At 32.3% G+C, this 51,330-nt stretch overlaps 6 protein-coding genes across 9 annotated transcripts; 4 read left to right on the forward strand and 2 right to left on the reverse strand.

Moving 5' to 3' along the window:
• The first annotated feature begins 4,174 nt into the window (after positions 1-4,174).
• LOC25499253 (ethylene-response factor C3) lies at positions 4,175-5,463 on the forward strand. The gene has a single exon (XM_013594435.3). The coding sequence runs from the start codon at positions 4,468-4,470 to the stop codon at positions 5,188-5,190; it is 723 nt and encodes a 240-aa protein (XP_013449889.1). The 5' UTR covers positions 4,175-4,467; the 3' UTR covers positions 5,191-5,463.
• A 5,269-nt stretch (positions 5,464-10,732) lies between these two features.
• Positions 10,733-14,811, reverse strand: LOC25499254 (uncharacterized). Its single transcript, XM_013594436.3, has 5 exons — positions 14,470-14,811; positions 11,897-12,019; positions 11,532-11,602; positions 11,335-11,421; positions 10,733-11,244 (listed from the first exon to the last, which is right to left on the reverse strand). The coding sequence occupies exons 2-5, from the start codon at positions 12,012-12,014 to the stop codon at positions 10,981-10,983; spliced, it is 540 nt and encodes a 179-aa protein (XP_013449890.1). The 5' UTR covers positions 12,015-12,019; positions 14,470-14,811; the 3' UTR covers positions 10,733-10,980.
• A 9,226-nt stretch (positions 14,812-24,037) lies between these two features.
• On the forward strand, positions 24,038-28,126 carry LOC25499256 (inorganic phosphate transporter 1-4). 3 transcript variants are annotated; one of them, XM_039828305.1, is made up of 2 exons: positions 24,038-24,205; positions 26,142-28,126. In XM_039828305.1, the coding sequence occupies exon 2, from the start codon at positions 26,170-26,172 to the stop codon at positions 27,781-27,783; it is 1,614 nt and encodes a 537-aa protein (XP_039684239.1). In that variant the 5' UTR covers positions 24,038-24,205; positions 26,142-26,169; the 3' UTR covers positions 27,784-28,126. The 3 variants fall into 3 exon arrangements, with proteins under 3 accessions (XP_039684239.1, XP_024625852.1, XP_013449892.1); XM_024770084.2 differs by having other exon boundaries at positions 24,152-24,293; XM_013594438.3 differs by lacking the exon at positions 24,038-24,205 and adding an exon at positions 24,322-24,462 and having other exon boundaries at positions 26,142-28,125.
• A 5,981-nt stretch (positions 28,127-34,107) lies between these two features.
• On the forward strand, positions 34,108-37,270 carry LOC25499257 (inorganic phosphate transporter 1-4). 2 transcript variants are annotated; one of them, XM_013594439.3, is made up of 2 exons: positions 34,108-34,262; positions 35,307-37,270. In XM_013594439.3, the coding sequence occupies exon 2, from the start codon at positions 35,361-35,363 to the stop codon at positions 36,969-36,971; it is 1,611 nt and encodes a 536-aa protein (XP_013449893.1). In that variant the 5' UTR covers positions 34,108-34,262; positions 35,307-35,360; the 3' UTR covers positions 36,972-37,270. The 2 variants fall into 2 exon arrangements, with proteins under 2 accessions (XP_013449893.1, XP_039683495.1); XM_039827561.1 differs by lacking the exon at positions 34,108-34,262 and adding an exon at positions 34,870-35,166.
• A 623-nt stretch (positions 37,271-37,893) lies between these two features.
• LOC25499258 (actin-depolymerizing factor) lies at positions 37,894-44,939 on the reverse strand. The gene is made up of 3 exons (XM_013594440.3): positions 44,774-44,939; positions 44,315-44,580; positions 37,894-38,324 (listed from the first exon to the last, which is right to left on the reverse strand). The coding sequence occupies exons 1-3, from the start codon at positions 44,795-44,797 to the stop codon at positions 38,174-38,176; spliced, it is 441 nt and encodes a 146-aa protein (XP_013449894.1). The 5' UTR covers positions 44,798-44,939; the 3' UTR covers positions 37,894-38,173.
• A 1,762-nt stretch (positions 44,940-46,701) lies between these two features.
• On the forward strand, positions 46,702-51,098 carry LOC25499259 (protein root UVB sensitive 2, chloroplastic). The gene is made up of 9 exons (XM_013594441.3): positions 46,702-46,952; positions 47,037-47,125; positions 47,322-47,406; positions 48,390-48,449; positions 48,543-48,636; positions 48,756-48,853; positions 49,061-49,240; positions 50,327-50,449; positions 50,554-51,098. Exons 1-9 carry the CDS (start codon positions 46,860-46,862, stop codon positions 50,977-50,979), a joined length of 1,248 nt encoding a protein of 415 aa, XP_013449895.1. The 5' UTR covers positions 46,702-46,859; the 3' UTR covers positions 50,980-51,098.
• Positions 51,099-51,330: the final 232 nt, after the last annotated feature.

The following is a 51,330-nucleotide window of genomic DNA, read 5'->3' on the forward strand; positions in this document are numbered from 1 at the left end:
TAGTTTTCAAAGATAAAGCTTTTGAACCTGCGAAATTTTTTCTAAATGTCTGGTTAGAATGCTTTGGAAGTTGTTTAATGTAGATGGGTCAATTAGGCATGAAGGTATACTTGATGCACTTGAAACTTGGGATCTTCAAATATGGCAAAGCTTTCATTTGGGGATTCATGATGATAATTCACTTGCTCACAAGCAAAGCATGAAATTTCAGAGCGATTCATGGATGATAATGAAGCTATTGAAGAAGAAGTATTGAAGAAAATGAAGTTATGATTTCCTCGGCACTTAAGTGCCGATGGATTAAATTGGACTTCGACAGTTAACTGCAGCCAATTCCAAAATAATTTGACGGTTAACTACCAAGGGATATTTGGATAATTTACATGTGTTTTTCAGCCCTATCAAATGTGTCAACATCAATTTTCAAATGGCAGTTAATGTCACCACCTATTAATACGCCTTTTGTATCTAAATACATGTTACAATTCAATCATATATACTATTCTTGTAACCTACTTTTTTTTTGTGGTATCCGGGATTCGAACCTCGGACCTTACATATATTATGCACTGTCTTTACCAATTGAACTAAGCTCACGGGAACATTCATGTAACTTACTTTGATCATATATATTTTTCTTAATATATACAGACAAATATTATACTCCCTCCGTCCCTAATTATAAGACCCTTTTGAGAATTTTTTTTGTCCCTTTTTATAAGACCCCTTTGTTATTTCCAACTACATTAATTATTTCTTTACATACATGCCCCTATTTATTATACATATTTTTCTTCAATCAGCAATAAATAACATATGAAAAACATAAACGAACTCTCTCTCTTAAGGATAAAATTGTAAAAACAATAGTGATTACAAACAACTTTAATACAAATATTCACTTTCTTAATTCCCTTGATTTTAGCAAAAGGGTCTTATAATAAGGGACGGAGGAAGTATAAGTTATTGTTCTATTTTCTATAAATTTTGATTATAGTAAAATAAAGGCTTAATAACACTTTTGGTCCTCGTGTTTTGGCATACTCACGAAACTGGTCCTGCTCTTTTAAAACAGAACAAAACGGTCATTCAATTATCATTTTTGTTGCATTTTTGGTCCTACCCCCCATTTTATTCTCCAAAAACGCAGAGAAATGACAGTTTTAGACCTACCCACTATGCTCAACCATGAAATAGACAACGAATAAAGCATGTGGGTACAAAGAATCCACTTTATTCAACACACTAACCGAAAAAACCATAATTTCTAAGATGTTTTAAATTAGGGTTTTTTTGGTCAGTGTGCTGAATAGAATAGATTCTTTGTGCCCACATGCTTAATTCCTTGTTGATTTCATGGTTGAGCATAGGGGCAGGTCTAAAACCGCCTAAAACTATCATTTCTCTGCGTTTCTGGAGTTTGAAAATAGGAGGTAGGACGAAAAATGCAACAAAAATGATAATGGAAGGACCGTTTTGTTCTGTTTTAAAAGGGCAGGACCAATTTCGTGAGTAGGCCAAAACACGAGGACCAAAAGTGTAATTAAGCCTAAAATAAAATATTAATGATCAAAGTTATTCATAGACGTGCAATGTAAGTGATGAAAAAAATTCCACTGTCTCAAAAAAGAAATAACCACTGTGCACTAGTCTCCCCTGCTGGGAGTTATGAAAATGACAGACTAGTGTATTTGGCACAAATGATCGACAGCAATACAAAGTTTTAATTTTATAATTTTAATTTTATAATATTTTTGGACAAATACAAAGTCTTTTTGTTTAGGAAGGATAAATACAAGGTCTTAATTTGTACTACAATAGTTGCTCTTGAAGGAGAAAAAAAAAGAGGAACTTTTAGATTTTTTATATATATAAAAAAATAGGCTCTCCTTTACGTAAGTGTTATAAATAATTCTTTATTTCATAAAATAATCGTAAAATTATAAATTTTTGAAGTAGGAGTACCAGTACACCTCAATTTATAAGGTGTACCGTAGAAGTCTCCATATAAATGTAGCTCTTTTTTCTCTTGCTGTTGGTGAAATGTTTTGATTTTGCTTTACATTAGCGCTTTTAGGAGATTGTATTCGATTTTTCTGGAGTCTTTTGACACATCTTGTGGGTGGTATTTTTCTCTTCAAATTTACGGTATTTGGGGAATCACACACGATATTCAATTTACTCACATTGTTTATTTTTACTCATATAGTTTGAATTGCGGTATTAAAATTGGATATTATTTTCGGTTTCAACTTTGCATATATCAACTCTAAAATACAAAAATGAAACGTGAGCAATATGATCAACAACTGATTGATTGCATAATCAGCTAATCCGGAGGTCTCAAATTCGTTAATACACTGCATATCATTCCTATGAATCAAGCTAAGTTGAGAGTGACATCTATATATCTTCTACAATAATTCATGCAAATTGTTTTGAGTGTCCAAGATGGATCAATCAAGCAGCCTTCTGCGTAATTGACATCTCTATATACACATTATTTCATAAAATAAACTTTCGTCCACTTAAGATTGCTGAAGAAATAGAAACCTTAAGCCAAATTCACCTTTTTAAATTTCACCACTATGTAGCGGTCGCATACTCCAATTTGACATCGATGCAAGACTATCCATCACCATGCATGATTGGCTCAAGATATATTAGTATAATATAAGGCGGACTTTAAGATTAAGAGGTCTTTCTAATAATAATTTAATGAAATTACTATATTTTGTTAGAAAAAAAAAATATTTCAGATGTTTTAGAATGCAAAATTACCCTTCTAAATCAATTTTTTTTTTCTCTTTTTTATAGAAATTTGATTTTTCTTTTGTGTTTTGTCTGTGATTTAGTCATCTAAGAACAACAATAATTAGTTGTCCGTCATCTTGGTGCGATGTTTTGATTACCCGTCTGGAGGCATAAATATTCTTCCTTACCAAGTCAAGGGAGAATCGTACCTAAGACTTTGAGGAGGGGCACACTTCAAGATACCAAGTCAACACCACCATGTCAACTCAAGTGATTATTAACTTCAACTTTATCCTCTAAAGGAAATCCAATTTAACTCATTTGAGTTGGTCTAGTGGTGTCGGTTTGGGATATTTCAATGTGCTTCTCTTAAGATGTTAAGTTTGATTTCGTCATATGCCAATTTTTGTGTGCTAAGTTCATACGAGTTATAATTTAGCTTTAAACGACCCTTGTAAGTGGACGTTGGGGGATTAAGGATCTGTTTATTATAGATATTTTTTTTTTAAAATCTATAAACTAGCTTTTGTTCTTGCCAAATAAAGTCTAATAAAATTAGTTTTTTTTATTAATTATTAAAACTAAAATAAAACATTAAAAAAATTCTAAACTTCTAGAAAAAAATATATATAATTAATTTTTTTGAGAGGTAAATATAATTAATTTAAAGCACATTAAAAATGTCTTGTAAATGCAAATTATATTGAGAAATGATATTTGAACAATCATTTTTTACAACTTTTGTGACAACTTTCTCTTTTATACCCAAATTATCTTTTTACTTTCTCTCTCTATTGTTTTGGTTTTTGTGCCACTACCTTATTTACTTTGTAAAATTTTGATTGTCACATGTATGAATATTCAAATAACACAACTCAATTATATTTAAAAAAGGTGCATTGACGTCCCGATGAGTTTAGCTCATATTGTTTTATATATAAGGAGTGAAATTCAAACATTTGACTTCTCACTTATTCATCTTAAAAGATAATTTTTTCATCATTAAATTACTTGACAAAATAAAAATAAAATACAGTGACATTTGATTTCATAAGTCACATGTTTAAGAACTTAATGAGCTATATACATATATAGTATGTGAATTCTGTAATTAAAAATCTTTGAAAAGAATGACAAGAAATATATCAAAAGGTTTTGAATAAAAACTCTGACAATAGCCAAAATTTGAAAATTTGTAAAAGAGTATAATTTTCCAGCACAGCAGTCGCCTACTTGGTTCAAATTCAATGGTTCAATCTTACATGTCCCATTAGGAGTTGCCCACGTTGCTCAAAAGTTTGACTCACGTGCCTTAATTAAACTATGCATTTACTCATTTTAATTTTACCAAAGAAATTAGAAGGATATTCAACTAGAGATTTAAATTTAGGCGTTAGGTCCATTCTTTGATAAGAAGATCATAAAAATATTCAAAGACATCCTCTATGACCTTCCTTTGAACCACAGCCAAATTTGTACTATATTATTTTTTAATTCAAATGAATATTCATCCATTTCTCAATCTTTTTGGTCGTTTTGTTTCCCCTTCAATTCAATGGGTATATAAATGAGCCAAGCCCCCAAATATCTACATTCTAACTTTAGACTCACCACAACCACAATTAGTTGTTTCACTATAAAAGGAAAAAAACCATATATAGAATTAGAAAGTGCCAAGTGATAAAAAGAATTTATTGAGTATTGTGTCCAAAAATGGATTTTGATTCTCTTCTCTTCCAAAACCAAAATCAAAACCTTATGTACTTCCCTAATAATTTCTCTTGGGAACTAGAAGAAGATTTTGTTAACTTCTTTAGTGATGTCAACAACTACTCAAACTCTTCTGGATCATTATCATCAACGGAATCAAACTCTTCTGGATCCGTACTAAGCAATGAACCACTAGAAGTTTCATCAAATACCACTTATAAACAAGTGATCAAAGAGACACAAACATCATCACCACCTCCACCGCCGCCGATTAAGGAAAGTAAGAAAAGAGCATTTAGAGGAGTAAGAACTAGGCCATGGGGAAAATTTGCCGCGGAGATAAGAGATTCAACAAGAAAAGGTGTTAGAGTGTGGATTGGAACATTCGACACGGCCGAAGCAGCTGCTTTAGCTTATGATCAAGCAGCTTTTTCAACAAGAGGTTCATTGGCAGTGTTGAATTTTCCTGAAGAAGTAGTGAGAGAATCACTTAAAGAAATGGCTAGTAATTCTAAGCCTTTGGATGAAGGCACTTCACCTGTATTGGCACTCAAAAGAAAACATAGCATGAGAAAAAAGTCCAATAAGGTAAGTACAAAGAGAATCAAAAGTGAATATCATAGTGATCAAATTCAGATTGAGACCAATATTAATTCTCAAAATTTGTTTGTTTTTGAGGATTTGGGTGCTGAATATCTGGACCAACTATTGAGCTTAACTTATTAGCTTTTTTATTTTATATTTTGCCTAGTTTTCTAGCTTTTGGAATTTTTCATCAATTTTGAATTCTTAATTCATGATTACAGGATAAATGTTCTATAAGAATATTCCTCATCTTCCTTCATCGTCATCATCATTACCTCATTCTTGAATTTTTTTATTTTGCACTGTTGTTCTGTAAAGGAAAGAAAAACTTTACAAAGTATGAAATTATATATATGTTTTAGGAAAAATATGATGTATTGCACACGATAATGAAATTTATTTCTTGTTCAAGGATAATGGATTTTATATAGTTTGTCAGTTAATTAAAAAGATAACTAACCGTGTAAAAGTTATCGAAAAATACAATAGTAGACTGTAATCATTTGTCTTATTTGTATGGAACTCTTAAAAAACAAAAATATTAATTTTGTATACCTTTTTTTACAAGCAAAAAAAAAAAGTTATACAAAAGTGTATACCTAATACACTTTGTTTACTATATTTTTTTAAATAACATTGTTTATTACTATATAATATAAAATAAAGAGATCGATATAAGAAATATACTACCACCTAAACATTAGAATATATGTTTAATGTTATGTGCACATCACATGCCGCCAATCCCCACATAATTTATCTTCACCGATATTGTACAATTTTTTGTTTTTTTTTTGTTGCCAAAATGCATAAATGCACGTCGATGGAACTTGACTTGACTTGACTTTGCTTCATTCAATTAGGTAGGGATGAGCAAATTTTAATTTAAGCAAATAAATCAGAATTATGCTGAAATAATCTAAATTAATGAGTTGTTGATGAAAAAAAATCTAAAACACCCCTTCTATTCTATTTTCTCTCTTTTTGAATATTTAATATAAAGTTTCCACCGACAGCAGTTTTTTCATATACATTGCATCAATCAGTAATCAAATCACTAACCACATACTTAAGAAATATAAGTTCTTTACCATTTGGATCAATTCACTGTTGGTCTCTACATTCTATTATAAGTATTATATCTATGAAAAACCATCCTAAAATGACTATTATTTATCAGTTTTTATATAATACTATTAAGTATATTTTTTAACTTCTCAAAAACGAGCATAATTTTTCAATTATACCATTTAATTTAATTAACATATAGCATCATGCGTTAAGAAGTTCCTACGTATTTTTAATTAGTACTACTGGTAACTTTTTTTGACAGAACTTGTTAAAAAATAAACTTTTTTTGACAGAAAACTTAGTACTATATGATTTTCTTCCGTACAAAACCTCAAATATCGATGCTATTTAAACTCCAGGTATTAAACCATTTCAATAATTTCCTGAAGAAAAAAAAAATTCAATAATAATAGTTTAATTTCAATATACTAATGAATGATTGTGAAGGTTGTAGGCCATATTATTAATATTAGGTGCGAGGATACCCTGTCCCGCACAGATGTAATTAAAATGAATTTGTTTTTTATGAACTAGTTGATCAATAAATCCAACACAGACGCCTTAAAAGTGGAATTGTAGACCCCTAGAACAATTATTATTTGTACTACTAATACTATTAATATCCAATTCCTTACAGTGCCTGAAGTAGAGTGCCCCCACTAAACAAATTCCATTTTTTTTTTATTTTTAAAATTCGATATCCGATCCAAGAATTGACTAATTCGAGAGGACCAATATCACCGTCCATTTGCAGGGATTCCGTTTAAAGTCAGAGCAAGCTCGCGGTACACTTGGTCCACCGAAATTGGCACTAAAAGGAATCAAACGTGAGACTTCTGGAAAAACAAACTCAAAGATCTCAAGTCAACCACTAGGTCAACCCCAAATGAGTTAAACAAATACGATTATATAGCATTTTTCAATAATTATTTATATTTTAATTAAGTATAAATGGAAAAGTCTCCATATTTAATTTATCTATTAACTAGAGTTTAAATACCGACACATATTTTAATTTATGGTTTTAATTTCATAAAAATTTAGAATTGTAATACCTTTAAATACTTTTTTTTTGACAGAATAATACTTGCAATACTTGTTTAAGTGCATTTTCGCCCCCCTTATTTTGACTCAAACGGAATTTTACCCCCCTATTTTAAAACTCAGAATTTTACCCCTTATGTTTTACGTTTTTCAGAATTTTACCCCCTAATCAAATTTAAACTAATTTATGCTGATGTGGTGGTGCTATGTGGATTTTAAAATATTATCTTATTATCCATCTAATTAAATATTTAAATTAAATATTTTTTTATTACAAAATTTTGAATAACTTTTTTAAAAAAAATCGGAAAAAAACTAAAAAAATACCATAAAATGCAGAAAAAATTATGAGAAAAACAGGAATTATAAAACAAAAAATTACTGGTTTTTCAGAATAATTTTTAGTTTTTTTTTTTTTATCACTGGTTTCATTCACAACCATATTGTGCTTTTCCACATATAATAACCCAAGAAAAAGGGAAATAAATGAATATGAGAGCAATATTTCAGCCTCAAAACCATGACAGTTAATTTTGCAAAAGAAAAGGCAAACAGTGTGTTAAAATACTTAGAATTATCACTTAAGTTGTCATGCACAGCTGCAAAAAGAATTCATAGACAAGAAACACTTGAAGTCGGTCCCAAAATGAATTGGCTCAATATCTATTCTTCTAATCCAATGGAAGAAAAAAATGTAATTTTTGTTATGACTCAAATCAGCGAAAGAAAGCTTAATTTTTAATTTTTTTCTGAACAAAGAATTATTAGTTTTTTCAGGAATTATAAAACAAAAAATTATAATTCCTGTTTTATAAGAATTTTTCTGCATTTTATGGTATTATTTTAGTTTTTTCCGATTTTTTTAAAAAAGGTTATTCAAAATTTTGTAATAAAAAAATATTTAATTTAAATATTTAATTAGGTGGATAATAAGATAATATTTTAAAATCCACGTAGCACCGCCACATCAGCATAAATTAGTTTAAATTTGATTAGGGGTAAAATCCTGGAAATTTAAAACAGGGGGGTGAAATTTCGAGTTTTAAAATTGGGGGGGGGGGGGGCAAAATTGCACTTAAGCCTTTTTTTTTTTTTACATAATATACTTGTTAATTTTTTTTTTTGTTTACAAAAATACTTGTTAATTTGAAAACGCGTAAATAAATGTACAAATTTAAAGCACAATTATCGTAAATTAATATTGAAAGTTGAAACATATATCAAATCATGGAAATTATACCCTATACCCCAACAATTATACTCACACCCTACAAACCAACAAAAATGACAATTTTAGCTTTTTAAAAAATTACACCCATTCACCCCATCAGAATATAGTTCCAAATTTTTTAGAATTTGCATCACGTAAAAAACTTTTCCGAATTTTGGCAACCAATATCTATTGATTCCAATCCTTCCCAATTGCACACAAAAACAAATCACAACCTCCAAAAGCTTAAAACTAAAAAAAAAAAAAAAAAAAATCAAAATTGAAGTTAGGAAAAGATATAATGAGTATGAATTACATTAAACGGAATTCAAAAGAAGGGATTGAGATGAATCTCAAATATTACTAAAATTGCACTGTGATAAAATCATGTAGTGGTGAAAGTATGATTGTAAGGGTGCATGGTAAAATTTCCTCAAATCATGTAGTGAAAACTTTTAGAACTTATTCAAAAACTCATTAAGGCTCGTTTGGATCGACTTATTTTGAGCTTATGTGGGTTTATCTACTCCCATAATTTTTTTTAAAGGTGTTTGGGTAAATAAATAAAAATAGTTTATCATAGTTTCATAAGCTGTTTATGCCATATTTTAATAAGCATAAATTTTCAGCTTACCCTCCGGCTTAAGAAGGAGCTTATGAATTTATGTAACCTCCTTCGATTATCTCTGGATCCACTTTTTCAAAACATATATTTTTATTTTATTTTTTTGTTTTTAGAAAAAAAAACATATATTTTAATTATAATGTTAGTTATCTTTGGTTGTGCATGAGTAACAAAATTGCTATATACTTATCTTACTAAAGTAACACACGTAACTAAGATTTTTTTTAAGGATGATTTTTTTTTTTTTTGTTACGTAACAAAATAAAACTGAATAAAAAAAACAAACTTAACTTGTCTTTTTTTGGTAACAAACTGTACATTAATATCTATATATATATGGTAAGTTTACAATCATAATTTCTCAAGTTTATATTTATATTATTATACTTTTTTTTAAAAGAAAGCTTATCATATATTATTATACTTGTGTATAATGATGTTTAGACTATTTATTTACACCTCGAATGTTAATTTTGTCTTATATGAATATTGATATTTTTTTAAGGACAAATATTGATTATACTATATATATATATAATTATAATGAATATATTATAATATTGTTTTTTACATCTTGATTAATTTTATAAAAAAAAATCTTGATAATTGTGGTTCGATTCTTTGATTTTTTTCTTAAATTAAAAATATTTAAAATTTCGATAATTGCTTATGCAATGTCACATCCAAACACTTCAATTTATGTAAGTACTTTTTAGTGTACATATCCAAACATAAATAGCTTATCAAGTATAAGAGCTTATGATGTAAGCTCTAATGTTATAAGCCCTAATGCTATAAGCATCTATATAAGTTGTTTATCCAAACGGGGCCTAAGAGTGGGTGAATAAAACTTTGAAGTACTAATTTGTCAAAGATATCGGAGACCGGAATTTAGAGCCTCTTCATAGAGTCCTCGGTAGAAGGACACTATTCACATAGGTTTGAAGAGGTCGAAGATTGGATCAAGCTCAAATAGTGAAGATGTGTACAAGAATAGAGGAGATATTGTTGGTTGTCGCATTCTTTTTTTTTTTTTATTCAGATGGTAGAAGGATTAAGGAATATATATACTAGATTTATTAGAGTTTGTGGTGTCTTACATGCTCAGAAGTGGGTACTATACATGGGCTTGAACATGACTTAGAGAATTTTATTTCTTCTCATCTTATAGTGAAAGTGACTCAGGGAACATCTTGATGAAAATGATTTGATTATTTTAAGTTCAATGGAATACCTTATTTTGGCTCACCGTATCTTAAAATACTAAAATTGAGGTGGCATGTAGGAATCAACAATCCTTAACACGAAAGAAATAGAAGTGTTTATTGACTTGCAAACTTTAACATTCTTATGGGTTAATTATATTTGCATGTTTTGTAGACTCGTCATACATAATGAGCTTCAAATGTTCTTCTTTTATGATATTTATGGAGCTTATTTGCTTAAATGTGTTTTTTAAACTTCATAGTTTTTTTCTCTCTGTTTGTCCTCTTTTGTAACAAAAAAATTGCCACCAAATTTATTTATTTACTTAAGGATAAAATTATAGATTATTTTTAAAACAAAATGGTCTTCGAATCATATTTTTGACTGAATTTTGAAATCCAGGCGGATATGAAAAGGGAGGAGGAGCTGGAAAAATGAATAAAGAGTGTAATAGTACAAATATTTTTTTGGTTATAAAGAGTGTTGAAACGAGGTTCTTATCACTCCTCTAAAATATATATTAAGTGTTGATAAAATATGGAAGCTATTTTCATTTGTGTTAATAAAAAGGTAATAGAAATTAACAAATCCCATCTATTTCGTGCCTTCAAAGTTCAGGCACCAAACGTCAAAAAAAGAAGATCATACTAGTATACAAACAAAAATAGAACAAGATAAATGGATTGAAAAATTGACAAGCTACCTATAAAGAAGTTGAAGGATAATGCCAGATATATAAAGATCATACGGATTGACAAATGACTCGTGTCATTTTCTAAAACATTTGATCCTTCTTACCACCACCCTTTTTATCATGTTTCCAGATGCTTCCTTTTCTTTTTCCTGTATTGGACATATTTTTTCCAGTGTCATGACCTCTTGTGGGTGTTGACTTCAACAAATGCTTCACGTCGAGTATGCCATTTCTAAATCGACCTTCACTTAACTTCAAACCTCTGTCCTCTGGTTTGTGTTTTCCAGCTGGTTTTTTACTGCTGCTACCACCATCCTTTCCCCCAAAACGTCCTAGAATCATACGCTGAAAGGCACAAGTGGTACATATATAAGGAATAATAAGAAAGTAAGAGTTGTACAAACAAATAAAGAGGAGGATGATAGAATTAATTACCTCTTGGAGCATTTTTTCCTCCCTCTGTTTTTGTTTCTTCATCATTGGTCGTGCCACACTTAAAGGTAATCTTTGATTCTTGAGGGGCTGAATAAGAGCAGATAAACACGGTGAATTTTGTGCACTGATCATTGTGATAATACCATTTGCAAATGGAACAAAATATAGAAAATACAGCATCAATAAATAGACCTCACCTTCCCACCAAGGGAAACAACCTTCCTATCTTCAACCTTTTTGCGCTCTTTCCATGTCATATGCGAGTTGCCTAAGATATATTGCAATGAGTAGCCATTATAAAAAAGAAGGTAACAAATCAGGTGAATATGCTTACCATAAATTATTTAACTCCAACACCCCAAATTTAAAATAATGAATGAACAAATATTTTGTACTTAGCATTCAAATTCGTTCTTATCATTTAAAATCATAATGCAGAAACGCATTGATCATATATTTGAAGTGCATCAAAAACAGAAAACAGATTCAACGAGAAGATAGACAACATTCAATGGAAAATAATTTTAGAAAGAAAAAAAAAAAAAAAAGAGAGAGAAAATACTGAAGTTTTGGACGTCTTCCATAATCTTCCTGATGTCCATTTCATTTTCCTGCTTATTGTTTTGTTCTCTTGGAGGTCCACGTCCGTGAGCTTGTTTCTTCTTGTACATCTTTCCCATAGTTACTGAAAATTGAAAGAGAGAAGATGTAAGGGGAAAACCCGCAAACAAAAACAAAACTTGAAATTGCAAACACATCAGAAGAGCAAATGGTTCAAATGAATGATTTAAAAGCTTGGACCTCTTCATACATGTACTACGACAAAATGATAATCATCCTCCTGACTAAATAAAAATAAGCATATAATGATACTGATATTGATATTGATAGATCCATGTGATAGATAATACAGCACCATTCAACTACTAGATTAAAGGAAAACAATCAACTAAGGAGATTATCCCTAAAAGTGAAATAAGGTGCCAAGTATTTCGACATCAATCGGTATAATTGCACATATCATGTTTGACTATATGTGAATAGCTTCTTTCTATTTCCCCCTTCTCATTTTTACAATAGCGTAGGGATTAATGCAATTCATTATAATCAATAAATTGACTTAACGTATGCAGACACGACATCTAAAAGTTATGTTAGTGATTTTATGCTTTATTATTGGGATTTGGAAAATTCTAAAAACTGACTGGATTTGAATATAGTAGAAGCAAAAGGCAAAGGAAACAAGATAGAAGTTCAAAAGATGGACAAGAACTTGTTACTTTAGACCCTAAAATGAGTCATAAGGTCCAAAAGGGCATATGATTCGCCATTTGCCACATTACTAATAGAGACCCGTTACTCAACACCAACCACATTCAACCACCATCAACTCCAATTCAAACCATTACTGTACCATCCACCACTAAACTAATTGTGTTCTATTTTTCTAACATCAACCACATTCAATATCAATCTTACAACACCCCAAGATTTTATCCATAATTTCTCTGGGAATATTGTAAATTGATACCGGCCAATTAATAAATATATCCAGCAATTTCAGCCTTTAGTTTCAAGCTTAAACCACTGTTGGAATTTGAATAAACTTAACTAATAAGGTAGCTCAAGTTTACTTGGGATTGTACATTGTTCGTCTCCTAAATCTAAATAATATACATAATTTCCTAACTTGAAGTAGTTCAAGAAACTCCTAACAATACATAACATAACAAAAGCTTACGCTCAACAGCGTGAATCAGACTTAAACTACAAAGAAGATCATGATCAAAACATAATATGACAGAAATCCATAGCAGAGTTATTCATCGGCACCTTTTACCTATGTGTATGTGTTGATCTGAAAACAATAACAATGGGGTGAGATCTACTTATTTCCGTGGATTTCTACTAACTTTATATCTCTTATCACCTAATCATTAGATACAGTCTAATCGTAATTCAAGCCAACACTAACATTAATGCAACAATCATAAGAGGTTCCACACAACTTTGCGTAATAATATTTTAAGCATACAAATGGCAAGTTATATATTTTGTTTTTCTTCTCTTGATTTTCTTCTTAACATGGATAAGCCGGACGTGAGGATATCCAAATTATCCACCTGTCCGTAAGGCGTTAGATGTAATAAACCAATTACCTTTCCGACTCTTCTGCTCACATTTAAATTATTACTTTCTCTAAGTTAGTCAAAAGACCTCTGTTATCAAAGCGGAAACGCGGCGCGGTGCGGCCACCACAAAAATTGACGCGGCGCGGTATGCGGGCGCCACGTGGGAGCTATTTCATGACGCGGACACTAATAAATTTAATACTATAATGTTGAAAGAAAAAAAATACTAAAACAACTTAAATATTACTCAAAATTCATAATGTATTCATGATTTGAAATAAAACATGCCATAACTAAAAAAAAACTGTCAATATAACCAGTGGCGGAGCCAGACAAAAAAGTTTGGAGTGGCCGCCATCCCGCCATCAAAATAAAATAAAATATATGATTTAAATTGACTATATATAATGAAGAATGATTTAAATTGACATGCTGTTTATGCATAATATGAAACAACACAATCCCACTACAAATCTACAATGAATTATTCAAACATTCTCCTTTACAAAGCATTTAGTCAATTGAAACATTAGTTTGGACAGAAGATAAATAGTTTCGACAACACATGTAAATGTTGAAAAGAATTAAAATAAAATAAAAACTCTTAGAATTAAAACATTGATAACGAAAAGAAGAATTAGGATGAAAAGATCAAGTAAAAGCACGATTAAAATGTCATTGAAATTTGTAAATGAGAATAGAGGAAGGGTAGCGAATCATATTGGAAATACCTGTCAGAGTTATCGATTGCGAGTTCGACGTCTAATTGAATATAGTTTGATTATTATAACTTATATAATTGAATATAGTTTTTAAAGAATAAAAAAGAAAACCAAAAACGAAAAAATAAAATAAAATGAATGAAGGTTTCACAAAGAAGTTTGAAAAGATTTCACAAACAAAAGAGAAGTTGAAAAAAAACAAAAAAGATTGAAAATAAATCAGAAAACAAAAACGAAAAAAATAAAATAAAATAAGTTGAATGGAGAAAGAAAGAACAAACCTGATGAAGATCAGAGCAGGAGCAACTGTGTTGTTGTTGTTGACTTGGATGATGGAGCTGTGTTGTTGTTCTCTTCTCTGTGTACGATGGATGAATGGAATTGGAGAAGAGAGAAGAGCGGCCGTTTCTCTTTCTGTACGATGGAATTGGAGTAGAAAAACAGGGTTTGAAAAATGACGAAAATGTCCCTCCAAACGGTTCTTAAGTGAGGGGCAGTTTCATATTTTCTCTACGACCCAGGAAAGCGGGCGATTTGACCCGCAATTGATCCGCTCCGCGTCGCAGAAACTCGTCCGCGATACCCGCTATCCACAAACGCGTGGATCGGTAGCGTTGTGATGCGCCCCCTTGATTTTGGCCGCTCCGAGCCGCGATCGTGCCGGGAGTGGCCGCGTTTGACAACAGAGCAAAAGACAAATGTGACTTGTGTCATTTGACTCTTAACAATTTATATTCTTGGTTCAATTAGTGAACCTAATATGTCTACGCGTTTATTTTCACGCATAGTTCAGATTTCATATCAACAAGTACCTGTCAGAATAATCAGTTGACAGATACGACAATATACAATATATAGGAAATAATTTATTCATTGTTCGTCTATTAACCTGTCAATCCATCCAGAATACGGAAAATAGTACACGAGGTATGGATAAGTATTTTATCCATTCTTCGTCTATTTAAAACCAATTAATTCATCCAAAACATAAATTAATATAGTATATGAAGTTTGGATAAAATAACTCATCCATTCTTCATCTGATACTACTAGTCAAAATTTCATCCAAATAACATAACTAAACTTTAACTTAATCAATAGTTCAATCGAACATAGTAGTATAACTTTCTATTAGATTACCTCAATTTCTATCACTCTATTATAAGATAATAAAAATTAGGTATTAACCTTCTTTAGAGCTAAACAATCCTAAGTTGCGCTAATCCTTTTCACAACATAACTCATTAACTTAACTTCCTACTATCATACCATGCTCATGAAGTAATTCAATCAATTTGTGAAGTCAATTCCTTCATATAGACTTATTGGCCGCAGCATGCGCACGCGCACACACACAAAGTTCAATTTATCTTTTCAACAAAGTCACGAGTTTACTAATAGTGACTGGTGTGTGTGTGTGTGTGTGGCGGCGGCTGAGAGATGGAAGTTGGGAGGGGAAGCGACCGGTCAGGAAGGAAAGGAAGAGCGACTGAGGTTAAGCTGTTAAGAATAGTGAGCAAAACTCCCAAATTAGGCAAAGCTTGGTGAAGATGATGAGAGTGGCGATTATTTTCACGGATTGTGGAAGGAGATCATCTTCTCATTGCAAGGCTTGATTTTCTTTTGTATTTTAATTATCTCAATGTCTCTCAGCCTGTTGGATTAATCAAACGGTTAAGATTGGCGCAGGAGAGAGAGAGAGAATACACTGAAGAGCATCCAAATCACTAAATATATCAAATTTTGATTTTGATTTTGATTTTTTTTGTTTTAATGGTCATTTTATGTTTATGTGAATGTGAAGATTATAATTTTTATATGTTCGAATTGTATCTATATTATATTATGTATGTTTATTATGTTCAACTTTTAAAAAATGTCAAAATTATATCTATTAGGGAACAAAATTTTTTGTGAGGATGAAAATATCTCATTATAATTTTTAAGGATTAAAATTAAATTTTAATATATTTATAGCGACAAAAATCTTATTTAATCTTTTTTGGGTTAATTATGTTTAAGGTCCCTATAAATAGGCGCATTTTCAACATTAGTCCCTACTTAAATTTTTGGTCCCCAACGTTTTTGGCCGTCAGCGAATTTGGTCCCTGCCTTGAAATTTTTGCTAACTGGACAAATAGAATTGACATGTAGATGAACAAGTAGGATGCCACATGGACTCATTAAATGACATGGCATGTGACTTGGTAAAACAATATTTTAAAAAGTCTGATATTATTTCATTTTAATTTTTAATTATAATAAATTAGGAAATGTACCACAAGCATCCTCTCTCACTCAATCACAACCGTCCATCAGTTCCAACTCCATTATCTCCCTCCCTCTCCTTCGAGTCCCTTCCAACCTTACAATTTATGCCTTTCACTACTCCCAAAAAACCATTACCTGCCAAATTCCAATTTCTCCCTTAACAATTTCTCCTTCACTTTCAATCTCTTCAGTAATCCATCCATCTATCCACCGCTTTCCGTCTTTCCGTGAATTTCACAATGACAGGAGCCCAATCACCCAAAAACGACGACCCTATCTCAAGCGATTCTTCTTCCTCTTATCTCAGATCTGAAGTAGATGGTGAAGATATGATTTTTTCATCTGTGTTGTTACTCATTACTGTTCTGGGTTTTTAGGTCCTTCCAATGCGTTTTTAAGGCTTGAAGAACACTTTCGATTTTACCCAAAATTTCAGTCACAAAATTTCCAACCTTAATCGATATCCGATTTTGAAACAGAATAGAAAGGGGACGAGGGGTGGTTGGTGTGTCGCAAGCGTGAGAGAAGGATTGAGGAAGGACCGAGGGAAGTATGAGGTGCGGCCATGGATCAACAACAAAATAGGCAAATCCAGTTTTCATCTTCTCTTATTATCATTAACATTGATACACATTTCTTGATTTGTATCCTATTTTTTCCTTGATTTCTATGGATATGGACAATTAGAATGAGGGTCAGGGTGAAGAATTGAGGGTTATAGCCAAGATGACGAGGAAGAAACAAATTGCTATTGGGTTAATTTATGGGTCTGGTTCGGGTCATTACAGTTATCAGGTCGGGTTAAGGCCCAATCTTACAATATGGTTTAGTTAAAAAAAATGTTTTGTCCACATGTTTGCTTCCGTTAACCCAATCAACAACAATTGACGGTAGGGACCAAATTCACTAACGGTCAAAAACGTTGGGGACCAAAAATTTAATAAAATTTAAGTAGAGACTAATGTTGGAAGCACGCTTATTTATAGGGACCTTAAACATAATTAACCCATCTTTTTTTTTTTAATCTTATATATGCATGAAAAAAAAATCATTTCTCTCTCTTCATTGATGAAAGAAATACATATTAAAGAGAAATGACTTTTTTGTCTTTATCATGTAGGTGATGTGTGCTAAATCACACCTCATTCATAGGTGTTTTACAACAATATATATATATATAGGGATTTGTTAGAACACACCCATTAATTTTTGAGTTTTTCTATTTACACCCCATGTTTTTCTGATTACACCCAAATTTTCTTAATTTTTTTTTATAATATCAAAATTATCCTTTTATATAAATTTTCTTAAAACCCTAATTTTATTCATTGTCAGTGAATTTCACCCTCTTTCACCCCACAAAGCGATCGATCAAACAATTTGATGTTCAATATCAATCTCCATGAAAATTAAAGAGTGAATCAAAATATTTTTCATCCATACTCAATTGGATATAAGTAAGTGAATTTCTTCTTCTATTTGCTAGTTTCAATTTTTTTTCCTTCAACTGCACTGATGCACTGTACGATTACGGTTTTAATTTACATTGGCAAGGTTAACTTAAATTCAGTTTAAGTAGGTTCATGTAAACTAAGTTTACATGAACCTACTTAAACTGGGTTTACATGAACCTACTTAAATTGAGTTAACATGAACCTACTTAAACTGAGTTTACATGAAGATACTTAAACTGAGTTTACATGAACCTACTTAAACTGAGTTTACAAAATGCAGAACTGTGAATCGCAGAACAAGGAAAACACAAAATCAGAACTGAGAACCCATAACAAGAAAAACACAATCGATTGAAGAACAACACTTGCTAACCTGATTTGCTTCGAATTTTCTTTGAAATCATGAATGGACGTGAGAAAGTATGGTTTTGAAAATCTTCGCAGAACACAATTGATCGATTGGAGAATTATGGTTTTGGAAGAAGGGTTTTGGGGTGTAACCAAAAAAGAAGGAATAGGCTTTTTGAAAATCAAATTTTATGAAAGGGTAATCTTGTCATTTTGGGGTGCAACCATGATTAACTAGGGTGCAAGTAGAAAAACTCTTAATTTTTATGTGGGAGTGTTTTAGCAAGTTATAACTAAAAAGTTAATAAATACACCTTAAGGTGTATGTTGCTATAACACACCTTCTAAAAAAAGCAAGTGGGTGTGTTCTAGCAAATCCTATAGGCATTTGCTAGAATACACCCACTTATTTTTTAGAAGGAGTATTTTAGCAAGTGAATAACTAAAAAGTGGTTAAATACATCTTAAGGTGTAGCTTTGTTAAAACACTCCCATATAAAAATTAGTGAGTGTGTTCTAGCAAACCTCATATATATATATATATATATATATATATATATATATATATATATATATATATATATATAATTGTCTGTCCGACTTTTGATAGGTCGAAAGACAAGATCCATAATTTAGTCTAGTCAAAAAGGATCTATTATATGTGAATTCTTTGGGATCTATAGAGATGCGTTATTAGTGAATCAATTCTTTGTCTATTTTCTTGTAACTAGAAAGAGCTCGAATTGGTCAGATGGGTGAGTGTACTTCAGATAAGGCTAATTTATATGCTTACATGAAACTATGGCTCACGAGGAAGCCCTGGTCCTGACTAAGGAATGGGATCCCCATACTTTTTTTCCTATTTTATTTATTCTTTCATGTCGAGCTTTTGAAAGCCACTTGGGAGGGAGAATGAACGATCAACTGCTAAAATCGTGAACAAAGCATTGATAGCTTTGTAGAGGAGAAAAACGATGATTCTTCTCGAAGGTTTTCCTTGCATGATGAAGTGAACAGTGGCAGTACCAACTACGATTAGAAAGCGGTTGATGAGTCAATAATTAGTGTTTTTAAGTGGTTATTTGAGTTTATTTTATTTAGATTTTATGTGTTTTTATTTACTTTCTAGAACTATTTTACTACAATTGCTTGTTATTTAATTTCAAGAAAAAATATATGAAAGATTGAGTCTTGGAGCAAAAGAAAGAGATTTGTAGCTGATTGAGGCTAAAAATATATAGATTATGTGCAAAAATATGAGACACAACTCGTGCCTGTGGTGACGCAGTCCGTGCCTGCAATGTTTCAAAGAAGGCCAGCAACCAGAGAGGAGCACACGGCCCGTGCCTCCAGCCACACGGCCGTGTGCGACTGACAGCTTTCCTTTTGCTGCTTTTGCTTCCTGACCCAACTGCCTTTTTAGTGTAATTCTGACTTAAAAGCCCATGGTTTCTTGTGGAACATTCTATTGATGTAATTCTTGGGGCTTAAGTTAGTTTTAGGCTATAAATAGAGCAGATAGCAAACATATATTTTCATCTTTTGTTCTTGGAAATTATAAGTGACAATTGTTTCTTTGAATAAAAGTTCTCTTTACTTTCTTGTTATTTACTTTTATCTTCTTTTTCTTCTTCTTCTCTATGTCTACAATGAACATGAGTGAGTAGACTTCTTTGTCTTGAGATTGTTGGATGAGTCTAATGACCTAATCCCTATCAAACCAAGACTCGAACCCTAATCTTATGTAAATCTATTTTCTAATTTATTTCATTGTTTATCTAATGAAATAACAAGTATTAATCGAAGGACCGAAATGTGAAGTTTAATAGTTGTTATTTCATCATCACAAATATCAAGTGAAGGATCCAAAAATGAAGTTTGATATTGGAACAAGTGAAATTAGACAAGGATTGCGAAACATTAGAATAGTCTAGCAAACTTTGAGACAATAAAGTTTCATTCTTAAAGGGTTTCAATAGCAATCAACCATGAGAATAGGTGTGGTTGTTATTGAAATACATTCATTGAGACCGAAAAGAGATATGAAAAGCCAAAGAGAAATTAAACTTGTTTTTAGGAAATAGGTTCAACATAAGATTCTAGGTTTAGGATTAGGTTTGTGAAGGATTTGTCACTAAAATGAACTAATAATCCCAATACGCTTTTTATTATTATTATTATTATTATTATTATTATTATTTTCAATCGATAAAAATCCCAACTTTTCAACCTTAATTCTTTAGCTAATCTACTTAAAAAAAGAAAATCAATTGAACAACTCGATGTTGGAACAATACTCTATTTTTACTACTTCGGTAAACCGTGCACTTGCGGATTTACGACATCAGCGGTCACATAGAAAGTCCGTTTATAAGGACTGCTCCTCTACTTGCCCCCCCTAAAAACAACCTTGTACATAAGTCGTGGATGAGGGTGTCTAAGGTTCATATCTTGATTATTTAAAAATGGATTAATTAAGTTTTTAATCGCTATAAATATTTACAGTTTAGTTTTTAGCCCCTACAAAATAAAATTACACTTTTTATTAAAAATGTTGATCGAAATTTTTTATAAAGACTAAAAACACTCACGAAAAATTTTATAGGAACAAAAAAATGTGATTTGTTTTTATAAAAACTAAAAACAAAATTGAAGATGTTTATAGCGACCAAAAATTTAATTATCCCTTAAATTTTTTTTTTGTTTTTTTAGTTTTCAGCATATTCGTGAAATGTGAATGAGGGCGTCATAAACAAAGGCGCAATCAAGCAGCAAATCCGTTAGCAAGTAACTCAACATCACGTTAATTAAAATTATTGAAACAAACTTTGTGAAACTGAAAGAGAAGATGATTGACGAGACAAGTCTAAAAAACTGGAGTTAGTTTGCGGTTCGGCGCTCACAGTTATCGAAAAATGGGATTCAACGCCGCGGCCGAGTGTGGAGTTATAAATTTGATATGAGCATGTATTTTATTTCACGGTATAGATAGATAGATAGATTATTTGGGTCTCAACATGTTTAAAAAATAATTATAATTCATGCTAAGGAATGTTCCAGCAAGGCAGCAACTATTTCAGAAAGAATGAAGCCTTATACATATAGCTTAGATCATGAGGAATGGTGTGATTCCTTACCATCGTGATTATGGGTGTTCAAAATCAAACTAATCTAACAAAAAAAATGCAAATTGAACCAAGATAAATCGAAATCGCAAAAAATCATATTTGATTCAGACCATTGTTAACTCAATCGCGCGGTTTTGTTAGGTTTGTAGTTTTAGGCTTAATTGTACTTTTGGACCTCTATCTTTTCAAAAGTTGCGGTTATGGACCCCTAGCTAATTTAAATACAAAACAGCCTCCTATGTTTTGATTCTTTGACAGTTTTGGACCCCCAGCCCATTGTTGACCCAGTCAACGCTGACGTGGCACCCTAAGTGAGGTGTCACGTGTCATTTTTTTGCCTTGAGGGTCCAAAACTGCTAAAGAATAAAAACATAGGGGGCTGTTTTGTATTTAAATTAGTCAGGGATCCATAGCCGCAACTTTTGGAAAGATAGGGGTCCAAAAGTGCAATTAAGCCTAGTTTTTATGTTACTAACCGAGCTAAACCAAACTGTAACATAAGAAAAACACTAATTAAAAATATGTCATCCAGACCAACACTCATAGAAACTTACCGGAAACTTTTATAAAATGACATATTTTTTCTCTTTTTTTGAAGGACATATTTATTCTCTTGTTAAGTTTCTTTTTCGAAAATGTATTTATGTGCTACTTGAACTTTACATAATGATAAAATCTCATACTTTTGTATTTTCTTACAAAATAAAATTAATTTTGGGTAAATACCTCTTTTCGTCCCTGTAATATTAGCGAATTCCAATTTTAGTTCCTGTAAAAAAAAAAGATTTAGATTTTGTCCCTGTAATTTCATATTCTTCCACTTTTGGTCCCTCATTCCACCACGTAAGCAGAATCTGCATACATGGCACATAAAATGAGGGACCAAATTTGGAGGAATCTGAAATTATAGAGACCAAAAGTGGGAGGAATATGAAATTACAGGGACGTAATTTATGCAGATTCTGTTGACTTGGTGAAAGGAGGGACCAAAAGTGGAAGAATCTGAAATTACAGGGACAAAATCTAAATTTTTTTTTTAAAGACTAAAACCGGAATTTGCTAATATTACAGGGACGAAAAGAGGTATTTACCCATTAATTTTTGTACACATTTTTAATTTGGTCTATGTAGTTGTAACATTGTTTGATGAAAATGAAATTGTATTTTCAAAAGTGATGATTATAATTTTTACAGGGACTAAAAGTCGAAACAAAATTTTAGAATAAATAAAACGAAAAGTTACTATTTTTATAACACTAGAAACATATTTAGACCTAAATTTAATGTTTTTATCACTTAAAAAAAAACTATGGAGTACCCTTTGTTTGAAACTATATCCAAAAGAGCTGCCTGTATTTATGGTACATCAATAGTGTCTCGAATATGATTTTATTTTTGACAAAAACAAAACGATGTTCATTTATTCAAATTGTTAGAATACATCAGATATAATAACATGATCAATATCGCTAATAACTTACAACGACAAAATGTCTACAGATAAGTATGATAAAATCTAAATAACTAAAATACGCATGCTTCCAGATCTGCAACGTTGGCACCCAAATCATTGATTGAATTTGTGATTGACTGAAGCTGATCTTTCAATAAGAACCAAACGAACACCGCAACAAGATGCAAAATCAAACAGCGTCGTACAAGACGGCAAACAACACAACGTCGCACTCATACGACGAAATCACGAGAAAACACAAAAGGAAAAAACTTGATATACCTGAAATTCACTTATTTAGAAGAAAGGAGGAAAAAAAGATACAAATGGATGATTCTGTGTCAAAAATGACCTAAAACTGTCCCTCCTCAATGAACGAAAGAGAAAAGAGAGCTTAGAGAAAATGTGAAGTTTATCTCACTAAAAAATTAGTACCATTTTTTATCCAGGAGTTCGTGTCTCGAATATGATTATAAACAATAAAAAAAACATATGAAAAACAAAATAAAAATAGTCAACGCTCCCTACATATAAGATCTTATTGATAAATTTACTTATCTCTTTTATAAAACTATTAAATACCCATTATTTGTTTTACGCATATTAAGAAAAAACTAACACAAAAAAGAATTACATAAAACTAAAAATAATAATTATGGTAAAAAAAAATCAAGTGATACTCAATTGACATTTTAGAGTTTTTTTTTTTTTTTTTTTTTGCGAAGTTTGTTTAAACAAAAAGAAAACGTGTAAAGCTAAGAGCACTTAGAAGAGATAGGAAAGGTCTGTTTCAATTTAATGAGAGATTATTGATTTAAATTCAACCTTAAAAATACATCAATGTTAAAATAATTTTGTCATCTATTACAATTTTATCCGAATCAAAAAATTAATCTTTATCATTCGGTGCAAAGATACTCAGTTAAAAAAACGTGTAGGTTGAATAATATCTTTGTTTACGTGTGTGAATGGAATATAAAATTTCAAACTCAAATGAATATTAACTTTGAATGAAAAAGTAGTATACCGTATGACTTACTAATACAAAATTTCAAACTCAACTGAATATTAAGTTTGAATAAAAAAAGTATAGTATACCGTATGAGTTAATAACATACATACACTTGTTAATGGTCCAATGGATGGTCATCAACATTCATCATGCCATAGACGCAAGAGCACTAAAGTTACAAAGAGGTTTCTGGAAACAGTGTCTATTGCGTGTATGTTTGACATCATGGTGATATATTATGTGAATATTACGATGATTTGATTTTATAGAAGCTATAAAATGTAGTTTTTAAAAAAAATCACGGCGTAGTCACCCAGATTCTATCATACCAGCCATGATATGACGCATATGGTATATATTACTTTGAGTCGGTTCACTTGGTTAACTGAACACCGCATTAGAAGGAAGTATATGCGGGTGGAATATTTTGTTTGTTGTGGTAAGCTAAACTCACATTTATTTCTTGCATGTGTTTTTAGTTCCTTATAAATTGTTGCCACTCCCTCCATCTATTTCGCTCACTAACACATTAACACTGTTCTTTCTCTTTTAACTTCATTCTTCTTATTCACTCTTCTCAACATTTCTAACTTCTTGAACTCTCTCTGGTTAGTTTCACAGTCCCTTTTTTCTTTATCATCTCTCATGTCTCATTCCATGTATATATGCATCATGGTTTGATTTATTCTTAACATATGTTTTAACACTAATGATGCACGTGTGCATGTGTTGCTGATTTGATCTATAATTATATATATTTTTTATTTAGAATCATTTTGGAATTAAGATTCATCTATTTTTAACCGAATCAAATCACTGGTTCTTGTTTTATGCTTGATATAAATCCAACGAGTTTTTTCCCTTGATTTCTTAACATGTACCTTAATTTTTGTTTTTAGGCTTAATTGCATTTTTGTACCCCTATCTTTTCAAAAGTTGCGGTTATGAACCCCTAACTAATTTAAATACAAAACAGCCCCCTATGTTTTGATTCTTTGGCAGTTTTGGACCTGCCAGTCCATTGTTGACTCAGTCAACGCTAACGTGGCACCCTAAGTGAGGTGCCACGTGTCAAATTTTTTATTATTTTTTTTGCCTTGGGGGTCCAAAACTGCCAAAGAATCAAAATATAGGAGGCTGTTTTGTATTTAAATTAGTTAGGGGTCCATAACCGCAACTTTTGGAAAAGATAGGGGTCCAAAAGTGCAATTAAGCCTTGTTTTTATTATGGTAAATTGTGTATATTTGGATCGTAAAACTAATTTGAGCAACATCATCTTCGTGCATATGTTTGGATTCGTAGTGAGTTTGGCAAAATCACGAAGGCTAACTGTGATTTTTACAAAGGGAACTTCTACGGTACACCTAACAAAATGAGGTGTACCGGTACTCTTGCTTTATAAATTGATAAATTAACAATTATTTTATGAAATTAAAATCCATTTATCAATGTTTATATTTTAGAAAACATCATCTCATAATAAAAATTCAGAAAAATTATATTTTATTTTGTCGACGCTTTTGGTAAATAATATTTAATTTTGATAATTGTCAATTACAAAAAATAATTACTTTTCTTCAAAAAATCAACTCATTTAATTATTATTTTAACAAATTGGTGTATTGGTACACTCAAATATTTTTAGGTGTACCATATAATTTGCCTTTTACAAATCCATTGTGATACCAAACATCCATTTAATTTCAGTGTATGTGTGTGTTACACGTAGTCTGTAGATAATTTTTTTAGGAGAAAACTTAGGTACAATTCCTTAGATGCTTTTCGTATGGTTCTTAACTAAAAATACATATTTTTTGGATATAACAAACTTTGAGAAAATTATGGATTTGAGGAAATCATGATATTTTTAGTTAAGAACCATACGAAAAGCATCTAAGGAATTGTACCTAAGTTTTCTCCATTTTTTTATTGCTATTATTCTCTGTGGAAACATTTATTTAGTTTATTTCAGTGACTGTTTTATTTTATTTTCTGTAGGATTTAAAATGTATGATTGCTTTGAAAATTTGATGTAGTTGTAGCGTGTTTTGTACTGAATTTCAAATTGTTACTGCTTGAATTAAATTGGAATGGTTCAAATGATGGTTTTATTAATATTATTCTGTTTTTAACCTCTTCATACTTCCAGGGGATACAATGATATGTCTATTGGTTGATTTCATTAGTTAACATCCTCAATTTGTTCTGTGACGATTAAATTCGCGATAATTCTAAATAAAATATTCCATATTTTGTCAAATCTGACTCTTGGTTTCACTTATGCAGGAATTTGGTTCTTTTGGCTTGAATAGTCATGGCTAAGGATCAAATTCAGGTGCTAAATGCGCTTGATGTGGCTAAAACACAATGGTACCATTTCACTGCAATCATCATAGCTGGTATGGGATTCTTTACAGATGCCTATGATCTGTTCTGTGTATCCCTTGTTACAAAGTTGCTCGGTCGCATATACTACCACGTTGATGGTGCTGCGAAGCCCGGTACATTGCCTCCCAATGTATCAGCTGCTGTGAATGGTGTAGCTTTCTGTGGAACACTTTCAGGGCAACTTTTCTTTGGCTGGCTTGGTGATAAGATGGGCAGGAAAAAAGTCTATGGTATGACCCTCATGATGATGGTTATCTGTTCAATTGGTTCTGGTCTTTCTTTCGGACACACTCCAAAGTCTGTCATGACAACCCTTTGCTTCTTCCGGTTCTGGCTTGGGTTCGGTATTGGTGGTGACTACCCACTTTCGGCTACCATAATGTCGGAGTATTCTAATAAAAAGACTCGTGGGGCCTTCATTGCAGCAGTCTTTGCCATGCAGGGTTTCGGAATTTTGGGAGCTGGTATATTTGCAATCATAATTTCATCTGCATTCAAGGCCAGGTTTGATTCTCCGTCTTACGAGGTTGATCCAGTTGGTTCAACTGTTCCCCAAGCAGACTACATTTGGAGGATAATTGTGATGGTAGGAGCACTCCCGGCTGCAATGACTTACTACTCGCGGACGAAGATGCCAGAAACTGCTCGTTATACAGCTTTAGTTGCTAAGAACACAGCGCAGGCTGCAGCGGATATGTCTAAGGTTTTGCAGGTTGAGATTGAAGCCGAACCGCAGAAAGCGGAGCCGGAAAAGGCTAAAGCATATGGCTTGTTCTCAAAAGAGTTCATGAGTCGACATGGACTACATTTACTTGGTACAACAAGCACTTGGTTCTTGCTTGATATAGCATTTTATAGCCAAAATCTCTTCCAGAAGGATATTTTCAGCGCAATTGGTTGGATACCACCTCCACAAACCATGAATGCACTTGAGGAGGTTTACAAAATTGCTCGAGCTCAAACACTTATTGCTCTATGCAGTACAGTTCCAGGTTATTGGTTTACCGTGGCTTTCATAGACAGAATAGGAAGATTTACCATCCAATTGATGGGATTCTTCTTTATGACTGCCTTCATGTTTGCTCTTGCCATTCCTTATGAACACTGGACTCATAAGGAAAACCGAATAGGATTTGTGGTGATATATTCCTTGACCTTCTTCTTTGCAAATTTTGGGCCTAATGCTACAACATTTGTTGTGCCAGCAGAGATTTTTCCAGCTAGATTCCGATCAACTTGCCATGGAATATCATCCGCATCGGGTAAGCTTGGGGCTATGGTTGGTGCATTCGGGTTCTTGTATTTGGCACAAAACAAAGACAAGAGTAAAGCAGATGCAGGGTACCCTGCAGGTATTGGTATGAAGAATTCATTGATTCTGTTGGGAGTTTGTAACATTTTGGGGTTCTTGTGTACTTTCTTAGTACCCGAGGCAAATGGAAAATCTTTAGAGGAAATGTCAGGTGAGAATGATGAGGAAGTTGGAAGCAAAGATGATGTAGAGAAATCTCATGCTCAAAATAACAACACTGTTCGATAGATTTAGGTTTTGTTTATGTAGTATAATGCTATTGTAGTCTAGTAGTAGTACCTTACATTTGGTAGGGGAGCACTTAAGCTTTTTCCTTCCTCTCTTCAAATCTTTCTGTCAAATTTTGCCGGAACATTATCAAAAGAGGAACTTAGGAACCATTAGTTCTGCCAATAATGGCAAATGCTTTAGTGTAACCATTTGAGTGTAGAGTATTTGCTATTTCAATAAGCAGTTTTGCTAAATGACTTAATTTTTTATGCTTGCTTTATTTAACTTATTTACTCCTTGTTGTTTCAATATTTCTTTTTCTGAGGTCTCCAAGGAAAACACTAGTGTCAGGGAATTTGTGTGATTGAAATTGAAATACTCAAGAAAAAATTACTCTGTGTTGTTATTATTTATCACAATACTTGCATGGAGCTAGATGAATAGTACACATACACCAGAATCCAATTTTTTTGTATTTATATGACTATCATTGTTTAGAGTGAGTGTTTTGTACTTGCTGGTGTGAATACAAACAAAGAGGATATAATTTTTTAGTAGAACAGACCCATAATGTTGACTCTTACACTACTAGAGTGTACTAGTTGCAATTTTAGTCTGTTTCTTGGCATTGCTTTCAGCAAAAATTGAATTATATGCATCGAAAGTGTTCTTGATTGTTGAAATTTAGAAGCAAAAAATGTAGTGGATGACTTTTCAAGCTCACTAACATGTAAAAATTGACCTGTGATTCTATTTTAGAAACTCTTCTCTATTCAGCACATCAATAGTAACAGTACATTTTTTATTTTTGAGGAAATCACTAGTAACAGTACATGAATAATGGTGTTATTTAATATGAAATGTTGAAACCATAACCCCATTTTGTAAAATCATTTAATTTTTTACAAATATTGTCATATGGAATATAACATAGTTGATAACATTATTCGATGGTCACAACATTATGAGTGTTGAAAAGGCTCTCCTCACTCAAAATTTTAAATTTTTTTATTGTTTTGAACTCGTCAAAGGTCCAATCCATCTTTATCTTAAGAATCATCTATGGGGAGACCCAAACCAACAAAACTTTCTCTAAAACCCCTTTATTATTTACGAGTAAACTCTAAGTTCGTTTAGAACAAATGTGAATCGAGTGTTGATCTCTTGAACCGAATAAGACCGTAATGGATGACATTCAAACTCAAAATTTTTATCAAGGACTTTAATGTTGAGGATATTTATTTATCCTTATCAAGGATTCTAAGTTTATCTTTTTCTTCATCTACTAGTTATATATTATAAGGGATATATAGGGAGCAATCATTAATGAATCTATAATGTCCGAATTTATATCACTGCCTTTTAATTAGTAGGCATGGTCTCAATTTGACTTTCAAGCAAGTTTATGTTGAATTACGAGGAGTCTGAGGATCATTCGCATTGGGTCAAGAACAACCACACAAGTAAATTGGACACTAGAGTTTAACCTGGCACTTTAAGGCATTAAATTTACGAGTCTTCTCAGTTATACATTGTTCAACCTTCATTTTTTCAAACAATGAGACTTCCAACTTGCACTTGCCACACAACAGTCTCCCCCATCAAGTGAGTCATTGATTTAGTATGCTATCACACATGAGTCATCAATTCATTTTGTTCCCCCTTAAGAAGAGTCTTTAATTTTCATCCACATATACGTGTATTGTCGTTGACACCCACCACATCAGTGGGACATGCCACATGGCCGTTATGGTCAGAAAGACTTTCAACACAAAGAGTCGATCAAACCCTTGTCGAACCATCAACTTTGATACAATAGTTGAATCATGAGTGAAGTCTAGGAATCATCCATATTAGGTTAAGAGCAATCACACAAATGAATGACACTATATCTTAACAAAGATATATATATATATATATATATATATATATATATATATAGGGGTTTGCTACAATAGACTCACTCATTTTCATGAAGGTCTATTTTAGCAAGGTGCACCTTTTACTTTAGACAAAGAATACCCTTATGTTGTATTTTGAAAGAGACATATCTAAAGGTTAAAATTGTAAATTTATGTTTAAACATTTATTTTTATTCCTCTATATATATATATATATATATATATATATATATATATATATATATATATATCAGAGGGTTACACTTAGGTGACTGTATTTGGTGACTTTGATGACTTTGTCTCTAGAGAAGGCTTCATGTAGCTAAAGACTTTGCCTAGATTTGATCCATACACATGACTACTTTGCAACCCACAAAACGAAGTGATTGTCCAAGAGGTGTGTCATTCAGCCATTTTCTATAAAATTATAATAATTTATATTCTAATAAAACAACAATTTATGACAAATAGATTTTGCGAGTGTGATTTTTTTTTTTTTTATGATATTACTTTAATAAGATTGGGAAATTATGTTTATACAATAATTTTATGATAATTTTTTATACAATTTTCTTTCTTATACTATTATTTTTTTTTTTTTTTTTTTTTTTATCATTTCTCATACTATTATTTATTATTTTATTTTTGGAGTTGTGAGTATCACTTATCAGAATAAGACCAAAAATAAAGTAATAGCTTAAACTATCCCTTATCAGTTATCAGTATCACAAATAATTTGGTATAGCCTAAACAACCGCTTTAATCATCACCTCTCGAGTTGTATAAGACATATGATTCCCTTTCCAACCCTTTACTTTCTTTCAGACTCTATGACTCTATCTTGGACAAAATTGAATGCATTTTGTTTTGATATCCCAACAAAAGCAGGAAGGTCGGGGTATTTTGAGTGATTCAACTGCCTTAATTTCCATCCATCTTTTTGGAGCAAGATTTTCTATCATCATGAGTAGGGGTGGGCAAAAAGAACCATGAACTGAACCAAAAATAACCGAACCATTATAATGGTTTACGAACCGAACTGTTAATTTATTAATAGTTCTTGAACCATAATCGAACCATCTTGAACCGAACCGAACCGTTTGAACCGAACCAAAAGATGGCTTGTAGAGATACAATTAAAAATTAGTTTCTGCTATTTTTTGGAAAAACCCATGGAAATAAGATCAACTATATGATCATATGTTTTTGACATATCTAGATTTAGACTCACACACCCATGCTCCCATTATTGTTTTCCTCATGAAATAAAAATATTCAAATGCTAATAAGAAATATGAGGAAAATCACTTGCCAATTTGGTTTTTTTTTTTTTTTGTTTTTTTGTTTTTTTGATCAAACAAATAAAAGCATCACCACCTCTATTGTAGATGTTAAGAGCAAAGGAGGTGGCATCCCTATATCCTCTCCATTGGTAACTTTCTCTCCACCATCATCCCATATATAATCCACCCAGTTTGTCTCATAAAAGAAAACTTATATATAACGCATTTTTTTTCTTTCAAAAACAAACATTTACCATTAAACACGACTATCATATATATGATGCTACCAGTGTCACATATAAGAAAAATTATAATAATAAACAATAAAAAATTTATAATGTTTTTTTTTCCTACCACTCAAAAATTTCGGATTAGTCAGTCCTTTGACACAAAATAATTGAAATTTTTTATTATAATTTGGAAAAAATTCTAATAATATAATCAATATTTGTGAAAAATCATTATAACTTTTTTTTTTGAACGAATTTCTAATTTTTTTTATAGTTTACGAATTATATATTTAATGAATATTTATTAATTCATAAATATTGAGGAAATAAAATATAAATTAAAAACTATTTACATATAATTGATATACAAAACAACGGCTAAATTCTAATTCAAATTTAGAAAAAGCATCTTTTAATCACAAACAAAAAGCATATTCTATTATGCTATAGCATTTGTCAAATATAAAAGAAAAATCACTTATAGAAACCAATCAATTTTTTCAAATTACCAAAAAAAAAATCAAAAACAATGAAATAATAAAAAAATATTAGGAAAATCGCTAACATGTAAATATATATACACACTGTTTTTTAGGGAAAATATATACACACTAGTAATTTGTGGATTCTTTTTTTTTTTTGGGTCAAGTAGCCTAGTGGATAGAGCTCACACAATTAAATTGTGGAGAAGTGGAGTGTCTGGGGTACGAACCTCAGCCCCTGCATATAATATGCAATATCCCTACCAACTGAGTTAAGCTCACGGGGATGTAATTTGTGGATTCTATTCTAACATTATTCAGTTTAGTAAGTTGGCAGGTATGCCGTGTGCTTCTCACGATTATATGAAGATTATTTGGTTGGCTTGTGTTTGGGCAATTTGGAAGGAGAGAAATAATTGTGTCTTCAAAATTTTGGTTAGCGATCCTCTTAGCATTGTTGAAAGAGTGAAGCTCTTTTCTTTCCTTTGGCTTTCGTCCAATGTTGCTAGTTTTCCGTTTGGTTTTCATGACTGGTGGCGATATCCACTATTTTGTATGGGTATCTTGTAATTTCTTTTTTTACAACTTTTTGGGTTCTCTTGAATTGACATCGTTGTTAGGTGCTTGTTGTTTGTAACAGACGTTGGGTGTTTCATCACTTTAGTACACCTTGTGCGGGGTGAATCACCTTTCTTTTGAGCAATATATTCTATTTTAATTTGTTAAAAAAAAAAAACATTATAAAAAGAAAACTGTACACATGCTCAACTCCATTTGTCAAATATCAGAAACATTTCTAAAAACTAACAATAAAATTTTTAAAATTTATTAACTTATTAATTAACATTTCCAAGTCATAATAGACAAAGTACTTTGCCACAATTGCTAGATAAAGTGAAATCAACTTCTTTGTGGTGGTTAAAGGTTAGTAATGTTGTATTTAATTTTGGCACTCATCAGTGGTGGTTGAGCCCGCTTTTATGTCTGGGTATTGACTGATTTGATTGTAATTTTGTTTGGACCCTGACATTTTTTGATTGTTTGGCACATCTTGTGCGGTAACAATTACGGTGTCCATATTAATATATCTCATTTTTGCCTGTTCAAAAAAAAAAACATTTCCAAGTCATAAATAATGATCAAATAAACACTATAAGAAATATCTCTTCATTCTTTTAAAAAATAAAATATCTTCATTCATGGAATATGCACATATATAAAGTACTACTTTACAAATACGTTACTATGATTGTAAGATAATTAGGGTCGACAATGAACTTAGCCTATTCGAACAAATTTTAGAATTCGACTTGATAATTTAACTTATTGAACTTGGTTCAATAATCATATGAGCTGAACTTGAGTTAATGAAAATAAAGTTCGCTAACTAAACAAGTTGGACTTAAATTATACATAGTTCGGCTCGTTTGGTCCATAAGGTAGTTTGATTATATGTACATATGTGTGCGCACATGTTTTTATTCAGCATCTTACCCGATTACATAAAACAACATTTTTTACAAATTATGAATGAGATATGCATTAATTATTTGACATGTTAGCTATGCTGTCATCCAAGATCTTAACAAATCGAGTCGAGCTCATATCACTTATTTTCAACCCTAGAGACAACCCATTAACATTAACATCGTCAAATAAAGATCATCGAGTAACAGCTGGACTAATTCATCAATGAGTTACGTATAATGATGATTCAAAATTCTCTAAAAAAAATTATGATTCAAATTATTAAGGTTTATAATTTACTAACTATTTGGATGTGAAAAGAAGAAAATTTTTACTAACTATTTGATGAATATTAGAATTAAGTTCTTGTTCAAAAAACAAAATTAGAGTTGAGTCTATTGTTAGTGGACACTATGCCATTTAAAAAGTTTATGTAGACGTTGTTGAATTGAATTTCTATATGTAGTATTAGTAGAAAAATGGCAATGACTAAATGGGTTCAAACCCGAATTAATTTCTCTGAATTGAATTTCCATACATAGTATTAGTAGAAAGAATGGCAATGACTAAATGGGTTAGAATCCATCTTAAAAATGCAATAGCATTAATTTTTTTTATCACAATCCTTTTCAACTCAAGATACTAATTTTTGCTTTAGGAAACTCGAGATATTAATCTTAACAGCTGCGTGCATATATATTATTCTTTACAAAAATATATTTAACTATTTAAGTATTTAACCATAATGAGTAGTGATTAATGTTTATAGCATAGGTATGTTAATGAAATGGCACAATAGACGGTTCACAAAAGAAGGAGAGCACTAAAGTAAAGAAGGGTTAGGTGTAGAAAGCACATAGTTGGTTGACTTGACTAAGTGAACTGAAACGAAACGGAGCGAAGCCGTAATTATAGTAGCATAAGGGTATATGCTGATGGAATATTTTGTTGTTACTAAACAAACTCTCATGCGCTGTTATCTTTTTCCTATAAATTCTTCTCACTCCCTTCATCAATTTTGTGCACCTCTTTCTTTATAATAATAATAATTTCAATTTCTCTCTTTACTATATACTTTGAGTACATTTTCTCACATTTCTACATCAATACTGTAAAATCTTCTTGCACTTCAAGGTTAGTTACTGCTTTTTTGTCTCTTTCGATCATTGTTATTACTCTAATGTCTCATTCTATCCTATGCATGCATCATGTATTGTCACTATCATACGATGAATTTAAATAATTATTTCATAAATCTGTGATAGTTACGCACGTTCATGTTTTATTATGTTAAACCCTAAATAATACTTTGCATGCATGTTCATGTTTTTGGATCTTAATATTTAGCAGCGAAGCTAGCAATAATTTTATGAGGTGGTCATCCAAAACTAACGAAATTCACAAAAAATTATTACACCTAAAATCGAACTTGGGGTAATCAAATATATATTATCAGGGTAGCTAAACATAAAAATATACCTACTGACTCAATAAAATTTATTTTTTTGGGTAGCCATAGCTACCCCTTTGTTGTACAAGCATTCGCCCCTGTCAATATTATTTATTATACACGTATTGCACCCTTTCTTTCATCATACACTCTCGTTTAAAAAATTAGGATTTTGTATTTCTATTATTTGCATTGTTAATTTAATTCACCTGTGTATTATTTTATTTTCATGTTTTCTTTACGTTTTTTCTCTGGAAAATTTTACGTATTCTTTCTTGAAATAAGAAAATTGTATAGTGTCATTCAATTAGTTTGTATTTTTGTGACGGTTCATTCAATTTCCTGGGTTTTTGTGATATTTAGGGTTAAATAAATTTTGGGTGGTGCTTATAATTGTTAGAGTCTGAGATGCCAATTTAGTTGTTGGGATTCTTTTTTCTTTGTTTTTGAATATAATAATGAATATAAACAAAAATGGGTCAAAGAACATTCGTATATTTGGTCTACAATTTGAACCAAATAAATCAATTTTCTTCGACTTATTTCTTTTTTATTTTTCGTTGTAGAGGGTCAATTTCCGATGCGATGGTACAATTCATGGTGTAATTATTATTGGTTGATTTCATTTGATAACATTTTAGTTTGATTAATTACGCTCACATTTGAACCAATTCAAAATAAAGATGACTCATTTAATCAATTCTTATTCTTGGTTCCACTTTTTGCAGGGAAGGCAAGAAGAGAGAAACAGAAGGAAACTAGTGACTTTAGATTGAAAAGTAATGGCAAAGGAGCAAATTCAGGTGCTAAATGCACTTGATGTGGCGAAAACGCAATGGTATCACTTCACAGCAATCATCATTGCTGGAATGGGATTCTTTACTGATGCCTATGATCTGTTCTGCATATCCCTTGTTACCAAGTTGCTGGGACGCATATATTACCATGTTGATGGTGCCGGGAAGCCCGGTACATTGCCACCCAATGTATCAGCTGCGGTTAATGGGGTTGCTTTCTGTGGTACACTTACAGGGCAGCTTTTCTTTGGCTGGCTTGGTGATAAGTTGGGTAGGAAGAAAGTGTATGGTATGACACTGATGATAATGGTAATCTGCTCCATTGGTTCCGGCCTTTCTTTTGGACACAATCCAAAAACGGTCATGGCAACTCTTTGCTTCTTCCGTTTTTGGCTTGGGTTTGGTATTGGTGGAGATTACCCGCTTTCGGCTACTATAATGTCAGAGTATTCTAATAAGAAGACTCGTGGTGCCTTCATTGCTGCAGTCTTTGCCATGCAGGGGTTTGGAATTTTGGGAGGTGGTATATTTGCAATCATAGTTTCAGCTGCATTCAAGGCCATGTTTGATTCACCGTCTTACGAGGTTGATCCAGTTCGTTCAACTGTTCCACAAGCAGACTACATTTGGAGGATAATTGTGATGGTAGGAGCACTCCCGGCTGCAATGACTTACTATTGGCGGATGAAGATGCCAGAAACTGCTCGTTACACTGCTCTAGTTGCTAAGGACACCAAGCAGGCTGCAGCAGATATGTCTAAGGTTTTGCAGGTTGAGATTCAAGCTGAACCACAACAAGCGGAGAAGGCAAAATCATATGGCTTGTTGTCAAAGGAGTTCATGAGTCGTCATGGACTACATTTACTTGGTACAACAAGCACTTGGTTCTTGCTTGATATAGCATTTTACAGTCAAAATCTCTTCCAGAAGGATATCTTCAGTGCAATTGGTTGGATACCACCTGCACAAACTATGAATGCACTTGAGGAGGTTTACAAAATCGCAAGAGCTCAAACACTTATTGCTCTATGCAGTACAGTTCCAGGCTACTGGTTTACGGTGGCTCTCATTGACAGGATAGGAAGGTTTAAAATCCAATTGATGGGATTCTTCTTTATGACTGTCTTCATGTTTGCTCTTGCCATTCCATATGATCACTGGACTCATAAGGATCACCGAATCGGATTCGTGGTATTGTATTCATTGACCTTCTTCTTTGCAAATTTCGGGCCTAATGCTACCACCTTTGTTGTGCCAGCAGAAATTTTTCCTGCTAGATTCCGTTCTACCTGCCATGGAATATCATCCGCATCTGGGAAGCTTGGGGCTATGGTTGGTGCGTTTGGGTTCTTGTACTTGGCACAGAACAAGGACAAGAGTAAAGCAGATGCAGGGTACCCTGCAGGTATTGGTGTGAAGAATTCACTGCTTCTCTTGGGTGTGGTTAACATTTTGGGATTCCTTTTTACTTTCTTGGTGCCCGAGGCAAATGGAAAATCTTTGGAGGAGATGTCAGGTGAGAACGAAGAGGAAGCCGGAACCAATGGAGAGTTGGAGCAATCTCATTCTCATAACAGAACTGTTTCACATGTTTAGATTGAGTTTAATTAGTTTGTTTTATCTTGTAATAAAGCACTATCTTTCAATTTGTTTAGGATGCACCAAAGCTCTCCCTTCCCCTGTCACGTCTTTATCCCGGATTATGTCTGATGAACCATTAGTTCTACAAATATCAAATGCAATGTTGCAATTGATGTTTAATTTTTGGATTTAATAGTTAGTAGTTTCGATTCATTTTCAAAAACCAGTTTCGACTGTGTTCTATTTTCTTTTCCTTTGTTACTTTCTGTTGTGTCAGTGTTCCAATAAATTATTTTTAGTTGGTGTTATTAAAAGACTTGCACGGAACTATATGAATATAATTATCAAAGAATCAATATTCATCAGTTTTTATTTCCTTGTGTGAATACTAACAAAGAATAGAATGCTGAAGTTAGACAGACGCAAAATGTTTGACCCTCTTTTAATATTAGCTGTGGTTGCAATATGTTTACAGCAGATGCTTTCAACACTAGTTCTATTAGTTCACTTTATGTCCAACAAAACTAATCGAGACTTTTTTTAATTTCATTAACTTCTGTCTTCAATTTGTGGTCCATTCAGAATTAAAATATTCTTTGAGAGAATGTTTTGAACCATTCTTTAAATCATCGAAAGTCTTATTTATTTTTTATTATATGTGAATTAAGTATTAGGCATTTGTATTCTTTTAATTGAAAATTCCATGATAGTACACCAACTTCTAATTGTGCCTCATCATTTCTTTGGCACTTGTCTCGCATAATCTTTTTTTTATTTAGCATTTAGAAAGGGTATAAACAAGAACCACTGAATAATTCTTATTACTAATCATGACATGGTTGTAGTTTGCTCACTTATGCTCTAATGGATAGTCATTAGTTGCTCGATGGTCATTAGTTGGATACAATCAATACTCAACGACAATCATTATAAGTTAGACTTTCAAAAGTGACAATTGATAAATTCAAGTTTTAAAACTTTCAACAGATACCAAGACATAAGTCATCAGATTAATAACAAAGGATTTTAGTATTCAAGACACCTTGATCCATAAAATCATATGCTCATACAATACATTCAAGCAGACTGGAATTTACATCAGTAGCTGCTAAAAGCTTAATCCCGTCATCAGCCTCCAGAATCCAGATTGTAACTGATAAAACTAGGAGTAATTCATAGTAGATTTTGATGAAAGCGTCAATGACTTCATTGACATATCAGTGTGCTCGGTCCCTCAGCACTTCAAGATCCATTTCTGTGGGGTCGGTAGCCTGGATTTCATAATGGACACCATCTAGCTCGCGTCTAAACCTTTCTTTAGTTGTGGCATAGAGCATCTTGGCACGGATTCGAGACGTTGAAGGAGACCTAATCAATAACAAGCAATGAATAACTAAAAATGATATCTGATATCTCAGCGGTAGAATCATAGAGAAAGTAAAATAATTGTCCAACTTAAACTTCTCCTTCACAAGAACAAGAGGTGAAAGACATCTCGGAGTAAGACATTAAGGTGAAAATTCATATAAATGATAGGGAAATAATTAAAAATGTTATTAGGAAGTGGCAGCAGCAAAGATGTCCCTCAAACATGATATCGATAATTATTGATCAGAGTAGTCTTTTTGTGGACCATCAGATCGAAAATTGTGCTGGCCAGAGTACTAAATCAATTCAACAAGAAAAAACATCTTATCATCCATATTTATTTGTACAAAATTTTCTGAGAAGCAAGGTAGTTATGAAAGCTTGACTAACCATTCTAGTTGATGAATTAAATATGAACAATGACAAAGACACTACCACTTCCTTTGAGAACCCATCATCGGTCCTATGTAAGGTCCTAAGCCAACACGACCTGGCCAACCCAAGTGGGTTAATGCTCATGAAAAGTTGATGTCTCGCTCTCACAGCAACAACCAGATTGGAAATGGGGTTGTTTGAAGCCCGGGGGTAATTTGGGCTGCATATAATGATGACTTTTTGGTGGCTGTGTCACATTTTCTTTGTTGCGGTATTGTATTGGATCGAAAGGGTGATATATAAAATTGCGCAAATTATAGGGGAATTAAGCTAATGAGTCATACCATGAAGTTATGGAAAAGGGTGATCGAAAGAAGACTAAGAAAGGAGACTCGAGTTACGGATAACCAATTCGGTTTTATGCCTGGGAGGTCAACTATGGAAGCAATCTACTTACTTCGACGCACAATGGAGCGATATCGGACGGATAAAAAAGACTTGCACTTAGTTTTCATTAATTTGGAAAAGGTGTATGATAGAGTACCGAGAGAGATTTTGTGGAAAGCCTTGGAGAACAAAGGGGTTAGAATTGCACCAAGGGTCAACCCTAAGTCCTTATCTTTTTGCCTTAGTGTGAGGACGCAGGATGGGACTACCGAAGATTTTCCCATAACAATAGGATTGCACCAAGGGTCAACCCTAAGTCCTTATCTTTTTGCTTTAGTTTTGGATGTATTGACGGAACACATCCAAGAGTTAGCACCGAGATGTATTCATTTTGCAGATGATGTAGTCTTGGTTGGTTAGTCGAGGGAGGAAGTGAACGGGAGGCTAGAGACTTGGAGGCAAGCCTTCGAAGTGTATGGATTCCGCTTGAGTAGTGTAACGCCTTTTTTGAATTATTTGTTTTATTTAATTGTTTAATTGAGTCTAAAATTTATTAAGAAGAGTTTAGAATATATTATATGATTATATGATTTATTAGGTAGCTTATTATATTATTTAATAGAATAAGATTTGAAAATAAAATAATATTGAGTTTAAGGGTTGTTATGAGATATGAGAGTTTTGGGGAGAAAGAGAAATAAGATAAAATAGAATAAAGGGTTATAAATAGGAGAAACCTAGATTAGAAAGAAAAAAAAAAACATAACGTACGATCAATTTTAGAGAAAATGGAGAAAAAGCCAAGAGAAGGGAGAAAGACCTAGAAAGCGGCGATTTTGAGTTATAAGGTAGGGGTGAGACTAACATTAATAATCTTGAGTCTATGATTCTGAAAATTGTATTTAACAAGTTGTAGGTTTAGTTTTTGAGAATTTCAGAATTAGGGTTAAGAGTGATGATTGTGATGATTTTGAATGAAAGTGAAGTTGAATAATATAGGTTGCTTTTTCTGATTTTTCTTTTCATCTCTGCCCCAAATTTGAAATGAAATCTGGTATTGATAGGTCCAGAATTGGTCTTAGGTGTAAACTCGAAAGTTGTAGGTATGGATGTTAGCTTTCTAATGCCGTTGGTTTGACGTCAAAAAGATTTATAGAACTTGAGTTATGGTCAAATTACTGCACGTAGGTCACAGTGAATTTTTATTAATTTCAGCACAACTTTGTCCGAATTTGAAATAAAAACTGGTATTGATTGGTACAGAATTGGTCTTAGCTGTAAACACGAAAATTGTAGGTATGGATGTTAGCTTTCTAATGCCGTTGGGTTGACTTCAAAAGGATTTATAGAACTTGAGTTATTGTCAAATTACTGCACATAGGTCATAGTGAATTTTTGAATATGATTGATGAATTAGTATATGTATGTATATGTTTGTGAATACTATATTGTTCATGATTGATGAAGTGTTATATGAATGTATATGTTTATGAGTATGATGTTGTTTATGATTGATGAATTAGTATATGTATGTATATGTTGCGAATACGATATTGTCCATGATTGATGAAGTGTTATATGTATATATGATGTTTAAGTTGATGTTGATTATCATTTGATGTTGTTATATCTAGAGATGTTTTTATGAAAGAAATAATGTTGTATAATGGGTCTAACGAGTTGTTGTGAGTTGATCCTTGGGATAGTTATGAATATTATTTATAATATTAATGATGATCTGCGAAGCTGATTTATGATGATTTGACGTTGTTATACTGTGATATAATTGTATATGCATTAATTGAATTATTTGTGAATAATTGAGATGTTGATTGACTTGCATTTGATATTATTATGTCATGCTGTTTTTATATACTGCTGTGTCGTTGTTGTTATTTAACTAAGCTGCATGAGTCGGTTTAAGTTGATTAAGATGGTGAAGTTCCAAATTATTGGATTATATAAGAGGTTGTCGATTTAAGATGTTTAAGAAGTCGAGTCCATGCATTAGCATTTCAGCGATAGGGGCTTGATGCCCTGGAGTATATTAATGCTCAAATAGCGATAGGGGCTTGATGCACTGGAGTATATTAATACTCAAATAGCGATGGGGGCTTGATGCTCTGTATTGGTACCACATGCATATAAGAAGTCTAAGTTGCATAGTCAAGTTGGAGTTGCATTTGTCGAGTCAAAGATGTTTAAGTTGTCAAGTTGTTGAAGCTGTGATTCTTTATATGAATTATTAAAGATGTGATATATGATATATTAATGTCTATGATGAATATTATGATGATTTTATGTTGTTAAATATAATTGTTGAATTATATGCTTAATATTATTGTTTTGTGAAATCTCACCCCTTCTGTTGCCCACCATGGGTAACTTGCAGGTAACCAAGAATAGTTGATGTCGTGTGAGGTTTCTCTCTCGTGTGTCTTAGGTGCTCTGATACGTAACGGGATGGAAACTTTGTTATTGCTTTTCTATTCCTTACGTATTGTTTTTGAAGATTTATGACTATGTTTTTAGATTGGATTTTTATGAGACAATTATGAAGAGGCCTTCGTGCCAAAGACTGTTTTAGTTATTGAATAAATTCCGCTGCGAAGTATTAAAGATTTTGTTATCGAATTTTAAAGGATAAATAGTTATTTATTCAGTTTATGATTTTAAGAAAAGAATGTGACATTCCGTTTATGTTGAAATACTCTGATTATTTTTATGAAATTTTTTAAGTTGGGAAAACGGGGTGTTACAAGTAGAAGCAAGACGAAGTATATGGAATGTAACTTCAGCGGAAGGAGAAGTAGGTCTACCTTGGAGGTGAAAGTTAGAGATCATATCATACCCCAAGTTACACGGTTTAAATATCTTGGGTCCTTCATACAAAATGACGAAGAAATAGAAGCAGATGTAAGTCATCGTATTCAAGCTGGGTGGTTGAAATGGAGAAGAGCCTCAGGTGTTTTGTGTGATAAGAAAGTACCACTTAAGTTGAAAGGAAAGTTCTATCAGACAGCAGTCAGACCGGCGTTGTTGTATGGTACAGAGTGTTGGACGGTTAAGAGTCAACATGAGAATCAAGTAAGTGTAGCAGAGATGAGGATGTTGCGTTGGATGAGTGGTAAGACTAGACAGGATAGGATTAGGAATGACACCATTAGAGAGAGAGTGGAGGTAGCACCTATAGTAGAAAAGTTGGTAGAAAATAGGCTTAGATGGTTTGAGCATGTAGAGAGAAGACCCGTAGATGCCGTGGTAAGAAGAGTAGATCAAATGGAGGATAATCAAGTTAAAAGAGGTAGAGGAAGACCTAGGAAAACTATTAGAGAAACCATTAGAAAGGATTTAGAGGTCAATGAGTTGGATCCAAATTTGGTGTATGATTGAACACTATGGCGTCATTTGATCCATGTAGCCGACCCACTTAGTGGGATAAGGCTTGGTTGTTGTTGTTGTTGTTGTTGTTGGTATTGTATTGGATCCTTTCCTTTTAAGTTTTTGGATGTTCTGATGGGGAAAATCCAAGAAGGTTTGAGACTTGGAAACCAGTGTTTGGTAAAACTAGAAAACATCTTTTATTATGGAAAGGTAAACATCTACCATTGTATGTATTCTCTTTCTTTAAAGCTCCAAAGAGAGTAATGAAGGACTTAATCAGATTCAGAGGATTGTTTTATGGGGGATTTAGCCGATCGGAGGGAAATTGCTTTGGTTAATGGGGAGAATGTGTGTCTTCCATAGAATTAAGGAGGTTTGGGGGTAAAAAGTTTGGAGTTATTTCATAAATCGATTTTAGATAAATGGATTTAGAGATGCTTGGTGGACAAGGAGGCTTTATGGCATGGGTTATTGTCTTTCAAGTATGGTGATTTGGACAAAGCACTTCTCGTTGATACTTCTTTGGTTGGAAGTGGCAGCTCTTTGTGGTGGAGAAATCTGACATTGTTAGGTGTTGGAAATAATTCAAGTTTGTGGAGGTTCTTTGAAAAGGGGTTAGCAGAAGGTTGAGGGGTGGTTTAGAGATTTCTTTAAGCAATGATAAATGGTGCGGTATTTCCTTACCGAGGAATTTGTTTCCACGTTAGGTTTGTGTGAACAAATATGGGTGTGTAGCCAAAATGGATCGCTGATTAGATGATGTTTGGGTGTGGAATTGGCAATAAAAGAGATAGTGGCGTAAATCTTTGTTTGCTTAGGAAGAAGAATTGTTAGGGGAATGATGTTTAAATAGCTTGGAGGGATTTGCAGTCGAGTCTTTTTATTCACATTTGAACTATTTAAGAGATTCATTGTCTTCAAATAAGGCATTTCAGATATTGTGGTTATGTGATATGCAGTCTAAGATTCAGGTTTTTGTGTGGAGGCTCCTACAAGGTTATTTGCCAAATAGAGATTAATTGAGTAAGAGGGGTAATTTCTAATCCTTATGGTTTTCATCTCTTTTTTTCTTTCCCCTTTGTTCATAGCGTCCGGTCCGTTGGTTGGGTTTTCAAGTCACTTTTCACAGCGATGATACTAAACATTTTTTGCAACATGGGAGTTTTTTAGAGGAAATCATTTGAGCAAAGGTATAACATTTGGTATGGCTGGTTGTAGTTTGGTCAGTGTGGCTGTTAAATTCTATTCTCTTTCAGGATGGGTTGGCGGATTGTAATGCCTTGGTGGCCAAAATACAGGCTGCGTCTTGGAGTTTGTTTATACGAAGAGTGGGTGGGTGGAAAAGTTAGGTCATCTTATTGTGATTGGTGTGTGTCCTTTGGGTTGTTTTGGTTACTTGCAATGTGAGCTTTCATTGTATTGTGAACTGGAGTACCCCTTGTACTCAGTTGCAATAATATTCCATTTGATTATAAAAAAATATAAACTGAAAAACTACATTCTACAATATTTAGTAAAATAAATAAACAGTCAATACTGTATCTAAACAATAAGACAATAAATTTAGCCCAAGACAATGAAACAATAGACATATAACTTGATAATCAGAGAACACACAAAAAACGACTCTTTTGACAAACACAAATTAATTGCATAGCATGGTTATCTTGAAACCGCGAAAGATATGTTGATTGCACAAATCATAATATCATATGTGCAAAAGAAAATGCATAAGAGATGCCTTGTCTTCCAAACATCGCAGATTGCAGACAAAGTTAATAGTATAATTTTGCATGATTAATAATTAATTACATAAAGAGACGAGACGGAAGGGAAAAACTAACCATGCAATGAAGAAGATTTTGCTCTTTTGACAATTCTCAGCAGTGACAAAATCGAAGTCAAAAACAGCATATCTGCAATCATTATCAGGCAAAGACGCAGCAAAATCGTCATAACTCTCAGCAGGACCACCAGTCTTCTCAACCACAACCTCCCTTTTCTTTTCATCAACCTTAAAGATGACATAACGATGGACCTTCTTTTGCTTCAATTCCATGAAGGTGTTTTTGCTGTTATCATCAACACCCATGCCAGATGAAGCATTTGGCTGTAATATGTTGTAATTCAAACTTATCAACTTGGTTTTTACTTTGAATGCACACACAATTACAAAAATATATTCACAATCCAAAAGTTATCTTACTGAAATCATGCTTGAAATATGAAAAGAAAAATCATATAAATTAATCTCAAAGAAAAATAAAGAAAATAAATTAGTAGTATATGGTGTTGAAGGTTACCCGGCTGAGACCTCTGAAAGACATGGAAAATGGTGAATTTGAGGATTATGGAAAATGGGATGTAACTAGTATAGACACATTGGATTGGATTGGTTTGGTTTTATAAATTAAAAGAGTTCAGAAAAAAAAATAAAATGAACAGAGTGGGGCGGTGCGTTGAGGCAACGCTAACTAGAACAGAATTGAATTGAGGAGCCATCACACACAAAAATAAAAGATTCTCCACCACCCATGGACCCCACTATTTTCACTGTTTGCTTTATCACTCCACAATTCACATCAATTCGCCGCATATGCCCACACCAGTACACGTTTGGGATAAGTTGCTTAGGTTTTGAAATTAAAATTATTTAAAGAAACATGTGATTTGGTTTGATTGGATTGCGTTTTAAAGTAAAATCTTAATTAAACTCTGGATTGGTTAGTGTGATTTTTTAGAGACAATATTTTTTTTTTCAAAACATTAAAGTCAAATTAAAAAGTACATTATATTTTTTAGTAATGTTTTAAATTTCATTCAATATTTTCTTAAAAAAATAATTCAACATTACAATTTGATTTTTATCTAACAATGATCGGAGTACATAGATCAAATTGAAAATGTGAACAAAAAGTACCCTTATTTTGTAAAAGACTAAGATTTTATCTTTTTTTTTTAAACGTTCAAGTAACACAAATATATTTTTGAAATAAAAAGCAAATAAAATTTAACAAGAGAAAAAAAATGATAAAAGTACTCTTATTTTGCATAAGACTAAGTTTTCATTGAGTTTCTACGAGTATTTATCTAGGTGGCATATATGTTTAATTATTGTTTTTCTTATGTTGCGGTTTGATTTGGTTTGGTTCAATGATAAAATAAAAATTGCAAACCGAACCAAACTACGCGGTAGAGTAAAAAAATAATTTAAATACATCTTAACTAAATGCGGTTTTGATTTGAGTTGGTTAAGTTTGCCGTTTTTCTATTGATTTGGTTTGGAATACCTCTACACGCCACACCTTCTCATGTGTCACATTAACTTACATAAATTAAAGGGTCTTGCTAACAAGTGCTTATGCTTTTTTTTTCAAGTAATTTAGTGGCTGTAAATTCATCTTTTTATGGTGAATAAATATTTTTCGCACATGTTAAAGAAACCATAAGTAGTAATTTTTCATTTGAAACTACAATTTTTAAACTTTTAAAAAGTATAATTTGTCATTTTTAACCACTTTTTAACACAATATTTTTATTGTTGTTCTTTTAACTAATCCCCCAAGAGCCCTCTCTATCATTTCCCTTAAAAAGGGCCGTGCTAACATATCAAACATATCATCTATGTGCCCTTGGATTTCTTTGGATAGTAAGTATTTGATAAAAAATAATTATTATTAAAAGTTTGAGAAAAAAGCCTGATACAATTTTTAATAACACAACTTTATCTTTGATAGCTTAACATGTGTAGATGTGTTAACATTTTCCTTTGAAAAATATGAATACAAAACAATAGACAATAGATAATTTATTTTTCCTAGCTTAATCATAAATAGTTTATTTTTCCTAATTTAATCAAAAAAATTGAGTTCAAATTCATTCATGAAATTGCAGTCATGTTAAATCTCTTGATGAGACCATTTTGTCATCATTGCAGTTTAATTTGTTCGAAAAATCTCTGCAATTATACGCATAAATACCTTAGTCATAAAAAATATATAAATATAAAGAAGATGGTATGTAGATTATGATATGATAAATATTGAGTTATCATTTCCACCGTCATTTAACAACAACTAATCCGTATCAAAAAACTTATGGAGCATACTCCCATCAAACGATTATGAATATTTTAAAAAGTATGTGACTCTTCTAATTTTATTCAAATTAGGCCTTCCAAAAAAATTAGAGAGTGTTCTACAAAAATTTAAAGATTAATTTGGTTTAGTCTAAAATATTTATTCTCCGACCTCTCTCTCCACGATGTTACTCTGTGGATGCAGACAGGGTTCAAATCTGAGCACCAAACTAAACCCATTGAGTTCTCATATCATATCATATCATGTAATTTGACTTGAAAGCAACAAACACGACATTGAAAGTATCGAAATGGAGAAAAACGAAGAAAATCCTCTCTTCTGGTACGAAACTTCCAACTCCGTTTCTTGCCGTCATCAATTTCAACCCGACGGTCAACTCTCCGTACGTCCTTTCTTCCCTAATCTCAATTCAACACTCGCTCAATGCTCTTAACTTAACCGTTTTCTATATTATCTTTCTCTATAGGTAACTCTTGTTGATGATTTTAGACCTTTATATCAAAAGCTTGCTTGTTCTTTCATGAACAAATTCTTCCCCTCAGGATATCCTTACAGGTTCATTCATTTTTCCCCATTCCTCAATTAACTTCTTTCTATAAACAACTTAATTAAGCTTTTATCTTATAAGTGCTTATGTATGTATGTAGATAAGCTCAATTAAGTCAATTCAAACAATCCCGTAGTGACGGCTTTGTTTAGAGTTTAGATAAGGTTGTTCAATTACTCAAATTTCTAGCGTTTTCCTTTGTAGTGTGAATGAAGGTTATCTTAGATACACGCAGTTTCGAGCAGTACAACATGTTACCAGTGCTGCATTGTCAGTCTTATCTACTCAGGTGCTCTTTCTCATAACTTGCAATTTCATAAATTTTGGTGAACTGTGTAAATTAAGAATCGGAAGACTTATCAGAATCTTATTATGAATTGTAAGAGATATTAATATTAAAAAAATTTAATTTTTATATAAAAACAAGTGAGAGAACAAAATTATAAGCTGATATTTGATATATAAACCTCAAAATAATTCAAATCATACATAAGTTCATTAATAAAGGAAAAGTAAGTGGCCGACTGAACTAATTTAGGTGGTGATTCATTAGATAATTAATCGAGATTCATCATAGTGAATATGGATTCATTATAATGAATTGGGATTCTAAATGAGATTCATAACGAAAATAGATAGAAATTCATATCAATTGCGTTCAGTTTTGTATCGAATTGAGATATGAATCACATGTATCTATGAAGCACGGACATGATACGTATCCGATACGACGATATGTCAGACATTGAAAAACATAGGATACAATATGTTTAAGATACATATATAAAAATTAAAATAAAGTTGTAAACATTAGTTAAAAAATTTAAACTAAAATCAGAACACAAACTCAAGAGAATTGGTGAATTTCATACTAAACTCAAAACTCTGTCTAATTATAATAAATTGGAATTGCAAATCATTGTCTTACATAAACCAAACTCCGAAGAAGTCAGAGCACAATCTTGAAAAATAAACAAATCTTGAAAAATGCTAATAAATTAAATGGGTGCATTAACATTTACATGCATCAATTAAAGTAGAGAGAGGAGGTAATTAAAGTTAGAGAATAGCAATTAAAGAAGAGTATTTACCTATCTGCTTGATACATTTATTTGCTAGTTGTGAGAATGGATTTACATAAAATTATCGTGTATTATGCTTACATTTTATTCAAAGAATAGTATTTACCTATCTGCTTGATACATTTATTTGCTAGTTGTGAGAATGGATTTACATAAAATTATCGTGTATTAACTGGGTGTTCTTGTGTAGTCACTGCTAATTGCTGCAGGGTTGAGGCCCACCCCTGCACAAGCAACTGCTGTTAGCTGGGTAATTTGATACTAATCTGCTATTGCCAATTTCTCATTCTAGTAATATTATCATGTATTTAATGCATACCCTGTTTGTGTTGCATGCATCCAGATTTTGAAGGATGGAATGCAACATGTAGGGAAGCTAATATGTAGCAATTGGGGCGCAAGAATGGATTCTGACCCTAAACGATGGAGGTTACTAGGTTTGCCAATTTAGCTTGTGACTTTTCTTCTCATCTCACCCCTTTCTCCCCTTGTTATTTTAGTAATAACTTGCTTAATTTACAAGTTGTCTGACTGTTATTAACTTTACATTTTGCAGCCGATGTGCTTTACGATGTAGGCATGGGCTTGGAAGTGCTTTCTCCGTTATGCCCACATCTTTTTCTTGAAATGGCAGGCCTAGGAAATTTTGCTAAGGTTTATTTTTTTATCGAGTTCTTCGATAAGTTATTGTACGTTATGGCATTTGCTGCAATTTAGAGTTGATTCATTGATAATGGTTTATTAAAGACTATATTTCATGATTAAGAACTTTAGTATCCTATTCTAGATTTATAGTGAATTTATAAAATTAAATTAAATTTTTAGCTATTAACTTTTTTACTGTTATTATGGAGTTAACAGGGGATGGCTGTTGTTGCAGCTAGAGCAACACGATTGCCTATATATTCTTCATTTGCTAAAGAAGGAAATCTCAGCGACCTATTTGCTAAAGGAGAGGCTTTTTCAACTCTCTGTAATGTTGTGGGAATTGGAGTTGGGATTCGATTAGCATCTACTGTCTGTTCATCAATGCAGGGAAAGGTATAGATACTTTTTTTTTGTTTGTTCTTTGGCTTTAGTGTTAGATTTAATTTTCAACTTGTATTGTACAATTAGTTTGAGGTTTAGAAGATTATACATTTTATTGAAACTTTTCAAAGTTGGTTTACAATGCTTCGTACCAATTTACCCAGAAAAAGAAGTAAAATATATTTTTAATTCAATTTCTAGATGAAAACGGATAGCAACAGGGGAACAAATTTTTCATGTGAAATTGGACTTAGGACAGAGCTCAAGATTCGAGCTTCATGATTAAGTTCTTAACTTGAAATATTTGTTTAGCTCAGTTTATTGGTTCTTGGGCTCCTACCCTTTCTTCAAATAACCCCCACTCAACTCTTTCTCTGTGTCATTTAAACCCTTCAACTTTGGTTTGACTTGAAAAATGTTAGCTGTAGCAATTTAACATTTTCTCCACCCTTAAAATTGTTTTTCTTTCAAGAGGGTAATGTCTAAAATTAACTGTAACTTTAAGGTGGTATGTTGAAAAAATGTTGAATCCCAGCAATGTGTAACTGTTGTTGAAATTAATTGAAAAGTTAAGGTTTTAAGTTTAACAAAATATTGTGGTGGATGTGAAGTGCCCAAAAATGAGATGTCTTCTGTTAGAATTATGTGTTATGGTGGCAAGATTATAAATCAAATGTTGCTTACGGAGTCATGCACAAGAGCATATAAGTCATATATATACTTCATTTGCAATGAGCCCATTACTTAAAATGTGAAAGGAAAAATTTCATTTTTCACTTATTTTCTCTCTAGAGATGTAACTAATCATGCAGCATGTCTTAGTGAAAAATATACATTTTATTGATGATTCACAATTGTTGCGTGAAGCCTTTTTTGTCATTCTCTGTGTGTCCTTTCTCCTTTCAGATTTCATTCGGTGGTTTTATATTATTACAGTGTTTATTTGCTATCAGAACCATTACTCAAAATATGAAAGGAAGCAAATATTATCTTCTAGCTTACTCTCTCGAGATATAATTAATCATGTTACAGAACTCAATGCTAAACATATACTGTATCGATGATTCCAACTGATTCATTATGAAACATTTATGTCAGTTGGTTGTGTGTCCGCTCCTTTCGATTATACATATATACTGCGTGTCTGAAGAGATGAGAGCAACTCCTATCAATACTTTGAATCCACGGAGAACTGCAATGGTCGTGACTGATTTTCTCAAGGTGTGATTCCGATTATTATAGTAAATGAAAACTCGCTTCTTTTTTCCTTCCTTTATTTGGAAAAGGTAAAATGGTGTTTGACTGTTAATTGCATTCTGAAACAGGCAGGAATTGTATCAAGCCCTGCTGACCTAAGATATAAAGAAGATCTGCTTTTTCCTGTGAGAGTCAAAGAAGATGCTGGAAATGTAAGAGTTGGCAAGGCTTTACACGAGGTTATTAAGCCTTCCAAGCTTACTGAATTAAAACAGTTATTCCCTAAGGAGAAGTTTCTTTTAAATCGTGGGGGTAAATGCATTGACATGGTATTGAAGCAAGATGCTAGTGGCGAAGATGCATTGAGAGGGTGGCTAGTTGCTGCATTTGCTGCGCAAATTGAGAGTTCTTCCCATGAGCTTAGTGCTAGTGTTCTGCAAGAGGCCTATGAGAAAATGAATGGAGTCTTTCCTGTATTTTTAAAAGAATTACAGAACAAAGGGTGGCACACTGATCGCTTTCTGGATGGAACTGGGAGCCGCTTCGCATTCTAGTGTTTTTATGAAAATCTCATATTGGTTTCAGTAGGATTTCGCTCATTATTTGAGAGATTTTGATGTACTATGGGTTGAGTAAAATTCAATGGTTCATATTATTACCTTTATTAACTGTACATTTAACTATTTTTTAAAGTAGTATTAGATGTACTGAAAAAAATATTAGATTAAAATCAACATTGCTCTGCACAAACTGATATAAAATTTCATTGCTCAGCTAGTTCTGCTCACATAGTTTATTGGGTTCTATTTTAATTTCAATTTATAAGAGTGTTGTAGAAAATGTGTTACATATTGTGATGTTAGTACTCTTTAGTCTCTACGGTGAACAATATTAGCGGAAACATA

The sequence above is a fragment of the Medicago truncatula genome, chromosome 7 (assembly GCF_003473485.1).
Source record: "Medicago truncatula cultivar Jemalong A17 chromosome 7, MtrunA17r5.0-ANR, whole genome shotgun sequence".
NCBI classification, from domain to species: domain Eukaryota; kingdom Viridiplantae; phylum Streptophyta; class Magnoliopsida; order Fabales; family Fabaceae; genus Medicago; species Medicago truncatula.

Excerpts from the sequence above, each read along its gene's own strand:
- LOC25499258 (XM_013594440.3), bottom strand. The coding sequence starts at position 44,797 with ATGTCTTTCAGAGGTCTCAGCCGG. Across the intron at positions 44,581-44,773 it reads CTTTCAGAGGTCTCAGCCGG|CCAAATGCTTCATCTGGCAT; the intron begins GTAACCTTCAAC and ends AACATATTACAG. Across the intron at positions 38,325-44,314 it reads AAAATCTTCTTCATTGCATG|GTCTCCTTCAACGTCTCGAA; the intron begins GTTAGTTTTTCC and ends GTTATTGATTAG.
- LOC25499257 (XM_013594439.3), top strand. The coding sequence starts at position 35,361 with ATGGCAAAGGAGCAAATTCAGGTGCTAAATGCACTTGATGTGGCGAAA.
- LOC25499259 (XM_013594441.3), top strand. The coding sequence starts at position 46,860 with ATGGAGAAAAACGAAGAAAATCCTCTCTTCTGGTACGAAACTTCCAAC. Across the intron at positions 46,953-47,036 it reads AACCCGACGGTCAACTCTCC|GTAACTCTTGTTGATGATTT; the intron begins GTACGTCCTTTC and ends CTTTCTCTATAG. Across the intron at positions 48,637-48,755 it reads TAAACGATGGAGGTTACTAG|CCGATGTGCTTTACGATGTA; the intron begins GTTTGCCAATTT and ends TACATTTTGCAG.
- LOC25499253 (XM_013594435.3), top strand. The coding sequence starts at position 4,468 with ATGGATTTTGATTCTCTTCTCTTCCAAAACCAAAATCAAAACCTTATG.
- LOC25499254 (XM_013594436.3), bottom strand. The coding sequence starts at position 12,014 with ATGGGAAAGATGTACAAGAAGAAACAAGCTCACGGACGTGGACCTCCA. Across the intron at positions 11,603-11,896 it reads GGAAGACGTCCAAAACTTCA|GCAACTCGCATATGACATGG; the intron begins GTATTTTCTCTC and ends AATATATCTTAG. Across the intron at positions 11,245-11,334 it reads AGGAAAAAATGCTCCAAGAG|CGTATGATTCTAGGACGTTT; the intron begins GTAATTAATTCT and ends TGTGCCTTTCAG.
- LOC25499256 (XM_039828305.1), top strand. The coding sequence starts at position 26,170 with ATGGCTAAGGATCAAATTCAGGTGCTAAATGCGCTTGATGTGGCTAAA.